At 45.7% G+C, this 71,471-nt stretch overlaps 4 protein-coding genes and 1 non-coding gene across 6 annotated transcripts; 1 reads left to right on the top strand and 4 right to left on the bottom strand.

The window, feature by feature from the left end:
* Nucleotides 1-27,386: 27,386 nt before the first annotated feature.
* On the bottom strand, nt 27,387-30,229 carry LOC112899848 (nudix hydrolase 12, mitochondrial). 2 transcript variants are annotated; one of them, XM_025968495.1, is made up of 6 exons: nt 29,969-30,229; nt 29,758-29,842; nt 29,548-29,674; nt 29,389-29,472; nt 28,156-28,305; nt 27,842-28,030 (listed from the first exon to the last, which is right to left on the bottom strand). In XM_025968495.1, the coding sequence occupies exons 2-6, from the start codon at nt 29,835-29,837 to the stop codon at nt 27,842-27,844; spliced, it is 630 nt and encodes a 209-aa protein (XP_025824280.1). In that variant the 5' UTR covers nt 29,838-29,842; nt 29,969-30,229. The 2 variants fall into 2 exon arrangements, with proteins under 2 accessions (XP_025824271.1, XP_025824280.1); XM_025968486.1 differs by lacking the exon at nt 29,969-30,229 and having other exon boundaries at nt 27,387-28,030; nt 29,758-29,937.
* An 11,204-nt stretch (nt 30,230-41,433) lies between these two features.
* Nucleotides 41,434-41,514, bottom strand: TRNAL-AAG. Its single transcript has one exon. It is a non-coding gene; the product is annotated as a tRNA-Leu (tRNA).
* Nucleotides 41,515-41,819: 305 nt separating this feature from the next.
* Nucleotides 41,820-42,275, top strand: LOC112897289 (formin-like protein 16). Its single transcript, XM_025965564.1, has one exon. It carries the CDS (start codon nt 41,820-41,822, stop codon nt 42,273-42,275), a length of 456 nt encoding a protein of 151 aa, XP_025821349.1.
* Nucleotides 42,276-43,279: 1,004 nt separating this feature from the next.
* Nucleotides 43,280-46,499, bottom strand: LOC112878941 (probable glucuronosyltransferase Os02g0520750). The gene is made up of 4 exons (XM_025943221.1): nt 46,086-46,499; nt 44,539-44,927; nt 44,106-44,347; nt 43,280-44,017 (listed from the first exon to the last, which is right to left on the bottom strand). The coding sequence occupies exons 1-4, from the start codon at nt 46,222-46,224 to the stop codon at nt 43,504-43,506; spliced, it is 1,284 nt and encodes a 427-aa protein (XP_025799006.1). The 5' UTR covers nt 46,225-46,499; the 3' UTR covers nt 43,280-43,503.
* A 1,964-nt stretch (nt 46,500-48,463) lies between these two features.
* Nucleotides 48,464-51,939, bottom strand: LOC112899595 (cytochrome b-c1 complex subunit Rieske, mitochondrial-like). Its single transcript, XM_025968127.1, has 2 exons — nt 51,591-51,939; nt 48,464-49,463 (listed from the first exon to the last, which is right to left on the bottom strand). Exons 1-2 carry the CDS (start codon nt 51,775-51,777, stop codon nt 48,820-48,822), a joined length of 831 nt encoding a protein of 276 aa, XP_025823912.1. The 5' UTR covers nt 51,778-51,939; the 3' UTR covers nt 48,464-48,819.
* Between the last annotated feature and the right edge of the window lie 19,532 nt (nt 51,940-71,471).

The raw sequence follows: 71,471 nt of genomic DNA, 5'->3' as shown, positions 1-71,471 counted from the left end.
GCAATTCATATCTTGTTTCATTATATTGATTTTGATATGAATTTTGCATGAACATGTCATTTATAGATTGATGATGGATGTATTGTTCGAAGCCTCCTGATCCCAAGTTTGTGGATGGTGTTGATTCTTTTGTGAAGACTGCCCTAGCATATTACGTTAATAAGTTACAAGCTGATGATCATGTGTATTGCCCATGTGTTGATTGCCGCAATCAGAAACAGTTACGCAACATCGAGCAAATCTGTTGTCATATGTTGGTTAGGGATTTTATGGCAAACTATAAGATTTGGAATAAGCACGGAGAAGATGGGGAGAACTAACATCAGGAAGCTTCCTGGCATGATACCGTGCAGGAAATTGTGCATGAGAACATCGTTGAAAGAGTACATGAAAGAGTCGAGGAAACCGTCAATGAAGTCGGCAATGATACGTTGGTTGATGATGAAGTAAGTGATGATCTAAGATACGTGATGGGGAGCCAGAATTCCTGGATGCGAGAAATTTGAAGAAGTTGGAGCAAATGAGAAATGTTGGTGTTTTACCGGCAATCCTACATAGGTATACGCTAAGGTAGTAGACTTGTAGGTAGGATATCACTGATATCAGAAACTCGAAGGTGCAAGCAACACAAGGTTTATACAGGTTTAGGACGCGGTGTGCGTAATACGCTACATCCTGTATGGTGGTTTGTATTGCTTTAGATTGGTATTGGTATGTTGGTTGTTTGGAGAGGTCCTGTATGGTGGTTTGTATTGCTTTAAATTGGTATTGGTATGCTGGTTGTTTGGAGAGGTCGCTGCCCGCCCTTATATACTCTGGGGAACAGGGTTACATAGAATTCTAGACCGATACTAGCTTAGGAACCGTATCTGAGTACTACTCGGGTAGTTTCCTTCTATACTGGCTAGTCCTACTCGTATCCGAGTACAATACATATAAGGTATGGGACATGCCCCGTCCCTTATCCTAGAATATTATACGCCATGTGCGCAATCCCGTGGCCCCGGTTCTGACAAGTCCCTGAGCTCTTCATAGCCGAGTACTGCAGGCTTTCTTGTATTTCTGATGTCATCTTCGAGTTCTTGTGAAATTCCATCTTGAAAGTGTCTTCCGAGTACTTCATTTGCTACTTCGAGTCTATGAGGTGCTCATGCCCCGAATAGTTTTTAAGTCTTCTTTTATATGAGGTGCGAAGAAATCGCACTCCATATGAGGTAGCCCACGAGCCTTAGGTTGAATCGAAGAATCAGGCTAAGGGTCAAATTAGTCTTGAATCTTTTTTCCTTATCTTCCAAAGAATTTAAAAAATAAGCCATCGATGACACGTATCCCGTAGCCCCCAAGCCTTGAATCCAAATCCCAAAAGATTTGAAAAAAGGATCCAAATGAACGTGGCATACGTTGCAGTGTATCTTATATATTTGCAATGATTATAAAAATAGGAAAAATTGGTTCGGAACATGAAAAATTCCTTTTTGGATAAAATCCTGTCAGACCCGGGACAGCCGGTTAAACACCGACAAATCCCTAAAAAATGGTGAATCAAATAACTTCCCCAAAATTATCTAAAATTACCGCTCAAAACAAATCTTATCCCTAATTTAATGGCTAGATAAGATCTCTAGATTAAAAAATTGAAAAATCCCTTATTTCGGAATAAAATCTTTGAAATAATGGTTAAATAATTATCTTCCCGAGATAAATCCTCAAAAGCCTCTTAAATCGGGTTATTCTTCGAGTCTTCCGAGTAGTTTTGCAGCGTCCAGCCCCGAGCTTATAAGCAAAGTGAGTCGTAGGAGCCACGTCGAGTAGTTTTTAGCGTGCAGCCCCTAAGCATGGAAACTAGCAGAGCCATTGGAGATGTACCGAACATCCTGGAGAGTCATCGCCAAAAGTTGACCTGAAATAGGAGATATACACATTATGTAGCATAATGCGAAGATACCAAAATTTATTCGATAATAATGCGAAACTATCAAAAATTATTTGATGTAAAAATAAATTTGATGTGTCAAGCTCTTGTTTAGGCCATCTAAATCTTCTGAGTAGTCCGCTTGTCATGTTTAAACACCTGGTCCTCGTTCTAGCTTGCGCTCATACCGTGTATAAGTCGCTTAGGTCAAGACCGATGTCACGCCTAGTTTAAGGACAAAAACCGAATGCATAATGTGAGGATCAAGTTTCATACATATAGTGACTTCATCAGTGACAGTATCACGAAAAGAGAACTAAAAGACTATAAAAGATTATCAGAGTTATATAGCTTATCATAGAAACGAAGGCTTCAAACTTCACAGGCAATCGACCAGAGGTTGCGTAGGGTTAGAACTCAGCATCATTTCCAACAGACTTCACATGACTTTCTCTTCTAAGCAGCAATTATGACAAGCATGAGTATACTTATGGTTGGTACTCAGCAAGTGTTGTGAATGATATGAAATGAAGGCCAAAAGTAAGGAAAGGCTGACTGGCTTACTGCGATAAGCAATTTTAGTTGGTCAAATTTTATTAGCACCTGATTACTAAGGTACAAGTATATACCAACCCACATTAAAAGAAAAAAAGAGATATAACAGAAGCATAATGATAACCATAAACATGGTCCACGATTTTAAGTCATCTTCAAGTTCAATTATCATGTGAGGGTCCAAGCCGCTCTTAACCGTGAGCATGGCTGATATATCAGTTTTCACTTTGCAGAGGTTGTACACTTTACCCACAATTTGTGTCTCCCATGTTGCCCGAGGTAGCTAGCCTCTTAAACACTTGCAAGGTGAGTGGCGAGCGATTCACTACTAGGCATTTACAAAGATTCCCTAACTTATGATAATCCGCTAAGGTTTCAAGTCAAAACGGTCATAACTCTATTGAGGAAGATGCCTTAACCAGGGCCATATCGTAACCTCAAGAGGACCGAGCTATACCCCGACGATGCAACCCCCTTACCCTTTTCGTAAGATTGTCATAAGCTAGCATTTCTAATTAATTAGCCAAGACTTCCTAGGTGGTTCTTCATATTCCGATTAAACATATGATCTTGTAATTAACAACACAAAGTAACCGAGAATATGAAGGAAAGCACGTATATCATTGTTTAGGGGTAACTAACCATATCCCAAGAGTATAAGCAACTAGCATAGCTACCCAACAAGGAGATAAAATCCAGGTTGACAAGAAATGATCATAAAGACTAGGCATATCCTTATTTAGGATCCACCAAAATTAAGACACATGCATGCATAAGGAAAAAGTTATATTTATTGTGATTATTAGGGCAAAATAATGATCAAGGAAAGACTTGCCTTTCTTCCAAAGAATAGCTGTTCAGAGTCTTCAACTCTTGTTCTTGAAACTCTTAATCTTCAAAACTCTTCGATCGCGCTCCATCTAACGTCAAACGCGCATCGGACAGAAACACAACAAACAAACAAACAAACATGAAGAACTAAGAACAACACACCAAACAAAAGTAAAGCTTAAAAAGAGCGTGCTAAAGGAGAGGGCTCGTTGCTACTATCACGAGAGCGCAAGAAATGCGGAAAACGGAGCTAGGGTTGAAAAAAACAGCTATCGAAAGATTCATCTTATAAAAGAAAACAAATGAATTATAAACTTGATTTATTTTAATTTAGAAAACAAATGTAAAGGATATTTGAAAGAAAATATCCTTGATTATAATTAACTCATATTGTATTTGCATTTATCAAAATGAAGTAGAAATTAATTAAATTTTATTGTAATGTATAAATTATACAAATTAAACAATTAATTAGAAAGAAGACTTGTGAGAACATCTAAGCATATAAATTTATGATTCACGTTGAACTAACAAATTATAATTGAAAGCATATTTAAGTTGATGTTAATCAAGTTAACAATAATTATAAAAATTGGAGTAAAGACTTAATTTGATTTTATTTAGAAAAACTAGAGGAGAGAAAATTAATCAAATTAAATTTTTATTTAATTTTAAAATAGAAACTATGATACAAAAGCCTTGCTCAATGATAGATTACGCTAAAACAAGACCGAACTATGATACAAAAGCGTTGCTCAATGATAGATTACGTTAAAACAAGACTAACGCAACAAAAACGGGTCGAAATGGATCTGGAACGCAGAAAGAAATAAGATTTGAGGGACCTAATCGCTATTAACTGTAGACGTGAAGGGCTAGCAGAAAACTTTAGCAAGACACATGAAACCGTGGTCACAAAAAGGTCAAAGGATAGGATTATATCTGAAAGAGGTCCAGTTGGGGCTAGGTTGAATAGTGTGGCAGAACCAACCTGAATTACATTGGCTCAAGTACGCAAGTCCACTCTCAAGGGCTCCAACGTACTTCAAACGGTGTAATCCCTTAGCCTGTCGGGTAACATCCTGATAAACCACCGAATGCAGGATCAAACAAGGTATCTCGCACGAAAGCGAGTCCAGAGATACAACTGCCATCATATTTTACATCACAAGCATTTATATTACAAGAATTTTTTCATAAGTAGTATCAGTTCTTAAACTGATAGAATTTATTACAAACCAGTTCGAAGTTTCAAGTTTACGGCAGCGGAGTTTAAAATACGACAACTATACACGTCGCCAGTACGGACATCATGCTAAGCCCTGGCATGACATCACTCGGTATGATCAGTGTTGGCCGGGGACGGGTCCTATTCCACGGACCAACCATCGGGCAGAGCATAAGGCCATGGTACAGGTAGAGCAGATTCCTCAGGGGGATTACCTGAACAAAAGTCACAATACAAGACTGAGTATTCTAATACTCAGCAAGGCTTACCCGTTTCATGGTATACTTAGCCATGTAACTAGACTTATGAAGGCTTTAATGGTTATGGGTAAAGTTTTCAGCTGAAAAGCAACAAAGAGTAGATCCTTAATTTCAAATTTTAGCTTTCAAGTTCTATGTGATTATCCATTTTAGATAAGCACCTATAACTATTCAAGCATGTTAGAATCTTTAGCCAAACATCATATTTGATAACCATAAAGTTTCTCTTGTTACTCTATGTGGCAAAGGGATCAAACAGTCTCAATCTCCGCGAGAAACGGACGATTCCTGAATCAAATTTTAGCCTTGCAAGGGTATACCTAACTCACACGCTTGGAACATCCAGAGATCGTTCCGAAGCAACCGTTTGCCTTTCATTCCGACTCGTGGATAAGATCCACCACAAGCGACTGTAGGACCATACGCACATCCAATGTGCACGACGTATGTCTGTAGCGCGACTACATGACCATACTCCTGTCCTCCTGTGCGAAATGTACACCTATAGTGTGCGTGACTATAGGACGTACTCACATCCGCTGCGGAACGTACTCCCGCACGTCGGTGCGTGTGCGAAAAAACAAATTACGAGTGGTGGGAGGTATGTCCACTCCTTGGGCCGATTGGTTACTAGGCTAACCGCTTACCATATTTCGCGGCATGTGGCTAGTACTTTCAAACGCTTAACCACCGCTACCACACACTACGACCTTAGCCAAATTCATCAACACAGACGGGGTATCATCTCAACCATGATACTTCACATAAATCCCGTCCGTCATCCTTATAGTGATTGCAGGGATGTAAACATTGCAACTCCTATATTGCGCGAGTGACAGGAAATCATCCGACTTCTACCGGTCCTATTAGCAGAGCATCTATGCGATAAGGACTTAGGCACAATACATAGGTTCTAGGATGCAATGCATCTAGGGTTCCATTTCATCTCCTAGACTTAATGCAAGATATAATATATAAGTATAAGATTGCATAATGTAGTAATTTGAAATACTAGGTTATGCACCGGGGCTTGCCTTCGTTGGTGGGGCTAGAGTCAGGGATGTTAGTATTATTATCTTCCGAACTTTGGTTCGGGGCTTCAGATAATCCCTTGGTGACATTCACTTGGTCTTCAGAAATATCCTCTGCAGACTCCTAGGAGATCTCGTAGGTACCGTCTATGGAAGTAATTGTATCTACATGCAATGCAACAATACATTCAAAGTGTGCACATAAAACTATTTTACTTCACGATAAAGTTGCAATCCAATACTCATTTAACATATTACTCATATAACAACTAAAAAGATCTGAAACTAAACTTAGGTAGAGCTTTAGGTGGACAACTAATTAAAATTGACTATTTATTGAGGATTACAATAGAGCTAATTGGAAACAACAGTGTTTTAGCCGATAGAATCGGCAAAGGAGGGAGTTATCTACATAGTTTTTAGGAAATCTGCTGATTTCTGTTTGGAAGAGAAATCGGCAGGAGCGGTCCCTGTGTATGATCAGAGGGGATTAGCCGATTTGGGTTCACCTAAGGTCAATCGGCTGATATAGAGAGGAACGTTGAAGGTATAGTACTCCAAAGATAGAAAAAGGAAAGATCTTGCCGATTGGATTATCAGCATGTTTCTGGTCTATCCGATTGGTTGGTGCATTGGCCTTGGCCTTAACCGATTCATGTGCATCAGGTCTAGCCGATTGGATGTCTACTGGTGCTAGCTGATTGGCTAAAGCTGTATCAGCTGTGCCTAACAGAGACTCTTACTGTGCTAACTTGACGATCTGTGGTGGTGTGTTTCGGCAGGTGCAGCTGATATGTCATCTAAATCGGATGTCTAGCTGATCACTGCGCGCATCGGCTTAGCCGATTTGTGTTTTTAGCAAACTAGTCGATCTGTGAATATCGGCACGCTAGTCGATCAGTGTGTGTAACTATTTAATATTGGAAGTAGCCGATTGTGCAACAACTACTCGACTCGTGTAGCATGTAACTATCTGATTGCGCATTGGTAAACTAGTCGAGAGTGTGAACATCAGCCGAGCTGATATGTGCCCATGTACTAGATTTGTGAATCAGTACAAGTAGTCGATCAGTGCATTTGCAAACTAGTTGATTAGTGAACATCGGCTGAGCCAATTTGTGTATGTGTACTAGTCGATTTAGTGCATCGGCACATTAGCCGATTTACACATCGGGTAGAACTAGTCGAGTGATGTATCGGCAATAGCTAGTTGATTAATGCGAGTGACTAGCCGATGGTGCATTGGTAGACTAGTTGAACTATGCATCCGTACGGTCTATGTCTCGGTGTATTCAATCGATTGGTGGGTTGGTTGTGTAGCTGGTTTTCACCCTTAATGTTCTCCTACAGCTATTGGGGTACATCAGTCGTGTAGCTGATTGTCTTACTCTGCACTAACTGTGCCTAACTGAGATGTGCTTAAGTGTTATCCTAGGTAACTAGGTGCGGTTGCATCGACTTGATTATGTCAGTACAACAATCGAGTGATGTACAGCCGATGAGTGTCCTACAGATGTGCAGCCAAAAGGCATGTGGCCGATAGGGGTGTGTTCTATGGGTGTATAGCTGAGAGGTGTGTGGCCAAATATCTTAGCCGATAAATCGGCCGATAGAAGTGTGTTGGCAGAGAGGGGTAACGAAGGAATTTGATACAAAAAGGGGCCCTAAAAGATTTCAATCTAGACACGGACAAGGTCGTGATAGAAGAGCACGAGCACTCGTGTGAAAGGGTTAACTAAACATCATACATGTCTATCACAAAAATATGAGCTAAGACTATCAAACTTATCAGCAATGCAAAACGAAAAACATGCTATGTACCAAACATATCATTCACTCTTCTACTGGGCAGTCATTTATCGAGTATAGACTAACTTAACTAGCCACACTTAAACAACATGTTTAATTTCATAAAATAACTAGGGCTGGTTTCATTTTAACCTAATAGATAGGGTTTATACACTATAAGCATCTGATCTTAAGCTTAAGATCTGATGCTACAAAAATTATAACAAATAGAACCAACAGAATCAAAATTACCCTAAAATTTTCAAAACATTTTATGCAGTAAATAAATCAGAAGAATTATTTCCAACTGTTAACACCTAGAACATGTTTTATATTTTAGAACAAACCACCTATAGTGCTGGAGCTATAAATTTAACTCAGCACTGGCCAAACATAAACATAGCTTCTGCAAATTTACTAGAATTTATCTTTAAAGAAATAGTGCTGATAAAATAAACACAAACAACACTTTTATATCAAGATCTATTTATATCAAGAGTTTCAGACAAGATCACGTGCTGAAACTTTTGTGGACAAGTTATAATACTCAGAAACATTATTTCAGAATATTTTCCTAATTTTTCATGAACCAAAACTTTTATACATGAAATAACTTCAAACTCAAGCCCAATTTCATAGCTTGAGCCACACAGTGCTTCTGTTCCTAAGATTTTTATCATGGATTACATGTGCTAAGTAGAAGCTATGGGAATAGATTCAGCTATACACATCAACAGAATCATCCCTGAATAAATTCTAAAGATTCAATCAACATAGTATAAAGGTACTTAAAATCTTTGGTTAACGATCAATACTGGGTCTACAATTTTTACATAGATCAACACATGGTATGTACATCTCATGTTCCAAAAATCACAGGCAGCACAAGCATAGATCATGAGATACAATTAAATCACTCATTTCCTAACAATTAATCTAGAGTACAAAATAAACAGAACTAACTTAAGTGCATAACAGAAAACTTGTAGATATTGACTAGTATAACTCAGAACAATTGAGTTTGCTATTTTTAGAAGTTTCTACAAATATCTAGGAATTTCCAAAGTTCACTGAAATAGATTTGAAAGACTCAGACTACTTTGCAGAAAGGACCCTAGAACTTTTCAAATCAAGGCAATCAAGTCCTTGGCCGAACTTGACAGAGGATAGGGGAAAGGCGGCGGCGTTCTGGCGATAGAAGTCACCGGCGGCGAGGGGCCAGGGGTGGAGGAGCACAAGGAAGTAGAGAGGGACCTCGGGCGGCGTTCGGGTAGAGCTGGGGTGGTCGGAGGCGGGCCGGCCACGGAGCTCTGCTCCGGGCGGCGGCAGCAGGTGGCGGCGGTGGCGCTACGGCGGTCATGAGCGGTGGGGAAGGGGTCGGGGAGCTTCAGCGTGCTGTGGGGAAGCTAGCTGCGGGGTTGATTGGAGCTGAGGAAGGTCGGGGAGGGGTGCTCCACGGTGAGCAGGGGGCGGCGGCGGCCATGGCATGCGGTGGCACCTCTGGCACGCGGGCAGGAGCTCGGCCTTGCTCAAGGAGAAGCGGAGCAGGTGCGGGGCGAGGCAAGGTAGCCTGGAACGCAAAGAATCGCAGCGGGACGGCGGAGGATGGCCGGAGATTAGGGCTCGACGTGGAGGTCCGAGCATCGCGGCGAAGGGCACTCCGACGGCTGACAGCTCTGTTTGAAGTAGAAAGGAGAAGAGAAGCAGAGTGCGGAAGAGAAAGGAGAATACGTTGGCAACTTGCTCACTGGCAAGTAGAAGGATGAGGAAGCAAGGGCACGGTACGACAGGCGATGGCAAACAGCGGCCGGCAGGGCACGGCCGAGCCATAGGACCGCGTGGCAGCCGCGAAGGAAACCAGAGGGGAGGGCTAAGGCGGTGACCTAGTGCCAAGGCGACGCGTGGAACGGCGTAGAGGCTGGCACATGCGAGGCAGAGCGGCGGCACGTGGTGGCAGGGGCGGCGCAGAGCCCGCAGAGAAGAAGCAGAGGAGGAAGAAAAGGGGGATGATTCCAGGGACTGGTTTGCAAAATAGAGAAATCTTAGGGGCTTATCGGTAAACCATAATTTTCCATAAATCTAGGTCTCAAATGAGAAAATGGTAAAAACAAAAGTTGCAGTACTTTTCAAAAGCTACAACTTTTCTTTAAGGTTCAAATTCAAAAACTCAAATTATCAGGTGTTATTTTGAACCTTGGACTAAATTCAAAACTATAAAGTTTTCTTATCCTCATGAGTGAAAAATTCATAAATTCAGGACCTATTTGCAAGTTTTCATGTAATGTCATGATGACTTACATTATTACACTTTAACCCCTAGTAACTTTGAAAGTTACTTTTGTAATTCAAATACTTGCATAAAAGAGCTCATACTTTTGAATAATTACACCTAGGTCCTTATTTTCACAAACTTCACTCAATTTCACACAATTCAAGACATACATTTCAAATGAAACTTTTGGGTAAATACACATTTTTTATAGGGGGTAAGGTAAGAAAATGTGTTTGCAAAACCACCCTTCACCTGTTTTGAAGCTACCCCCCTCCAAATATATTTTGCAAAAACAACCCTCATTTTTCCATAATTATAAAAAATACCCCTTATACTTGCATTTAAGTTTTTTAAAAGCTTCACATAAACACACACAAGCTTTACACTAACAAGCACATACTTCACACTAACAAATAATGTGCCTAGTTTACAAGTACTTGAACTGTCACAAATAGATGCAATAGATCTAGGGGGTTTCTACAAATTTCACAAGACAATGAAAAATAGATTTATTACACAGTTTCTTGATCTTAGATGCAAAAAGCTTGGGAATAGCGATGGTGGCCGGCAGCACTGGCTGCTCAGATTGGCGATGTTTCGGCGCACGGGAGACCTCGGCGCGTGGGGGGTCAAAAGAGGAGAGGTAGGGGGTCTGATTTGATGGCTTACCTACAGCAGTGGAGAACCGTGGTAGCCGAAATTTGATTGGGAAGGAGGCGGCAACGCACTTCTCCGGGGTGGCGGTGCTTCTGTTCATGATGAGGAGGCCTGGACGGTACAGGAGGGAGGGTGGCTCCTGTCAGTAGGGGGCGACGCGTGGGGCGGCTGGCTATAGGCAGCAGGGGCGATGCGGGATGGCGAGGGCGACAACAAAGGGCTCGGCCCTTTCTTTCCCATGCGCGGCAGGGGGTGCAGATGGCCACGGCGGTGGGCTGTGCGGGAGCCGAGGCACGATAGGAGGGTCATGCGGGAGGGGCGATCAAGCGAGAAGCGTGAGGCAAAGGTGCGGGGTTGCTGTGTGGCGCTCCTGCAGCGGCGGCGTACGTGTGATGAGGCAAGCAGAAGGGCATGACTACAGTACACGGGGCTTAGGGATTCGCAAGGTGGGTGGGGTGTGGCTGCAGTAGGGGCGAGGAGAGGCCTGGCCCTGCTATTTATAGGCGCTAGGTTAGCCGGGCTGGCGTGCTGCACACACGCAGAACAAGGCGGTGCAGAGCTTGGACTCGGTTTGAGTTCAGGTTGTTTATGAGAGAAAGGAGATGGGGCTCTCGAGTGGCTCCCATAAGTCAGTGTGCAAAAAGAGAGGAAGGGAGAGGGAAAGTAGCGAGGAAACAACCTTGCGTCGAGACTAGAGTGGCCGAGCTAGTTTGTTATGGGACGAAACATGTTGGAGTAAGGGCCGAACATGAAAATGAGCTAACGGTATTGGTTGAACGAGAACGGGCTATTTGAGAGCGCGAAAAAGAGAAGGGAGAGATCACGCCAAGTCGTTGGTAGTCACAACAGCGGAGCATCATAAAAAAGGAATGCTGAAATCGAGCTACGGTTCCGTTTCGAGCAAGGCTTGATTCAGGAGAAATGTTAGAGGATGGGTACCATGATGTGGCATCTTAGGGTGATGGAGAGGGCAAAGGAAAAAGGATGGATGGTGAAGAAACGGTTCGGTTCGACTACGACGAGAAACTAGGAACAATAGAATGAGGAAAAGAAAGAAAGGGAAAATGATTTTGGGCGCTTCCTCACCTCACGGAAAGGCTTTTAGACAACATCAACTCGGTGGAAGAAGGCGATGGACGGTGAGAGGTTGTCGGCTAGCTTCAACGAGCAACTAAACTCTAGGATAGAAAGAAAAAAAAAACTGAGGGGGTTTGCTAGCTTTTGTCAACGGAAAGCGATGGATGACACGATCGTGGTGGTGGCCGAGCTCAAGCTTGCGCGTCATGGTTCTAGGGTTTAGGATGGATTGGGCTGAAAACGAGTTGAATCCAGTTCGAGATGAAAAGAAAATGAATTCATTTTCCAGAACATATTTTCAGGCTTGAAATAAATCTATAAAATTCAGATAAATCTTTTAAATGATGAAAAATGTATCCAGAAGAATCCTAAAAATTCCGAGGAAAACTCTGGAGATAATTTGGGACACGAGTAATCCAAATAAAATACTTGAAATTTGAGAAAAGATTTAGAACTTTCCAATAAATGGATTTAGCTCTACGGAAAAAATGAATAATTGCTAGAAAAATCTGGAATTTTTCCAAAAAAACCCTAAAGATGGATGAACATATTCTAAAAGACATTCACATCCTAAAATAAAATATTTTAGAGTGACAACCAAAGACTCGAGGCTTCACGGATTAAGATGGAAAATTACCTAAGTCGATTAGCAACCAAAAAGAGAGGACAACAAGCAAAAATAAGTAGTCGGCATTGCGACAAAGAGAATGCATGTTGCACAAAAAGTAGGTGGCGAAGTGTAGCTCCGGAGGGTTTCATTGCCCATCGAGAGATGTATACAAATAACTAGTCGACACAGTGCAGCTCTAGAGGGTTTCATTGCCCATCGAGAGACGTACACAAATAAGTAGCCAATCTTGTGGAGAAAAAGTCAAGAAAGATATAAGTAACTTAGCTTGATTCGTGGACGATTGCCGACGAAGCCGAGGCGATCGTCGATGAAGCCGCGATGGTTGTTGACGAAGCCCGACTAGTTAGATTTGAATCCGACTAGTTATTGATAGTGTGAGACCCGCTCCCGACTAGCCTTCTAGTCGAGACGAGTAGTCGAAGTAGCCGTCGGCGGGTCGCCGAGTGTCCTCATGAAGTCGAAGTAGTAACGGCACATCGATGTTACGGCGCAAGCTGAGGTCGGAGTCCGAGTTAAAATAGATCATCCAAGTCCTTTTCCTTTTCCAATACGGATAGGGACTCGAACTGTAGCACCTCCCGATAAACGGTGGCTGTGATGCGAAGTCCAAATGGAGACTCGAGTTCGGAACCGCCATGAGTAGGAGCAGACTTAGGGAGTCAGAGACAAAATATGTGCCTTCTTCCAGCGCGACGGTGAGGTTGAAACGATGCCATCGAGCTCGCTAGAGGATCTTCGATGAATACCCCTACTAGGTGCGCCAGCTATCGGTATTTTACCAGCAAGTCTACCTAGGTATACCCTAAGGTAGTAGACTTGTCGGCAGGATGTCGTCGAGATCAGAAACTCGAAGCTGCAAGCAACACAAGGTTTAGACAAGTACGGGCCGCGATGTGCGTAATACCCTACGTCCTATATGGTGGTTTGTATTGCCTTGGATTGGTATTGGTGTGTTGGTTGTTTGGAAGGATCCCTGTCCGCGCTTGTATACTCTGGTGGGACAGGGTTATATGGAATCCTAGACTGATACTAGCTTAGGAGTCTTACCCAAGTATTATTCGGATAGTTTTCTTCTGTACTGACTAGTCCTACTCATGTCCGAGTACAACAGATATAAGGTATGGGACATGCCCCATCACTTATCCTAGAATATTATACGCCATGTGCGCAACCCTGCCCGGGGTCTGACAAGAAAGGATGCATAAATACCGTTGTATCAGTGTTCTAGTGTGACTAAATTGGAAGCTAGCCTATTGCTGTTGGAGCTGAAATCAAGTAATGGTTTGACAGATAACGGTTTTGATGATTTGCTAAGTTTTCTGCAAAAGCTGCATCCAACCCCGAATGAGTTGCCTGAAAACACGTACCAGCCCAAGCAAATGATTTGCCCAATGGGACTTGAAGTGTAGAAAAATTCATGCGTGTCGCGATGACCGAGGCGATTACAAAGACTTGGACTCGTGTCCAGTGTGCAAAGCTTCCCCGTACAAGTGTTCCTATACCACAGTGGTGAAAGGTGACAGGAATAAAAGACCTCCCATGAATAATTCCTCGTTTGAAGAGATGTATTGCGAAAGCAAAAATGGCCAAGTTGATGAGGCGGCATGCCGAAGACCGTTTGGTTAATGGAAAGCTTACACACCCATGACCCAGCAGATGGTTCACAGTGGAGGGCTATCAATTCTAGTTTTGCAAGCGAGGTCAGGAACATAAGGTTTGGATTGAGTACGGATGGGAGCGGATGAATCCCTTTAATATGGTTAGCAGCAAACACATCACTTGACCCGTGACTCTTTATATATACAACATTCTGCCATGACTCTGTATGAAGAGGATATACCTTATGATACCATTAATGATCCAACCTGGAAATGATATAGATGTGTATTTGGAGCTATTGGTGGATGATTCATGATACTGTGGCATGATGGTGTTAGGGTATGGGACGAGTACAAGCGAGAACACTTCACGTTACATGGGGTGTTGTTCGTAACAATTACGGACCTACCCGGCCTTGGTAGCGTATCAGGGCAAGTTACAAAAGGATATAAAGAATGTGTGGTATGCTTGGATGATACTGATCCTAGATGGTTGACCAACAGTAAGAAGATTGTTTATATGGGTCATCGTAGGTTCCTTCCCAAATATCATTCATATCGCCGAAACAAGAAATCCTTTGACAGGACAAGGGAAGATCGCTCAGCTTCGGAGATTCGTGATGGACTACATTTGATGTATGGACTTGTGGTTTCTAATTGACGTATGGACTTGGTGTTTGTAATCGGTGTATGAACATGTGACACTATGTAAGATTGATTTGTATTTACTATGTGAGATTTGATGTATTTATTATATGTGAATGAATTGTATGAATTATGTAGCCATATGAATTGTATAAAATTATTGAAATGCTTTTTAATTTTAATAAGGATGCTGGAATAAGCAGCAGTACAGGATTATCACCGCCGGGCCGTAACATGGGCTGGCGGTGATAACCTATTTTCACCGCCGATTCAAGAACTGGCTGTGAAAATAGGTATTTTCACTGCTGATATTTCACCGCCGGCACCTAAACCGGTGGTGAAAATAGATTTAGGGCCGACGATGAAAATAATTCTGAAGCAGTGGATGATAGTCCCATATATATCGGGATCTATCAGCTCAGTCTTTCTAAGGTGCTCATAGACATAAGATTGCCTAAGTATGCGTGCGTGTTAGGGTCTATTTGGATCCCAACTACTAATGCAAAGTGACTAAACTTTAGTCACTTTGGGCACTAAAGTTCCAAACAAAATGACTAAAATATTTTAGTCTCATTAGCCTTCAAAGAGCAGCTAAAAAGAAGCTAAAAGAGGAGTTAAGAGGTGTGCTCCTCGTTTTAGTCATTTTGTTTGGAACTTTAGTCACCACTTGATATAGATAGCAAGTGACTAAAATTTAATCGCTGCTTTTAATCACTTTGTTTTTAATCACCTGATGCAAATTGCCCTTAGTCTACATCTCAAATTCAGGGTCGGTCTCGCGTCCGCCGACCCGAGGACGCCATCCGGATTGGAGGGTCGGGGACAACCGGGGTCGACATCTCTGTTCCGATAGGATCACGCATAGTCGCACAGATCTACGATGGGACGAGAAAGTTTGGCTAATCCGATTTTGCTGCCAATTGGTGCAAGCTACTGCAGGGAAACACCATTTTTCTTTTGGCAGCGACAGCTATGCAAACAGAGCATAAATGCAATCATGCAATCAACTAATCACCACCATTAGATCTTAAACCAACATCATTAGACTGTTTTGCAGATCAACCCTCCCACCATCCGGGCTGTTTTGCAACTCTTGGCCCAGTCCCCTTCCGCGATGCCAAGCCGATCCACCTGGGAAAGCCGCTGTGATCTCGCCGCCGTGCCTCGCCTCGCCATCCTCTTCCCCCACGCGCACGCACCCTCCCTCTGTTCCGCTTCCGCTTGCTTCGCCTGCTCTGGGAAGACTCTGTTCGACGGATATAGCTGGGGCCGGGTCGCTGGTGGGGTTCGTGGGTGGGGACATCACGGAACCAGGGCAAGGCAGGCTGTATGTGTGTGTTAATTTGGTGATACAAGGAAGATGGCTCTCGATGATCCCATGGAACTCGATGATCGACGAGGCCAGGAGGTTGCCGCCGCCGTCGTTGAACGGATTAACATTCAGGAGGTCGACCACATTGACGTGTCTCTTTCCATGCCTCACAACGTGATCTCCGTAGAAGAGGTAGATGCACTAGGACTCTTGAATGCCGATTTTAACAGTGAATCATCGGCTGTTCGCGAAGAGAACTTCTTGTGTGAAGGTAATTGTTGGCTTCGATGAACAAGTTTTTTATGTATGCGTATATGTGTATAAGCTGATCTAATTTGACGTCGTGTCTTTCATTAGATAACGAGACTACTGTCAAAATGAATGATGCATTTAGAACACCAACGAAGAAAAAACATGTTCTTGAGGTGACATATTTGTATCCAGAAAATCATTCATTACAAATTTGTTCAAATGCTTAAAGGCTAATATGCTGCATTTTTTCAGAAAGGGATGTTGTTTGATGACGTGGAAGCGGCTCATAAATTTTACATGGAATATGCCCATTGTCTTGCTTTCTCTGTTCATATAGGTCAGCAGAAATTAGATGCTAATGGAGTGGTTATCTGGAAGCGGTTCTTGTGTGCAAGAGAAGGGTATAAAACAGAAAAAGAAGAAGGCGCTAGTGGTTCATCATCAAAGGGTCGCAGAAGTAGGGAGTCGAGATGTGGATGTCCAGCTTATATTTATGTTAAACGCACTCCTGAAGGCAAGTATGTCATTGCAGCACTATATGAGGAACATAATCATGCCTTTGTGAACCTAGCAAACGTCACCTCCTTTGATCCAACCGTTCTGTCAATGAGAAGGCAAAAACTACTCTTTTCAATTGTCACAAGGCTAGCATAGGAACATCACAAGCATTCAGGTTACTTCAGATTGGTGCAGGGGGTTTTGAGTATGTTGGATGCACAAAAAAGGATTTGCAGAACTACTACAATGATTTCAGACACAAAATAAAGGACGCGGACGCTGAAATGTTTATTGAGAATTTACATACACTCAACAAGTTGGACCATAATTTCTTCTTTGAATATGAGGTAAAGGATGGTCGGTTGTTTCGAGTGTTTTGGGCTGATACAACTAGTAGGAAGAATTATATCCAGTTTGGTGATGTGTTGTCTTTTGATACTACCTACAGCACAAACCAGTATGATATGAAATTCGCTCCTTTTACTGGGGTCAATCATCATATGCGTTCCATTTTCTTTGGTGCTGGTTTCTTAGCTGATGAGAAGATTGAGAGCTATGTATGGTTGTTTAACACTTTTCTTCGAGCTATGGGAGGGAAGGCTCCATCATTTATTGTAACAGATGAGGATGCTAGCATCAAGGCTGCCATTGCCATCGTTCTTCCTTACACTGTACACAGGTTGTGCATGTGGCACATTATGAAAAAGTTGCCTGAGAAAATTGATGCCAACCTTCTGAAAGATGATGAGTTTAGGAAGACGATCAACTTATGTGTATGGGTTTCAGAAACTATAGAAGAATTTGAGAGCAGATGGCAAGCATGGATTGCAAAGTATCACTTTGAGAACAATGAATGGTTAGTTGGAAGGTATGAAATCCGCAAATCATGGATACCTGCATACTTCAGGGAAATATGGCTTGGAGGTATACTCCGAACAACCTCTAGATCAGAAAGTGCTAATTCATTTTTCAGTCGCTTTATTGGTCGCAAGCTTGCACTTGTAGAATTTTGGATAAGGTTTGATACAGCATTAAAATGTCAGAGGCAGGATGAATTGATCGATGATAACACTTCTATGCATACGAACCCAAAGCTTTTGACATCGTGGGAATTAGAGAGACATGGTGGTGCCGTTTTCACACATGAGGTTTTTAGAAGATTTCAGAATGAGTTGCTAGCAGCAAGAGAGCACTGTGATGTACAGACCACAACTGAAATGGAGGATAGAACAATTGTTAAAGTGGTCGACAACTCCAACAGACCAAGAGAGGTGATTTTCTTTAATGCCGCTCAGGTACATAAGTGTTCATGCATGTTATTCGAGTCCATAGGAATACCATGTCGCCATATTATACGGATGCTAAGATCTGCAAGGATAAGTGAACTACCCATGCACTACATCACCAAGAGATGGACCAAAAATTGCAAAAGGTACCTTCTACTAATATAAATCATGTACTTTGGTAGCGTCACAAACATTTCTGATAAACTAACATCCTCACATGAACTACCTTTCAGAGAAGCAGCATTTGATAGTGAAGGAAATTTATTAATTGAGAAGTCCATTACGTCCATGGAAGATAGTACGAGAAGAAAGATGGCAACTGCTCGTAACAAATTTGAAGATATTTTTCAAATGGCCAAGACTTCTGAGGAAGGTCTGGACATTCTTATACAGAATTTGGAGAGGCTGTCCTTATTATTTGAGCCTATATCTCGTACAAGACAGGAGGAACAAGAAAGTTTTATTGGGATGTTCATTCCGGAAAATGTACAAGTACATCCACCTAGTGACATTCGTTCGAAGGGGAGGTGTAAGAGAATAGTAGGCCATGCTGATAAACACAAAAGGACTCAAAGTTCAGGTCCGCGTAAATGCTCATCATGCAAAGGCGTTGGACACGATAGGCGCAATTGCTCAAATAAAGATGCAGCCCCACCATGAGTTGTTAAAACGTTGTAATTTTCTTTTCAAGAGTAGTAGACTAATATATACTTTCAATTATTTTCTTTTGCAAATAGACATCTGCTGCTCGCACATTGCCTTCATGGCTGTCACATTGCCTCAACTAAAACTGTTATAACAAGGGGCATATATGACTAATAAAATGATTGAGCCATCTTGCTGTTTCCAAACAACTTGGTGTTACCCAATTGAAGTAGGACGTATAGGAGCTTGTCACTTGCATACGGAACCAGGGTTGCCTACCAGTTTTCGTGAACTGATACATTGTCAGTTACCTGACAACTTGTACTACTTAATCCAACTATCGATATTGACATAAAAAAATAAGTCTTCAGCGCCATGATGACGGACGGCGGCAGTCCCAGGCAGGGAAAGAGTCCCAGGCAGCAGGCGGCGGCGGTCCCAGGCGGATCGGCTCGGCTTGTGAGGAAGGCATCGCGGAAGGGGACTGGGCCAAGAAGAGTTGCAAAATAGCCCGGATGGTGAGAGGGTTGATCTGTAAAACAGCCTAATAATGTTGGATTAAGATCTAATAGCGGTGATTAGTTGATTGCATGATTGCATTTATGCTCTGTTTGCATAGCAGTCGCTGCCTTTTCTTTTTGCCGCTGATGCGGAGCAGAGAGAGAACGGGGAGGAAGGAAATGACGGTGACGGCGGCTGCTGCTGCTGCTTGCATCCACTTCACAGATAGATCGATAGATGAGTAGTGGGATGTTTGGGCCAGCATTCGGCAGCCCAACTAATCTTTCTCGTTTTTGTGTGCTTCCGGGCCAGCAATCAGGAGCCCATCTTACCTTTTGCTCATGTGCATCTCTAACTGTATGACATATATGAGAGCTCAATGACCCATATCATTGACCCGGACCGTCAACTTGGATTAATTGGGGTCATTCGTGCTAAACTACATCATTCAACCTTCAATTTTTAGACATCCCGACCCTGGCCTCGTAACCCGGTCGACCTGGGAACTTTGTGACTATGGTCTCATCAATTACATATATATGTTTTGTGTTCACGTTTCTATAGTTCGAAGATATCTGAGCCTGTATATATGCTTAAACATATGGAGAAGGCACTATCATATTTGTATTTTTCGCAAAATATTAAACTTAAATCGGAATAACTTACTTTCAAGTTTTTCAGTCCCATTTTAGAAAAATCAAAGCTTGTAAATAACTAGTTTTCGTCCCAATAATGTATTTTGTGCAAACAATGTATCTTCTATAGCTGCATAGTCCTCCATTTTTATAGCCAGATTCGCCATGCGTCTGCGCTGGTTGTGGTTCAAATGAACAGACGAAAACCGGCCATGGGAAGAACTTGATTTGGACTTTGACAAGGATCAAGCCATGATCTCTGAGCCTCAGTTTACGCAGATCTAATCGGTGCAAGCCAAGATCTCTGATTCGATGCAATTTATGCTACGGGATGGCAATCTGGCGTTGTTCTTGAGCGACCATTGGCTCGACTATACCACAGTTGAATGCTTAGGGCCAACTCCATCCGTGCATCGGTGCATGCTTGTTCAATCATAGAGACACAGAGCACCAAGAGGCACACGGTTGAGCAAGAATTGTGCGACAACAAGCAGTGATCTGAGACATCACTGGACCCCGACAGTCCAGATGATCGCCGGTTACTTGGAGCTTTTGGCGATGATTGCAAGTCGTCCACCTAGCTCCTAGCCTGGAACCGAGGAGAGCTCATCGCTTGGTGCTGGATCACAAACCAAGTCTACTCCACCTGTTGGGCCTACAAGATGGCCTTCGAAGGCTTGATCTGTTGGACGAGAGCAAATTATTCGGAAAGTTTGGGCATCGCTGAAGGTCAGATTCTTCATGTAGGCTCTCCGCGACGTGGCACGTATGGACTTAGATCTCATCGCCAGCAATGCCATGGGCACTTAAGCAACGTGACTGTTTGTACGTCCAGAGCAAAATATTTTTGAGTGCATAAATGGTAAGTGAAATACAAATAAATTCAAGCAGTAAATATAAATAATAATGAGAAAAATGAAAAAAAATGAAAAAAGCTATTACAGTCGACGTAAACATAGGTTAAGTTGTATATTTTATAGGAAAAAGTGTATTTTTCATCCCTTAAGTATTGCAAAAGTGTGGCATTCATACCTTATATTTTATTTAGTGCAATCAACCCCTTAACTAACTAAACGGGGCACTTATCATCCCTGTCAGATCCGAGACCATGGGACTGCACACATGGCGTACACCCTACAGCACCTATAACTAATTATACAGGAGTAGGACTAGTCAGAATAGAAGGAAACTACCCGAGTAGTACTTAGGTAGGACTCCTAAGCTAGTATTTAGCAGGGATTTTCATGTAACCCTGCACCCCCAGACTATATAAGGGCGGACAGGGACCCCTCAAACCGATCATCAATATAAGACAATACAAACCATCACACAGGACGTAGGATATTACGCATACTGCGATCCAAACCTGTCCAAAGTTTCGTGTTCCTTACACCTTCGAATCCCTGATCTCAGCAACACTCTATCTACAATCTACCACCTCGGAGGTATCACTCGGTGGGCTTGAAGGTCAAACACCGACACTCATGCAAGAGAGAAGTGTTTTACACAATTCTTTCCAAATTAACTAGAGTTATCAGTGAACTCTTTATTTGGAAAACATTATTAACAATAAGTCACTATATGACTCTATTTCTTTTAGAATTTGCTCATCCGAAGACTTTTAATATCCATTCATGAATATTATCTACCTTAGACATTTATTATTCGGTATGAGATTTAATTTTTACTTGTTGTAATTTTAGTTCCATTATGGATTTCAGAATCCACTTACTGCATTCATGCCATTTGCTAGATATGTAGCAGAATATTTATTTATGCATAATGGAAGTTTTATCCGCTAACCTACCGAGAGGATATCCTAAGGTAGTAGATTGTTTGGTAAGGGATAGCCAGACCTGGAGCTTGATGGTAAAAGTGAGGACACGAGACGAGTTAGACAAGTTCGGGCTGCAAGAGTAGTGTAATGCCGTACGTCCTGTCAAGGGTATTGTATATTGCGTCCTGCATTTGGGTGTTTCTCTGTTGAGTTTGCCGATTTAGGTACCCCTATCCTCCTTTATATATCCCAAGGGCGGGTTACTAGTCGGTTACAAGATAGCCGTCCTAATAGGATTACAAGGTAGAGTCCTAATAGGATTACAAAGGAATCCTAATAGGAGTCTGATTTATTTTTCCTTACAGGTAGCTTACAAGATAGCCGTCCTAATAGGATTACAAGGTAGAGTCCTAATAGGATTACAAAGGAATCCTAATAGGAGTCTGATTTATTTTTCCTTACAGGTAGCTTCCTTACGAATACCTGGGGATCTATCCCTAACAAGCCTCCGAACTCTTCGTACCCGAGTAGTGCAGACTCCCAAGTACTTCTGTAGTCATCTTCGAGTTCTTCTAAACTTTGTCTACAATGTGTCTTCCCAAGTACTTTTCTGACTGCTTTGAGGCTATGAGGTGCTCATGCCCTGAGTAGTTTAAATCTTCAAAAATAATCTTCTGTATGAGATGCGATGAAAATTGCACTACAAATAGAGTAGCCCCCGAGCCTTAGATTGAATCGAAGAATCAGGCTGAGGGTCAAATTAGTCTTGAATCTTCTTTGTCTTCCAAATAAATTTTGAAAAACAACTCGCTGATGACATGTGTCCTGCAGCCCTTGAGACTTGAATCCAAATCCAAAGTTTGTTAAAAGGATCCAAAAGAACGTGGCATGCATTTGTAGAATATCTTCCTAGTAGTTTTCCGGCGAACAGTCCCCGAGCTTATGAGCCAGGTGAGTCGTAGGAGCCATGTCGAGTAATTTTTGGTGTACAGCCCCCGACCTTATGAGCTAGGTGAGCCGTAGCAGCCATGTGTAGTAGTTATTGGCGTCCAGCCTCCGCGCCTGGGAGCTAGCAGAGCTATTGGAGATGTGCCGAGCGAACTAGAGAGTGGTTGCCAAAGCTTGATCTGAAAAAAGATAATGCATACATTATGTAGCATAATGCGAAAATACCGAAATTTATTTGGTGTAAAAGTAAACTTGCCATGTGTAGTAGTTATTGGCGTCCAGCCTCCGCGCCTGGGAGCTAGCAAAGCTATTGGAGATGTGCCGAGCGAACTAGAGAGTGGTTGCCAAAGCTTGATCTGAAAAAAGATAATGCATACATTAGGTAGCATAATGCGAAAATGCCGAAATTTATTTGGTGTAAAAGTAAACTTACTGTGTCGAGCTCTTGTTTAGGTCATGTAAATCTCCTAAGTAGTCTGCCTGTTATGTTTAAACACCTGGTCATATTTTAGCCTTTGCTCATAGTGTGTATGAGACCTTTATCCCGTGTACGCGTAGAGGTGTTAGGCGCGACAGAAGAGCCAAGGTTTCACGGATTAAGCATGTGCTATCCGAGTAGATTAGTTACCGTTAAGAGAAGATAATGAATGCAGGAAAAAGTAGTCGTCGTTGTGACAAAGAAAATGCTCGTTGGCATGAAGTAGTCGGCGAGGGATTTCAACCCTTGAGCGAGGAGAATGCATGCGCGTAAAGTAGACGGCGAAGTGTAGCTCCGGAGGATTTCACGCCCATCAAGAAGCTTACATAGATAAGTAGCCGATCCTGTGGAGAACAAGTTGGAGAAAGGTATAAATCACTTAGCTTGATTCATAGACGATTTGTTGATGAAGCCAACTAGTCGGAGTCGATTCCGACTAGTTTCTAGTCGAGACAAGTAGTCGAGGCCGGCGGCAGCGCGTCGATGTTGCGGCGCAAGTTGAAGTCGAGCCGAGTGGCCGAGATCATCGATGCGGCACGAGTTGGAGTCGAGCCGTGTAGTCGAGATCGATGTAGTCGTTCGTTCAAAGATCCGATCTCGAACTTGACGAATCGATCCGATGTTCGTGTGTACGGAGTGGCAATCTGTCACGTTGTGAGGATTGATCTTGATGAATAGGTCCTTCAAGCTCGCACGATGATCTCCATGATCTGCCCCATGGTGAGCACCAATTGTTTGTCGGTATTTTTACCACCTGCCTATTTAAGAATACCCAGGATACTAATAATAACTTAGTATCGTATGATATTGGTTTACATTATGTAATTATCTAACTAATCATAATGCTTAGCCACGTCTGTTAAGTCAATGCCATAATAGTTCAGTGTGAATCGTTCCGTTAATTTTTCCAATAAAATTTTTATGAGTGCCTAATTTAGAGGATTTATTGAATTTTTTGTAGGCTTTATATCTTCAGCTCAGCATATTAGATTCATAATTAGGGATTTGTCAGATGATTGCGTTACATAAACCACTATTAGATGGCACTAAGTTATTGTCAAAATAAGGTGAGGATGATAAATGCACCAGTTTAGTTAGTTAAGGGGTTGATTTCTACCAAATAAAATATGAGGGATGAATGTCACACTTTTGTAATATTTGAGGAATGAAAAATATACTTTTTTTCCTATTTTATATAGATAAATATTTACGTGGATTGTGATTGCAAACCACTTAAGACTAAATAAATACAAAGTAAGACTGTATGGAGAGGTGGTGGACAAACTTAGGTCATATCCGGCATTTAACTGGACCATGAGCTAACTTTTACTAAATAAAGTAAAATACCGGGGGGCGGGCGGAGGGGATTCTCCAGCCGCATGGCGGACGGAAGCATTTGATTTGCAGAGAGCCGCCGCGTGAAAAGTACCTAACACGAGACGAGAGAGACTACAAGAGTAATGAGATGAGCGGGGGCAGGCTTAAAAGTTGGAACCATGTGGTGGGCAGTTGTGTGGGCTTGGTATATTCTCCCAGCACGGAACAATCGCACACCACCATCTCCTAGCAGTTTTCTTCATCTTTATCCAGCTCATGACCATGTCAAATGTAGCTGTACAAAACTAGTAAACGTTGAAGAATGCTTGTACTAGTAAACGTTGAAAATTGTTGAAAGGAATCCGTGTTTTTAGCCTAAGAGGGAAAGAAGGTGAATTAGACAATTCTTAAATGTACAAAATATAATTTAGAACATGCTATTTAAATGTGCAACTATGGTGGTTTTTCTAGTATGGAATTCTCATCCTAAAGAGTTTGATAACTTGTAGTCAATGCTAACAAGATACTACTCTAACGTATAAAGGTACACAAGTTGTAAGAATGAAATGCGGAAATATAAAGACAGGATGAGAAGAAACAAACTCTTGACGCATGATTTATCCCGTGGAATCGGTGGGCACAAAGCAACTCCTAATTCACGTTGTTGAAGCGCTCACTAAAAGGATTGCTTCATGGTCACAAGTCTTTTTCGGGACTCTTCTTGACTCGCCACGAAAGTCTAGCCACCAAGACTCTCGCCAAGTCCCTAGTCACCTCAATACCGTCTCCACTAAGGAGCTTCTTCGTGAACGAAGAAAAGGTCTCCATTATCTCCACACAAAGCTGTCTTCGCCGCTCCACACCAAGCCGGAGGGTCGATGACTTGCCGGCGCGCCACCATGACTCTAAGCAGCCGGCACACCGAGATACAAACTTTTGTTCATTTAAGAACCAGCACACAAAGCAACTACACCTTGCACTCTCACTCTAACTAGAGCTAACCTAGCACTCTCACTTACAAAGTTTTTGCTAAATCTAAGAATACCTAAGGATGTGATCAAAGAGCTCTTTGATTGACTTGAAGAACTTCTTCGGAGTATTAGTGCTTCACACGAACTCCAGCAATCTCAAATAATCCGGGTGAGGTCTTATATAGGCTAGAGATCCACTTCTATCTGTTACTTCTTTTTCTGCAAAAAAGCTTAAAGCGTCAGTTAAATCAGTCAGAGCCATCGGTTCAACCTATCTCTCTGAACTTGCATACTAGTCGTTGCTCTCCTATATGCCACATCTATTTTTACTTACGTCATTGCACCAACACATACACCGACGCACGTCGGTTCAACCGGTGCTTAAGACCTTCTTGTCCCTTCAGCTCCAAAACCTCTCGGGCAAACTAAACCATCATTGCACCGATGCTCTGTACCATAGCATTGGTTCAACCGAAGCCTCTGACATTTCTCCACTTTATTGCCATACCTTCTCCTCGTTGCACCGACACATCTTTTCTTATAGCATCGGTTCAACCTATGCTACTGACTTGATCACAATAGAAATTCCTCAATGCACTGGTCAGTTCATGGTCAATGGCGTCGGTTTAATCGGTCGCCCATTTTCTGTTATCACTTGTCCAATTCATCGCTACGATCATTTGGACATCTTAACTGCAATTTGGACTTTCTTGTATTATATATGGGTTGGACTATATCCATAGGATTTAGAAATCCTACAAACTTAACCTCACAAACTCGTTAGTCCCATTGACTATGTTATCACACAGTCACTAAAATTACATTTAATGGAACCATGTTCCTTACAATTGCATACTACAAAGATGATCTATCGGTTAATAATCTAGAAAGTGATAGAACAGAATCAGTCAGAATGACAATCATCAGACGTCGAGTCCTGCGGTTTGTGAGCTGGACTCCCTTTGGGGCGCTACTGTAGTTCTTTGAGTTGTACGCACGTTGTTAGAGAGGCTGTAAAAGGGCTGATTTTCCCTGCTAAATATTACGGAGTGAGTTGTTTAGTTGACTTTCTAGTTCGACCTTTTACCACCACCCTACTGTAGTGGTGTGCAGTGGAGGGTTTAATTGTTCGCTAGTTATATTAAAATTGGCGGGAAGTGTGGCACACCCCTAGCTTTTTCTTGTTCATGTTTCACATGGAAACTAGGCCGGCACTTGTTTTTATTTTCCCTCTTCTAAATAAAATCAAGGCAAACCTTTGTCGTCCTTTGAAAAGAAAATATTGCATTGAGCCCTTCCACTTATTCTCTTTCATTACATTTTCTAGTTCAGTTTACAGCCTTAAACTACAGTAAAAGTCTTATTTTCAACCTTAAACTACAAAACCGGATAAGAGAGTCCATCTAACTGTTGGAACCGGGCAAATTTGGCCTTTAGGTGGTTTCGAAAGTGGTTTTATATTTTTTTAAAAATTAAAAATTCAAATAAAATCTAAAGAATCAAAACTAATTTATTTTAAACCAGAAAAATATAAAACTAGTACCAAAATTTTTCTAAAAATATAGCATATCTATCATTGCTCTATTTAAATTTTATTTATTCAAAAATAATAGGTATAACTATGAGCAACCAAATACCATGAACATAAAAAAAATGGATCCGAATAACTAACAAGTATAGTGCCAATAGACAGGTTACATTTTAGAAAAATTTTGATACTCATTTCGTATTTTTGGGATTTGAAATGAATTACTTATGATTTTTTTAGTTTAAATTTGAATATTTATAATTTTCACAAAATGGAAAATCACCTTCGAAACCATGCTAAGGGCCAAATTTGCTTGGTTTCGACAGTTGGATGACCTTCTTATCTGGTTTTATAGTCTAAGGTTGAAAATCGAACTTTTACGATAGTTCAAGGGGTAAACCGGACTCTTCCCTATTTAAATTACTGGTCAAGTGAATAGTCAGGTGAATAGGCTGTGAACTTCTAGTACTAGGACAAGATATAATGTTTTTCAAAGAAAAAAATAGTGTTTTTAGCATCAGAAACTCATAGCTCTAGTAGTTAGGATGTCAGCGCAAGAATGGTTGGGATTCAGCCTAAACTCTATAATTTTTGTTTTCGTGTAGTAGGATATTCAAATTTAAATTATAAATATTTTCATTTTCAATTTTTGCACTGCCCTAGTTAACAAAATTTAAAACTGGTAACTGAACCCTCGGATGAACTTATTTAATTTTGACCCCCAGTGATAACAGAGTATTTTTCAGTTACAGAGAAGATAACTCTATTCACAACATTTCATCATTTCAGCAGAGTTCATGTAAGGATATTATGGGCAATTTACAGACACAAGGCACGGACAAGTCGCCACGCCATTTCCACATATTACACGACAAGATATTACACAGGAACCCCCAGCAATTAGCAGGCACTGGATTTATCTTAAGTGGACGGTTTTGCCCTAACCACTAACGTGTTGGGGATGGCAGCTGCCTGCAAACCCGAGGGCCTCAGGCATACACACTTGACAAAGTGCAGCTGTTACCGGACAGACGACACTTGCAGGGTACTGGAGAGTCATCACTAACTGCGAAGTTCTAAACGAGTGATTAGGGTATCTGAATTTTTTTTTAATCTTCTGATGGTTGCCATTGAATGTGGGGGAGACTGCTGGCTAGCTGCGTTCATCAGTTATCCACAGCAGCAGCAGCAGCAGGCAGCGTCGTCCATCAGCACAGCGCCACCGCGCCGTCCGAGCTCGCCTGCAGCATCATGTACATGCCTGTCTGGTCGGTCAGCTCCTGCGTGGCCGCCGCGGCGGCCACCGGCTCGATCACCGATAGCCGCTCCAGCAGCGCGGTGAGCGCCTCCCGCATCCAGTCGTACCGGCAGAGCTGGTAGGCTTCGGCGGGGGAGACCTGTTTCAGAATTTAGATGAGGATCGTTTCGTCAGCAGCAGCGTGCCGCTTGTCAGGCGAGTTTCTGATGAACCGTGACCCTGTGAGATGCAGAGCCGGCACGCGCTGATAGAGGAGGTACTCACCCATCGCCGGCTGTGGGTTTCCTGCTCCGGCCATGACTCGAGCTCCGCGGTGACCTCCATGGCGAAGATGCAGCCCTTGCATGCGACCCTGGGGCTGGTGCTGTTCTGGCTGCTCTTGCTCTTGAACACCCAGTGTCCCAGTGCAGCTCTCTGGTTCAGCAGCAGCAAGCAGATGGAGATGATCAGTGAACTGAATATTGCAACTTGCATCACCCATACACATTATCAGTTATTACGCGAACATTTCATAGTTGAATCGAGGAGCAGAATCATAAATTCACAACGATATAAATGCATAACCATGGCACCAGATGCAGGACTGAACAGATGGGTGCAGGGGGGGGGGCACTGTAGGGCACACAGGAAACACACCACATGCATAGTGGTTGGGGGCGATGCATGGACCAAGGATAAAAATAGCAGCAAATTGTCCCGGATCCGGAACGAAATCAGCTCCAACGAACGAGCCGGCCAACGGAGGAAGTATGCAAGAAATAGGGGGTGGACAATAATACACTTTGCGCCGAGATCTTGTCAACTAGAAAATCACAATGATTTGGGGGATATCGCGTCGTAAGATGCCGCTAACGACATGATTTATCCCTCCCCAGCTCGCTGCGCGCCACTACAATATTGTAGTTTGGTTGCAAAACACCAAGTGAGGTGATGCTGCTGCTGCTGCTGCTAATGCTATGGCTAGAGAGTGCAATGCAATGCTCTGAAGAGAAACTTCCCTGTCCCTTTCCCTGTCGTGCATGGTCGCTGTCAGCCTATGGAGCTGTCCTTGGGGCTGTGTGCTACGGGCTGAATGAGCTTGTCTGATTGGGGATGTTAACCTCACCCTACATTACTACAATTGGAGAGCTTTCGAGGTGACAAATCAACCGGGAAATAGCTCCAAATTGCGGCGTTAAATTACTGCGTTGGGGATCAGAATTCTCCCCCAGAAACGACAGCGAATAGGCGTTGCCGCGATCATCAACCGCATACTTTTCAGGATTAAGACTCCATTTAAGTTTCGAGAATATTTTAGCCGCGCACGTTCAAAAAACCAAAAAAAAACTGCAGGGGACGCTATCGCTAGATAGATCAGCATCATTTGTTTGATGTGACGCTAAAGGATTAAAATCCACTGGCCGTAAGAACATTGGAGTTTAGAGGCAGGAACCGCGAATGGTTCTGCATGACAGGTGAATTAACAGAGGTGAAGGGGGGGAGGCATTGATGGCTTACGTTGATGACGCCCTTGACGCCGGCCTCCTCCATGGCCTCGCGGGACGCCGCCTCGTAGACGTCCTCGTCGTCCTCCCACCCGCCCTGCCAAGAACAAGTTGTGAGCGCGCGCCTCGGCCTGAAGCTTATCGATCAATGGTTGCGGGCGCGGCCACGTACCTTGGGGAAGACCATGTCAGCCCGGTTAGGCGTGGAGATCATGAGCACCTCCACCTCCGCCGGGGCGCCGCCGAGGCTGCTGCACGGGTTGCCCTCGTCATCCTTCTTCACCCGGTACGGCACGCACCTGCCGGTGGCAGCAAAATGGTTGAGCGACAGAGCAAGAAACGGGCGCCGGAACAACCCACGAGAAAGGCAGAGGGCACCGACCCCGCGACGAGGCGGAACTCGTTGTCGTAGCGCTGCTTGAGCCGGCCCTTCCTGGCCGCCGCCACCGCGTCGGACGACATGGCCTCTGCGCAGTCGCAGGTCATGTGAGAACGTGCGCGCGCACGAGAGCTCCGGAGAGCAGAACAGGGCAGGAGAAGAGGACAAAGCCGCAGCGACAGGAAAAGGCCGGGGCCCGGGAGCCACCACTCACCTTTGCCTTATAGATAGCGAGCGATCGACAGGGAACAGGACAAGCGGAGGAAGAGAGCAGGGCGACGCTGGTGGCGGTGGCAGCAGCAGCCCTCGACGCGGCGCGACGCGAGGCCGGGAGGGTGGGTGATGGCGGGCGGCAATGACGCCACGATCTTATCCCCCACCCGAGGAAAGGGAAAGGCCGCGGAGCCCGAGCTGCTGACGCACGCGTGAGGAGGAAGGGGAGAGAAGAAAGAAAGAGGGGGAACGGCCGGGGCGAGCGATTGGCTGGCCAAGCTTGAAGAGGAGGGGCTGTGGCGACGCGCGCCTATAAATGGCGCGCTCCAGGAGGAGGAGGAGGAGACGGAGTGAGGAGGAAGTCAACGTTAGCCGGTGGCCTTCGCCGTCGACGCTGTCATTTGCCTTCGCCACCACCGACCGCCCGCGACCGTCTCGCATCCCGACACCATAAATGGGACAGCCGAAATTGCAAACCGTATTTTTCCCCTCCCGTGGATAGATTCAGGCTTTATTTGGCAACACAATAATCTCCTCCTATCTGTCCATGTTGTCAGAAATTACTCCATTTTCCACTGCAATCCATATGCAGGGATGGCTTTATCCAAAGGAACATGTCAGTAGAGGCAGGCCCCAATCAATTCAAGGGTATTCAACTGAATACCTATTATTTTGATCAAAAATTATATATAAAATAGTGTATTTTATGTATATAATTAAAAACAAAAATAATAAAATATATCAGCCTCCTAGAGCCCCAATTTCTTTTTTGGCTCAAAAAATCTCAGCAATCCACCAGGCTCCCACCCCCACCGCCGTCCGCCCATACGGCCCAAAATTCCTCATAATCCTTATGTCAGCTCCCCTTCCCACTCCTACCTAGGCAGGCACCCGACTCCATGCCGGTTTCCCCCATCTGCCCTAGCCCGACGGCACCCCTGCCTGCCGTCTGTGCCTCCCACGGCTCGCCGCTTTGGCCTCGCCGCCGCCCGACTGTCTCGCCCCAGCGGCTAGCGCCCAGCTGCCCGCGCTCGTCGCACCAGGGGCCCGGGGCCAACACGGCCACGCGCACACAGGTCTGTGCGCCGCGCCGGCACGCCACGAGCAGAATGGCCCGGCTCCACCGCGCCAGCCACCGGCACGCCCCCACGCCGCGCAGGCCGCAGGGCGCCGTGCCGCCACCGCCGCGCTACGCAGGGCGCCAGGGCCCGAGGCCGAGGGCCGCCCAGCGAGCCACTGAATTTTGGGTGAGCAACTGAGCAAGGGATTGACGAATTTATTTGTATTTCATGAAAATATGTCATTGCAATTTGTGATAACTTATGGATTTGTGAAAAAAATAGCAGCAATGTAGACATGTAGTGAGAATTTTTTCCTGAAACTTGAATACAATTTGTAGGTTTGAACTATGAACATGAAGGATCGTAAGGTTATATTGTAATTTGTAAGCATCCTTATCAATACCCTATATTGTTTTAGAATTCTATTCTCTATTTATTTCAAATATTTCTACTTTGATATATTGATCATTTACTATATTTATTATCTATATGTTGAACAATTTCAAGTTATGAACCATTTATATTTTGGTACTCAATTATGTGCTATTAATGTGTGCTTTGGCATGTCAATTTTTTTACACCATTTAAAATTTTGAATACCCATCTTTCAAATCGTGGGCCCGCCCCTGCATGTCCGAAACTAAAAGTTGTGTAGTGTAGCCCTCTGTTCGTTTTCATCTTCTGAAATGGGTTATCTACAACTTACATGGACATTTTACTGATCTAGCCCATATCACTCAACTCTTTAGACTGATCCAATAGTCTTTCAATTCTTCCATAATGCTTTCAACCCATGACATCATTGCTACGTGAGGTTCCTCTGTCTTAATGCTTGCTTGGGCCTCTTGTGGGATCGTGACCACAAGCCTCTGTCAAGCTCCATTGCCTTATTTTATTTAGAAAAAGCCAGTTTATACTCTTAAATTATAATAAAAGTCTGATTTTCAATTTTAAATTACAAAATTGGATAAGACAGACCATCCAACTATCGAAACCGGATAAATTTGACCCTTAGGATGGCTTTGAAGGTAGTTTTCCATTTTATGAAAATTAAAATATTCAAATTTTTTAAAAAATTTATAAATAATTAATTTTAAATCAAAAAATAAGAAATGAGTATAAATTTTTTTAAAAAAATATAACATATCTACTGGCACTATACTTGTTAGTTATTCGGATCTATTTTTTATGTCCGTAGCATTTAGTTGCTTGTAATTATGCCTATTATTTTTAAATAAATAAGATTCAAATAGAGCAATAATAGATATGTTGCATTTTTAGAAAAATTTTGATACTCATTTCGTTTTTTATTTAAAATGAATTAGTTTTAATTTTTAGATCTAATTAGGAATTTTTAATTTAAAAAAATATAAAACCACCTTTGAAACCACACTGAGGGTCAAATTTGCCCGGTTTCGATAGTTGGATGGTCTATCTTATTCGGTTTTGCAATTGAAGGTTAAAAATCGGACTTTTGCAATAGTTCGAGGATGTAAATCGGATTTTTCCCTTTTTTTTTTGGTTTCCCAATCCTGCAAATTTGTGTTAGCAAATATATTGTCCATTCTAAATAGAACTATAGCTCGTCCAACAATAGCGTTGGTTGCTGTCCAACTAACTTAGCTAGATTTTGTGTATTGCAGAGATAGTTTGTTGTATCTTTTGCAACAACTCATGGACATGTACAACAGCCATGTCAACAAGAAGGGATCAACATCGCGTGTCCTCCATCTCTTGTTCACGCTTGCATTTTTGAACATAGATCATGTGCCCTGGTATCTTTGCGCGCGGACATTTTCAGAATCTCGACCTGGCTAGCAATAGAAAAGCCAATGGGGAGACCAATGCCATCATTTCTTCAGCCACCTGCAGTTTTGTACATGCCGACCTTTCCAAACGAAATGTGTGGCTTTCATCATCAGATCGTTTTCTCCAAAAACAAATAAGACATAAAACAATGACTGTCCTGAATCGTAACAAAGATGGACATCATCGAAAAATAGACTCACTGTGATAGAGACGTAAAATCAGGCACGTGGTTTCGCGACCTGATCAAACCTTTTGTGAACAGTAATGATTTCGTTGTGGCCTGCTATCACTTTTATATGTGCCTATCGGACACAGATAGCTAGTGAACGATGAGCACGCCACATAGATATGTGCTATTACAACTCTCAAGCAAATTTATCTAAACAACAAAAAAAACAATCAAATGAGGTTCGAATTTGGCTCAATACCAAGTTAACCAAAGAGTAAAATGCACCACGGGTCTCTAAACTTATCGCGCTGTGTCAACCTGGTCCCTAAACTTCTAAAGTGCATATTTAGATCCTCAAACTCTCTAAGAGGTCAATCTTGGATGCAAAACACGCCACCTAAGCTTTTGACGCTGACATGGCATGCCATGCTGACGAATATATTTTTTATAAAAAACTAATTTATTGTTTCTTTCAAAATAAAAGGTTAGCCAAATTTCTACAAGTCTGGATGCAGCCAACACCATACACGAGTTACATGCTAATTTTGTGGCCATTGCAGGATGATACAATGGCATGTAATGGCAATAATGCTGAATAATTTTGCTGCCATATTTTAAGCTGGAAGTGCTGACTGTCCAAGCTCATTTCTGCTTACGAGAGAGGAAGAAGGCCAAACAATTGGAAGAGTTCAGGAGAGGAGACAAATGCCAAAAGGATTGGACTGCAGAGTCCAAGCCTAGATTTCTTAGATATACTATAATATTTCAGCTGATGTTGAAATGTGTGTCCTGCTGCTGCGCTGCTTACCACTAGTAGCGTCCATCCGACTCAGCTAGCTTAACTGAACAGAGCGGCTGATAGATACTCACCTGTAGACGCTACGCAGGAATAGGATAGGGTTTTTTTTTGAAACGAGGAATAGGATATAGGATAGGATTAGCAGCGCAACTCATCAAACTATTGATCCTATTTTCTGTTCCATCATGGACTCATGGTGCCGGTCCCAATGGTAAAAACACTAGTGTTACTCTGCTGCTGCTACAAAAGTACAAATAATGAGGAACAGAGGATGCTCTTTTAACTTGGCCGTATGTTCGGTCAACTTCTCCAGTTTTATGCACCCACTTTTTTAACAAAAAGAGTTTAAGATTGTGAGTCTCTTAACGGCCCTTGTAAGGTACCACAAAATTATACCTAGGGAGATATCCTGTATCACTCCAGGTATAATTTTGCGCACTGGGAGGTACACGCCACGGACTGTAAAATCAGCCTAAGAGATGCTATCCTTAACCACTTCAGAAATTGATCTTGCTCATCAATTGGTTGTGCCTCAGATTCTTAGCTACTATCCTTCATGATTAACAGTTAATACTTCAGTTGCAAATAAAATATTAAAATCAGGATTCTTAGCTACAGTACCAAGTTCCCAAAAGATTAACTGTTAAGGTTGTCAGGAAATGATAGCGATATTCTCATGTAATAGTATGGTTAAGCACTCTTGAATCCTTTCTGCGTTCTTTGGTACAAAACTTACCGAAGAACTTTTATCCTGACTAGACATGGGTCTCTAACTCCTATTACATGAAAGCTAAAAAAATTCTTCTCTACATGGAATTAGTGGTATTCTTATATTAAAAAAATTCAGGGAACCTAAAAAATAAAGTACTGTGGTGCAGAAGGGACGCATAAGAACAAAAAATTGTGCTTACATGCTATTTATATACAAAATTGAGTATATTTTTTCATATGAGAGAGAAGTTACAACTTTGTTTCGTTTTTACTTTTCCATGTCATCATTGACAAGCGGCAATTATGAGAGTAATGTGAATCACGCCTACTACACTCTATTTTATAGCTTCTTATAATACCAATAAGAAACTTCGTATGAGGATCACCAATGTGTTGGTGATATAATTGTTGAATTAAAAACTTGTGAACTTGTACTTGGATTCTTAGCTTATTCAACACAATTTGATAAGAATCTCATCCTCCCCTGATCAGTTGAGGGAATCTTCTCATGATTGAAAGGTAGGTGATAGTTGTTGGTTTCCAAGAAGTGTACATTCTGAAGAAAAAGATCGAAACTTTTCCCCGTGCAAACCAATATTCTAGCTATTTTACTGTAAGATTGGTACTAGGTATGATAGTATTTCTGTAAGGTCTAACTGTTAATCATTCAATATTAAATAAATAATTAAATCATATATTTACATAAATCACTTATATCAAGAAAGTCCTAATAACAAATTATGAAGAATGGAACAGAAAATATATCTTACATAGCGGCTTAGATATAGGATTGATTGTCAGGATTCACTGAGAAGGAAACAAAGTGTTAGGTCAAACACTTCTTCACTTACCATTTTAATATAACTGAACCAATATATATGCTATATAATCGAACAGTACAACCTTTTCATTTCAACTGATATCCATTTGGCTGGAAAAAAAATGCGGTCATGAATCATGATTGCTTTAGGTGCCAACCAAAGTAGTTCAAATTTGTTTAAAGTTCACTGGGAAAAGGGTACATGTGTAGCATCTTTTTGCTGTCCGGTATTACAATCATATATTGATTTTGGTGAAATACATGTAATAGATCTAGCTAGAAGCTGTGTTCTGTGCTTATACAATTTTTCTAGCTATCTGTACGTACTATTCATCTCTATTTTATTTAATTATTTTGAGAAGAAAACCGTGTTGTACCTTCAGGTAGTTCATTCTTTGATTCTGAAGATAATATATATGTTTTTTCTCAAAAAAAAGATAATATATATGTTGTTGTACGTTAACTATTCTTTGTTTTTTTTGCTTATATGTATTATATTAATTCGTTTGAAATCTTAGGTTTTGGCTCCAAGTGGTCCAGCCCTTTTCATTTGATACCATAGTTCCATGCCTTCAATGTATATGTATCTCTATTGGCATGGCGCTGCAAAATCAGAAGTCTTCTCTGGCGAACGTCCGACTGTCACATGGGTATCTATTCATTAAATCTGAAGCGGCTCATCACATGCGCATCGTCCCCCAAATTCCCATGTTGACGGCAAACCGACATCACCACGATAAATCAAGATTCTTTAGTCATAAACACCTTCAGTGAAGTTTAATGTTTTCTATTCAGTTCCAAACAAAGATTAAGAAATTAAGATACATATGAGTTGCACTTGCACCTGGCATCAAGTCCCTGATTTTCATTTACGTTGCCTTCTCTAGTGTATTACTACAACACCTTATGAGCTCCTGATTAAAAATAAAATAAAATTCTTCATGAAACACCTCATTTTAACGAGGAGTCTTAAGGGCATGCAAATTTAATTTTTGCCGTGGTAGCAGCAGCAAAGGTTCACCATACGAGTGGGTATGCATTCTCGGTTCACTACCAACAAATAGTGCATCATGATAATAACACAGCATTATACGAAGCAAGATTGAATGATTCATATTATAGAAGCACATGGAGGGAAGTAGTCTAATCGCAGGTGCAATATAACCAATCTATCATGTACATTCTAAATTATAGATTATTTTAACTTTTCTAGATACATAACTTTTGCTATGCATGTAGATACACACACTTATGTCTAGATACATTTATTACTTAAAAAACTAAAACGATCTATACTTGAAACGGAGGGAGTACGTCAGCGCACAAATTGACAACTCAATAAACATATAGCGAACGGATCGGATCCAAAGCATGGACAATAAATGAACTATTTGGATGTCTCACTTGCGTCATCTTGTTTTATTCTTTGTTTTTACCTTCAATAACTGCCAAATATATAGTGATAGTCTGGAAAGCGATGTGTTGCTACTGATCAATTGGCATTGCGACCCTGCTAATGATGTGCCATATGTAATTTGCAATATTATCTTATCCCCAACAAATGGACGGAGCTCCTGTCAGCACTTGCAACGTTAATTTGACCAGCTATATAGGTCTCCTTCATCTGCTCGAGCTATCCTAGATCAGGTTATTAGTTTGCTGTGCATTGATTCAGTGTGATAATTTCTGCTTCTCCGCAAAACTCAGCTCCTCAGTCCTCGCGCCACCAAGCTCCAGCAATCACCGTTTTCCCCCGGCCCCTTCCTTTTTTTTGAAACCACACGGACATCCAAGGGATGCCACCTGCTACCAACTTCCTCGAAAATTGTTTCGTGTTCCATCCAGGAGCTAAACACAACGTAGCCGTATGGCTATGCATGTGGTCACTGATTGCATAAGCATTAGGATCGAGGATGGGCCGGCAGCAGGCCCTGCTGCAGTGCGGGCAGAGGGGGTCGTCGATCGTCGTCCTGCCCATCTTCGTGCCGACATGCCGCCATCAAGTCAATCAAGCCCGGCCGGCAGATCGAAGTCCGTCGTCAACTCCGCCCCCCGTCGATCGCCGTCGTGTCCTCACCAGTTCTCCACCGCCACAAGTCTCCGCAGCGTCCCTGCTGCACGCGCTGCATGCATCCATCCATCCATCTGCTGGTAGAATTCTGGACGCGGCAGCCGCCACGCCCAGACGAAACAATCAACACGACCACGTAGCCAACAACAAACGGAGCGTGCGGGCGCGCGGAAGCAAGCAAAGCCAAGGGGCGATGTGAATCCGCGCCAAATCGATCGCCAATTCAGAACAGAATGCGTGCGAATGTGCATCCATGTCAAGCACGTACGGGCCGCGGGGGCCTGCGCTGCTGCGCATGCCCAGGGCTATGGAACGAAGCTTCCGCGCCGCCAGCGCCGGCGCGGCGCGACGTCGGCTAGCTCCGGCTCGCGGCCGGGTCACTTGGATCGCCAGACCGGCTCGTTCAAAAGCGTGTCCTTTCGCCTCTCGGTGTCATCAGTGCCTCACGATCGACGACACCGGCCAGGCCCGATCGACCGTGCAGTACACGTTCCGAGGACGACGGACCTGTCCGGCCGGCGGGCCGTTCCCCACGGTCATGCATGGCCAGAGACGGCGACGCGTCGGTCGGCGTGCCCGGCAGACACGCTGCCTGCCGACGTTCCCATGCAGCTCCCAGCGACAGCACTAGTATGACTTGTCCCGGCCGGGTGGTTGGAGGGACCGGAAGGGAAGAGACAAGCCCCACTTTTGTACTACTAGCTAGCTAGGTGTTCTCGGAACCATGTCGAACGTGGGATAACCCCGTCCGCTCAAATCGGATGGATCAACTGGTACCCCGCAGGATGAGGTGCTTCCATGTGTTGAGGAGGAAGAATCGCGTGGGCATAGCGTCGGGCACGAGAGGAGGGAGAGGAGCTCGGCGGCACGGGTGAACCAGATCTAAAATGGTTTATTACGACAGTCTCCATGCTTCGCCTCACCTAATGTTTATATCATCAAATAGAGATGCTACACGGGATATGAAATAACATGACAATGGCCTTTCAGCTTATGGCTGATTTTGAAGACTCAATTTTAGGAAATTCAAAAGGCAAATAACCTCCAGAATCGAGAATCGAGAATCCAGCTGATTATGGATTCTCGATTCTGGATTCTAGGAGTCATCTGACTTTTGAATTTCTCAAAATCGAGTCTTCAAAATCTATCATAAGCTGAAAAAAACAGAGCCAATATAGTTAAGGAGGAGAGAGAAGAAAAATAAAGGAAAATCGTATCTCATTTATTATTCTTCTTTATAATTTTTCACAAGTGGTCGAGCGGTTTATAGTCTAAGGCTATCTCCACCGGCATCCGGTAAAACGACCTGTTCCCTATTTTAGCGGACACTGTAGCATCCGGCGTTGCTCCAGCGGTAACCGCTATACGGTGCGGTAAAAAGGAGCACCACCTCTCCGTCCCGCATCCGTCCCGCACAGAGGATGCGTCCTCCATCCCGGTCGCGGGGCCCGCATCTTCACCAGCTTTCGCGCGGGCGCGGGAGGGGCGAGGGGCGACGGGCGGAGGGCGGAGGGCGCCGGGGCGCGGGACGGCAGGGGCGGCGCGGCAGGGGCGAGGCGGAGGGGCGGCGCGCGGGGCAGGGGCGGCGCGGGACGGCGGGCGGCGCGGCAGGGGGGCGGCGCGGGCGCGGGAGGGGCGACGGGCGGCGGGCGGCGGCAGGGGAGCGGCGGGCGGCGCGGCAGCGGAGCGGCGGGGCGGCGCGGGAGGCGGGGGCGGCGCGGCAGGGGAGCGGCGGGGCGGCGCGGGACGGCGGGCGGTGCGGGCGCGGGAGGGGCGACGGGCGCGGCAGGGGAGCGGCGGGGCGGCGCGGGAGGCGGCGGGGCGGCGCGGCGCGGGAGGCGGAGGAGGGAGGGGCGCGGGGGGCGGAGGACGGGGGCGCGGGAGGCGGAGGAGGGAGGGGCGCGGGAGGCGGAGGACGGCCGGCGCAGGAGGCGGAGGAGGGAGGGGCGCGGGGGGCGGAGGCGGAGGAGCGCGGCGCGCGGCGGGGCAGGGGCGCGGAGGAGGGGGCGGGCGCGGAAGGCGGCGGGCGCGGAGGAGGGGGCGGCGCGGGGCGGGGCAGGGGGGGCGCGCGGCGGGGCAGGGGCGCGGAGGAGGGGGCGGCCGCGGAGGAGGGAGGAGGGAGGAGGCGGCGGCCGCGGAGGAGGGAGGAGGGAGGAGGGAGGAGGAGGCGGGCGCGGAGGAGGAGGAGGAGGGGTGGGCGGGCGGGCGGAGGCAGAGGGGCGGGCGGCGCGGAGGAGGAGGAGGAGGGGTGGGCGGCGGCGGAGGAGGGGGGCGGGCGGATGGACGCGGCGGCGCGGAGGAGCTGCCGGCGGGCGGAGGAGGAGGGGCGGGCGGGCGGCGCGGAGGAGGAGGAGGGGTGGGCGGCGGCGGAGGAGGGGGGCGGGCGGATGGACGCGGCGGCGCGGAGGAGCGGCCGGCGGGCGGAGGAGGAGGGGCGGGCGGGCAGCGCGGAGGAGGAGGAGGAGGGGCGGGCGGCGCGGAGGAGGAGGAGGAGGGGTGGGCGGGCGGGCGGAGGCAGAGGGGCGGGCGGCGCGGAGGAGGAGGAGGAGGGGTGGGCGGCGGCGGAGGAGGGGGGCGGGCGGATGGACGCGGCGGCGCGGAGGAGCTGCCGGCGGGCGGAGGAGGAGGGGCGGGCGGGCGGCGCGGAGGAGGAGGAGGAGGAGGAGGGGTGGGCGGCGGCGGAGGCGGGGGGCGGGCGGAGGACGAGGAGGGGGCGGGCGGGCGGAGAGGAGGAGGAGGAGGGGCGGAGGCAGAGGAGGGGGGGTGCGGCGGTTGGAAAAATAGAAAAAAAATTGAGATTGTGGGGTATAGAGGATGCAAATAGAGGATATGGTTGGAGTTAGGTTTGGTATAGGGAATGAAGTTGATATGGAGGATGGAAATAGAGGATGGAATTTAGAGGACATCGCTGGAGATAGCCTAATTTCAACTTTCACCAAGGATGAAAATGGATCGGCAACAAACAATTACCCAACCAACATCTACCCCCAAAAACGTTAGCCACTTAGTAAATACCTCTCACGAATTGTCTCAAACTATATAAAAATATTTAGCTATTTGAAAGGATTAAGAAGAAAAATAAAACTATTGGCTATTAAAAGACACTTGGAAAACATGCTAAAAGTACTGAGGGCGACGAGTAAAGAAATACTCAAGCGTGCAGGTGCAGCTTATCTCAGCTCGCTACGTAGGCTGTGCTTCTAGTTGGCTAACCGATTGATAGGAGGAAATCCGTGTTGTGTGATTCTCGTGTCTGCTGAAGTGCTAATTTATTCCCTTTTTCTTTTTCTCTTTTTTGAAAGAAACTGGTTGATTCTTGAGAGAATGAGAGTTAAGGCCTACTTATATAACTTGGGCCATTTTCTGCAGCCCAATAGATTGGAGGGTATCCGTCATCCGTGGGCTGCTCGACAATGATAGTTGCCAATCTCATTATTATTACGGTCTGATTGAAGATATATGCTAAGTGGAATGGATTGCTGAAATGGTTGAAGAAGATACAGGAACCACAAGTCCACAACCCTCCTACTTCTTGCTTGTCCCAAGCTGCCATGTCAGCATAGTTTAACAGCCCCAATTAAGTGGTGACTTCGGTGTACATTTCATGAGTTCGATTCAGTACTTAGCAAGGAAATCAACCTTTTTCTAAAAATTTGACCAACATTACTAACAGTAATCTCAAGCAAGCAGGTCGAGGCAGAATACTGATTTTCTTTCAACACCATGCCCCCCCCACCCCACACCCACCCACACAAAAAAAGAAAAGTTAAAATTATATATTCTACTCAATAATTAGTTAACTTATGAACATGTTGAGTGTACAAGTAGACATATTATTTCAAACTTTTTTGACGGTATGCTAGTTTTTGTAGCTAGCCATAAAAAATAGTGATGATGGAGGTCTGTGTTAAACAACCCAGCTGGAAAACACGTCTTTGTTCATGAGCGGTTCCAGTGTGTTGACAAGGCCATATAAATATATAAATATAAAAGGAAAACGAATAAAAGAAAACACAATAATAAATCTGACGAGAGTGGGATTTGAACCCACGCCCTTTCGGACCAGAACCTTAATCTGGCGCCTTAGACCAACTCGGCCATCTCGTCGCTGTGGGAAGCGAAGGTAAAGCATTTATTTAACCGTGTCTGAAGTCACACGTCCCTCGTGATTCCAGGGCCCGTCCTTCACTCGTATCGTGTGTTCGCGTGCGCAGAAAAGCAACACCAGCACACACCAAAAACGCGATCCCGCCATGACACGCCACGCCCAAGCTAGAGCCCCCCTCTCCTCTCCTCTCCTCTCCTCTCCTATATTTATACCCTCCGAACAAAAGCCCACACAAAACCACAGCACAACCAAGCTCGTCATCACTTCTCGACGACGCACGCACACGACCATGGCCGCCACAGCGATGGCCGGCGCCTGCTCCCTCCTCGTGCTCCTCGTCGTCGCGCTGGCCGGCGGGGCGAGCACCGCCGTTGCCTTCAGCGGCGGCGACAACATGGTCAACAACGACAACGCGGCGGCGGCGGCGGCGGCGCTCCTGACGCCGAAGCCGCCGTCCCCGGGGGACCTGAACGGCATGATGGGGTGCCTGATGGGGTGCTTCACGCAGGTGTTCACGTGCGCGCTCGGGTGCATGGGCAAGGGCCCCGACCTGCCGCTCTGCATCGTCAGCTGCGACCAGAAGAGCATCGTCTGCATGGTCCGCTGCGCCCTCTCACCGTCGCCGCCGGGGCCCAAGCCATCGCCGCCGGGACCCAAGCCGCCAGGGCCCAAGCCGCCAACGCCAGCGCCGCCGACGCCCGCGCCACCCGCCCCGCCGCCGCACGCCGCCACCGGACGCAAGACCGCGACATCTGCCTAGATATGCCGACGTCGTCCTATCAACCGATCCATCGTATATACAAGTAAATATACTCCATGACATTAGCATATATATTATAATATAAACATTAAGTGATAAAAATTACTGGTCTCATGGTACCAAGAGATCTAGCTTATTATTAACTGGATCGTTTATGCAGCTGCAATGTGCTACAGTATTAGTATGCATGCCCAGAGTGCTGCAGGCCATATTGAAGGGGTCATGACTAATGATCCGTATGTAAAATGAGTAGATTATAGACACAAAATGGTCAATGTACTTTGATCTTTCAATATTCAAATGTAACACGCTATTGTAAGTGTAAGTATGAAAATTTATGCACAAAGTGTCTAGTACTCTATGGAAGAGTCCGTATTGTTCTCATGTTCTGCAACCATGAACGCATCGCTCTGTGTCTCTCCAGGCTTTTGAACAACTTCTTTAAAGGAGCATAAGTGCACAAATCAGGCCAATACAGTTCTTCAATAACTCTCCTCCCAAATCCATGTCCCCTAACAAAGTGAATCACCTTGATCATCAGATATAACACATTAATACCATCATCACTGAAATCATCTTGTACCTGCTGCGTCGTCGCCGCCGCCGGTGCAGCCCGTGCAGGCCATGCCAATAGTTTTGCACATGACCAGATTACCTACCGTGACCGGTCCGGTCAAGGCTTCATATCAGTGTAGAGGACATAAGAAACTTTAGAGGTGAAGCAATTCTTCAGCAAGAAATGAACCCTACATTGCATATGCTCTCCCTGAACTTTTGGCGGCAGGAACAAGGGTCCGGCTCTGGCACTTCCACACCAACATCCTAGCTAGAGAGTCCGTCGACCGCGCAACCGTCCTGACCAGAACACTACATATCAACTGTAACTTAATTAACCTGCAATATGTTGTAATTACTAGCCCTATTTGCTCCAATCAATTTGGAGAAGTGTACGCAGCAATCTGGAATCTGTAACACAAATTTGGCAACATCTCACGTGAACGAACTTTCACACAAGAACACACACATTTCATTTCTTTAATCCTTTGTACAATTACAAAGTTACAATCCGGTCCACAGAATCAGCATCCAGATTTCAGTGGCACCAAAGCACTATAACACACTTGGAAAACACATACCAACTGATTCCATGGAACTCCTCCGCTGAGTAGTCAGAACTTCACAGTATAATTAGCAGGGAAAGACTATTCTTGCAGTGAAAGCTTTCCTGCTACCAAGGCTTCAGATCTCCGACAGGCCCAGCGGTCCAGTTGAGGTGCTTTTTTCCTGGTTGCAAGTATACACTCTGCGTGTGTGGCAGCTTGCGAGCAAGGCCGTTTAGGATCTGATGGAACGCGTCCCTAGGTTGCGCTGGCTGTGGGAACAACATGGCCTTCTTCATAGACGGATTGGCGAGCAACCTTTGCTTCCTCAGAATGTCTTCGATTGGAATGGAAGTGAGGATTGAATCTAGCTTTGGAACATCCTCCTCATCGACAAAAACACCAATCTCCTCCCATGGGATCGCATCAGCAAATGGTAGAACAATGTCATCAGCTATGATGACTGGAATGCAACCGAAAACCACGGCCTCCACCAACCTTGGGCTCCATGGTGCCCATCCCAATGGGCACAAGCAGAAGACTGCACGCTGCATATCTTCATAGTAAGTGGAAGGATGATCAGTGGAGATATCAAAGAGAGGATTGTTCTTGAAGTTCTCCCATAGTGAAGCTCGGGCACCTCTGCATAACATCATAAGAAAATGAGTAATTAGGATCCAGACATCATGTTTCGAGTCTATAGCATAGAAAATTCTATGCATACTCTTACCTTGCATAGTACCCACCCTCAGGGTCATTGCCATTGTCATAGAATAGTCCCCTGAAGTAAACAAAGATTGAACGGGGAGTGTCAGGGGGAATCAAGTGAGCCTGCATTTTCTGTGGAGGTGCATATGGTGGTATAATGATGGAACCCTCCTTCAGGCAGACATGGTTCTTCTGTCCAAATGTTTGGACCAATGTAGCACGGTGGAGCATTGGAAGAATTCCACGTTCAATAGCCTTTTCTTCCTATAAAGGTAGACAAAATTGCAAATATAACCTCAGAGTTATGGCCACTAAAGGCATGACTTTCCTAAAAAGTGAAAACTCCCATATCTGATATAACTCCTACAGGCTACAGTCCTACTACATGGAGAACTGAAATAGTGGGCAGTAACGAGGTACAACAAATAGATGTGAAAATATCAACATGTCCTCACCTGATAGTGAAAGCATGCACCAAAATCATGTGGAACAACAAAGAAGTGGTCAGCTCCATCAGTTTTATTCCAGAAAGGCCACTTGTTTGAAATAAACTGGATTGCACTTCTCATCATCCTTGGAGACTTGAATGGCAGTGGAAGTCCAGCAGGAGTAAGATCACAAGTAGTGTAAACTGGAACGTAGAACCAATCAGCCTCTTCTGGGTTGAGCGTTCGCACCGCACTAGAGAGCAAGAAACGATGCATGAATATCTCAGCGGCAAACATGTGATTGAGGCATCGTGGATCCTTGGTGACAATCCTCTTGTTGTACTTGCTTGGCAAGTCATATACGAAAACCTTCAACCTTCCAACAGGATTGTCTTCTAGCACATCACCGGCACTTCCTGCAGGTAAATGCTGTTGGCTCAGTAACAGCTAATAAACAGAAGAATATCCTCCATATGAACCAAGTGCACATAAAGCTACGGAACAGATCCCAAAGTAAGCCAATCATGCAGCTATGTTAAGCCGAACATGGTAATTATGTATATCTAGCATGTTAAAGCGGGGAAAGGTAGCAGCACAGCATTGGTTTATAAAGTCCACATTTTTGCAAGTCACTCGAGAATGATTGATTTATCCCAAATTCATGGTGCCGTGCATCTTTCTGTGATGTTTTTCCTTGGCTGATCCTCATCATTTCTTTTTGACACATTCAGAATTTATGGGCTAACTGTCTGTCCTACAAGTCTACAACTGCTCCTTAAATGTAGACACACAACAGCGCAGGCATCCAATAGACTTAGTTTCGATGTCTCAAGTCATGGTAGTTGCAGCAGACATTGTCAATGGCATTACTCTGCAGGCCGCGCAGGCAGGTATGGTTGGCTAAACTACCAACCATCAACCTTGTAGCACATGGATAGGAGAAGCAAAAAAGCTTTCTGATGCCAACTCCATATTTTTCACTAATCGTTTCTTAGATTATATGCCTAAAAAATTATACCAAGATATGATCCTTGGGCGTGGGCCAATTGAAGGGTAGTACAAGACTGGCTCAAACTTTGATCGGAGCATCACTTTGTTAGAAAAGGGGGTCAATACGGTTCAAAGATCGAATGTTTCACATTATCAGGAACCTCTCTCTCGCAAGTGTGTATCCGTAATAAGGTTCTGTGGAGCATCGACTAGACGAAATAAACCACTAATCCACGATGGATCTACGAACTGCTACAGAGGATGATTTATAAGTGTGCAATTACTGAACGATCGCCATAGTTTCGCAAATAGTCATTAATATTATCGTATCAAAATCCTAATCCAATAAGAACATCAATCCCGACTTGAAGGAAGTTTTAACTTAAGAATCCGCTGGTAAGCTGAGCTCAAAGAGCCAATCATGAAAAGTCCCAAAATTAGTCTCGCTCACAATACCATCGACAAACATGAATTAATTCTACTGCCAATCACAATCCACAAGCAATCGGTGAGACAAATAACCAGAAATTCATCCAAGAAAATGAGGAAGCCAGGAGCACTGGACAGAGCAAGATAGGGGTCACCTGCGATGCGCTCGATTTTCCGATGAGCCGCCCCGCCGGCCACCTCTGCTCCCGAGGCTGCGGAGACCACCTGCGACGAGAGGAGGAGGCAGGAGAGTGAAGCGACGGCAAGGAGGACCGCCGCCCTCGTCTCCGTCATGGCCGCCTCCTCCGCCAACGAACCCGGCGAAGAGATTCAGCCGAGATAGTGGGAGGTCAGAGCGAGAGCGAGATGGCAGTGGAAGCTTCTGGAAGAAATGAGGGTTTGATCAGGGGGACTGGGGAATGGAAGAGGAGAGAGATTAATATGGTTTGGGAGGAGGAACCAAACAGGGGTTTTGTTGCTTGTGAGGACAAAGTTTGCAGAGAGGAGGGAAGGGAATGGGAATTTGGGAAGGGGTCAAGGACTCAAGGCTCAAGGGCAAGAAAGCAGGGGAACACCATTGACCAGGATGATGAGAAGTAATCAAAGGCTTTGTTGTTGCTACCAGCATATTTTATATTTTTAGTCTTGGTGTGGAAAAGATAAAACTAATTGATAGTGAACTTCGGTAGGTGAGCACCTCTATTTGTGATGAGTTTGTTTCCGGGGGTTGGTCCTGGAACACAGAAGGGCTTTCTTATCTAGTGTGGTTTAAGCCTCCTTAGCCTCACCACATATTTTATACCGTAGTATTTTGATTGAGAATTCGGATGAGTCAGTCCATGAGGCATGGACCATCACCATGTTAGTCCTTGTAACCGCAAAACTAAAAGTAAAGAGTAAGTAGAAACATAGTTTCATGCCGCGAAAAATTAAGCACATAATTCATGCCTTGAATTATTTCGAAGCAAGTTCACTGAGAGCGAATAAGTTTGCAATGTCGGACTCTTTTTGTTGAAAGAGTATCTGATCACTTATTTTTGCCCTCTTCTACTTGTTCACCGTTACGAGTCCTACGTTGCGTGTTTTGTTTGAAAGTAGAGACAAGCTATCGATTGGTTATATGTCAAGCTATCGCCAAGCAACAATTGTTCCAGTTACTTATTGCATTGAACACTATAACTCTCACGTGTCATGTTTTACAAATCTTTCATTGGCCAGGAAAGAAAAACCCAAATCGGCAATGTTAGGTGAGTGCCCACTACGATCCCAACCAACCTGATCAACCGTCCGGGAAGGGAACCTACCAGATGCGTTCGTGTCCCGTCCTGTCAGCAAGTGCCCGTCAATCTGCTTCCAGCATGTACTTCGGAATACAAGTGCGTTCATTGGTTAGCGTCGCGCAGGCGCTCAACGAAGTCGAAACAAAGGGAGCACGCGAAAGAGACGCGTCCCGCCGTGTTGGCGCAGTCCGGGCCTGGTCTCACAGTCACTAGTGGTGGCAGCTTCACTCTCCCTCCGTTGGCGAGGGATATCGATCGATATCGAGCATCAAAGGTTGCAGTAGAGCTCGCACTCGTGGCCCACGGATTCAGACATTCAGTAGAACCGTACAGCTCTGTTGCAGTCTTGCAGAGTTTCAGAGATTAGGATCCTGTTATCCTAGGACCAAACGGCATGCGCGATGGGTCTTCTTTGGCAGATGCCAGTGCAGGCTCCGGGGTGAATCGTGCGCGCGCATGGGCTGCGCGTGGTGCGCACGTCCGAGGGGGTTTCGCTAGTCCAGGAGCGAAGGACCATGGCTACCGCGCAGCACCCACTATTTAAATGACAATACCATCTGTGAGTGCTACCACATCACCAAACGTAAATAGTTTATAAAAGCAAGCAAAACAGGATTTCATGGTCAGGTAAGCTGCAATGCTTCGCAAATGTGCTTGCATAGTCAGTGCCTGTTTGGATCCAAGGGAAAGAGAAAGAGAAAGTGAAAATTTTTTGCTCTTTTGCACTTTTTTTGCACTTTTGGATTCAAACACCCCAAAGTGCAAAAGGGCAAATGCTACCGTAATTTTGCTAATTATGGATTAATTAGGCTTAATAGATTCGTCTCGTCATTTAGTCCTCATCTATGTAATTAGTTTTTTAATTAAACTATATTTAATACTTCTAATTAGCATCCAAACATCTGATGTGACGGGAGCAAAAATTTTGCCATTTGCCCTTTTGCCATTTGCCCTTGGATCCAAACAGGCCCTCAGTCCAGGCATTTCGAACCACATCACCTGTGGCAATATGTTAGTCCAGGCGCGTTCGAATAGCACTTGCATTGTTACATAATACATATACAACGCCTAGCAAAGCCAGATCTTTGAAATTGAGAGAAAAAACAAACAAGGCCGTGAAGACTTGCCAACCACTCTGAAACATACAGCAATAAACCCATCGCAAAGCTTCAAGAGACGTTTCAAGGGGGCCCGGGAAGAGGGGAGCCTACAACGACCTTACAGCCATTATAAAAAACATAACAGCAGGTGACTTGTCGTTTTCACATGATTATTCAGCATAATTCACCAAACCATGATAGCTACAAGAAAAATTTCTTCAATCCAAGTAATACCAGAAGAGTTACTAACCCGGGCAAGACTGAATAAAATGGACTGCAATAGCTAAAGGTATTACATGATCAAGATTGTTCCTCTTGGGATCAGAAAAGTGATCCAAACTCGACAATAATTAACAGTATCCTTTAAGTAGCAGCAGGTTATTCATTACTGTCAGGTGCTAGTAACAATACTGCACTCAGATGGAGTCTATACCCAGGCAACAAAAAAGGTAATTGTCGATCAAACACAAAACGGCGTCGCCATAGGACCAACACTACAGCCAGTAGTATCAGCCAATGAGAAGTTTGTTCTCTTCCAAGAAGCTGTACGTAGGCACCTCCAGGTTGAAGGGTGCTGGGCCCTTGCGGATCCTGCCAGAGATGTCATAGTGCGAGCCGTGGCATGGGCAGAACCAGCCGCCAAAGTCTCCCGCATTGGGGAGTGGAATGCAGCCCAAGTGGGTGCAGACACCGATGACGACCAGCCACTCAGGGTTCTTGACACGCTCCGCATCCTGCTCCGGGTGGCGGAGGGACGCAACATCAACACTGTTCGCCAGCTTGATGTCATCCTCTGTCCTTCGCCTGATGAAGACTGGCTTGCCCCGCCACTTAACGGTCACAGTGGTGCCAGGCTCAATGCTTGAGAGGTCAACCTCAAGAGAGGCAAGCGCGAGAACATCCTTACTCGCTGACATACTCAGGACGAATTTCAAGATAAGCAGACGCAACAGGGAGGCATAAATGAATCTCCCACCACTCAGCACAAAGTATGCAAATGCACGCTTGCTGGGGTCACCAGAAGGGTATCGCTCGTGGTTATACTCATCATAGACAATTTTTGCACTGGGATTCTTCACAGCTGCCACAGTTGCTGGGAGCTCGGCTAAGCCTGCATCCTGGTTTCTTGGCACAAGTGTTTCAGCTGAAAATCCTGCAAAGAGCCATTAGCTCACCACATTATAAATAGAATAGCAGAAGCAGCACCAAGATAGCAATAGCACTATAATGTCAGAATAAGATGGTATCTTAAGATTAGAAACTAGAACATGAAAAACTATAAGTGGGATCGAACTATTCAGCAGGCCAATTATGTATAGCAGCAGTGGCCACTGCTAGATGATACATTTGAACAGTACAACAGCAAAATACAAAAGAATATGAAGTCATTGCATGGTTAACTTGATGCCTTCTAGTGGCAAGTGTTCAACGCTTACTGTTGCCAATTCTGTATTGTTATCACTTCTCAGTAGCTACAAGCTATATACTTATATGGGAGTATGGGACAACAGTCTTCAGTTTCTTTTGTTGTACAGGCCAATCTAGCATTCCAAACAAGGAACAGCATGCCATGTCTTCTACCAGGTTTCCATTAGCATCCAAAGACTATTTTGCTAAAACTAAAAAACCAAGAACTAACAAGGACATGTTACATTAATGTTTTCAGCAATTGACATATAGACCAAGATTTGTGAACCATATAACAGTTAACATGGTTGATCTCTGAAACGAGAAATAGAATGAAGAGAGTGCTCAACAAGCGAACTATATATCTTCTAATCTCATGATTTATGCAGTTCATTTTTTGCAGCAAGTCACAAGTTAGGCTACCCAGAATGATTGTCTATATCACACAACTAAATGAACTAGATTCATGTTGGAGCTATGAATTCCATTGTATATACCCAAAAAAATCTAAGCATGTAAACTAAAAATAATAGTTGTATAGACCAAGAAAAGTCTAAGCATGTAAACAGAAAATAATAGTTTCTAAGCAAGCTAACATGTTTCCCATGGTTAAAGATCTATACCAACTCATGGAGAGAATCAAATAAAAGCAAACAAGAACCATCACACATGCAGTAGCAATGGGATACTTTGAAACAGCGTTGACCAAAATTTAAATGCACATGAGTTTACTAACAAGTTTGACAATGATAGCAGTAGTAGTACAAGTAGATAAATAATCATACAGGAGAAAGTATGAAAAAATAAAATACTTTACTTCTTAATAACTAATTAACTACAAATGCAATGTTTGCCTTGATGATAATATTCGAGAAAAATGGTAATACTGGCTTTAAATTGCAACAGTTACTTTTATAAACAACACAGTTCTAACATGATGACTAGGTAGTATTCGTGCCACATTAGAATAATAGATAGCATTAGCAACTTCTTCAGACAAAATTCATCTGAAAATCTTATCTACATATTGCACTGAACGTTTCAGTAGAAAGAAACTAACGAACTCAAAGAATATTTAACGAACAGAAATTTTCTTCAACTATTTTCGAGATGTATACAACCTCCGTTTACAAGAAAGGTATGGCCAAAGAAAACAGTAGCATTTGAGATTAGCTTAAAAGAGCCAAATTAAGGTTGGAATTATCACCAAGTCAACTGAGATAGCAGGAGAAAAAACACTCATTGGCTACAGTTTTGTTATTATTTGGACTCCAATATCACATCAAGAATTCAATACGCTGCTATGTATCCGCTATTCACTTGAAAAATTTAAGAGTAGTTCCCATAAAATAAGGATTTGCATGTTAAGGTATGTGGATAACAGCAGTAACAACGCTAGTAGAATTCAGAATAACCAGAGAACAACAAATAGCCTGCAGAGACCAATCGCAAAATTTACCGAACAGTCAAGTTCCATAATTCAGACTGAGCAATCCATATGCCATGTTCTTCCGTTCAATATACCATCCAGTCCCACCAGACATGACGAAAAACAAGAAAAGGAAACCGGTTCACGCTAAATGACTGAACCGCAAGAACCCCAATCAATAGACCCAACGATCCTATTCAGGGAGTTCTAAGGCGCGATCTACATCAGGCCTGCGGGGGGAATACACAGATCAACAAGCACCAAAGAGCATAAAAACAAACACGCCCCACACCTAGATCAGATACCATGAATCGAACAGCCACAAGTACGGCGAGCTTCGAAACCCTATGAGCAGGGGCAGGACAGGATCCCGCCCGAATCTAGGCGTCAATCCACGGGAGCGCAGATCGGAGCGAGGGCGAGAAGGGCGACCGGGGCACATACCTCTGGCGGCGGTGAAGAAGGGGGAGTCGATGGCGAAGCGCGCCCTGCGGTCGCGCGCGTCGTCGTCGTCGTCGCGACCGGGGAGGGCGCCGGCGACGGGGGCCCGGGTGCCGGACGCCGGGGCGGCGGCGGCGGCGGGGCGCCAGGCGAGGGCGGACGAGAGGCGCCTGCCCGCGACCCTGAGCATGGTGGGTGGACGGTTGGCTGGCCGCGCGCGCGCGCTCTCTGCTCCGCCGGCTCCGGCCTCCGGGGATCTGGTGCTCCTGTTTGGTGGGGGAGATCGATTCGGGACCAAGAGGGGGGAGGTCGGGAGGAGACGCGGAGGCCGCGTGTGCTCCAAGCGCTGAGGAGGAAAAAGAAGGAAGCGGCCCCCGGCCAGAGAGGAAGGAAGCGGGCGCACGGAAGCTGGCCCAGTAGTAGTTTCTGGGCCTTGGGCTGCGTACGTCGAAAGAAAATGAGAGAGAGTGGTTACGTGAGTTTCTTTTCCTTTTTCTTTTTTCACGAGTCGTCCAAGCTTTACATAAACCAAAGCATCGCACGCCTCCTACGTGCGTTCGCCGACAGGTGGGCCTAGCTTTAGGGAAGCTTCTTCGAGGTCGTGAGGAAATCATCTGCCTCGCCGGCATAAGGGTCCGTACTTCTCCGTTCCAAATTATAAATTATTTTAATTTTCTTAATATAATTTTTCTATACATTTAGATATACACCTATATTTAGATAAACACTATACATGTAGAAATACCGAAACGATCTATAATTTGTAACGGAGAGAGTATTTTTTTTAATCCTGAAGTTAGAGGGAGACCTTCGAGCAGTAAGACGTTTAGAGGTGGTGGCAGTGGGTGGGAGAAAAGTATTAAGATGACAATATCACGGAGGCTATATATGGTTCGTGTTATAAAAATGTAAGCTATCATTTGAAGAGTTCATTTCAACCCATTAAACAAGTCAGCCCACTAACTGCTTCTTTCTTCGCATCATGCTCGTGCCGCCACTGCTCGGGCTGCTACCACTTACTACTTCCTAGCTAGGATGTTAGGGACTTCGGGGTTCAGGGTTATCAGGTGGGGTTGCCTTCAGCGTGACCAGCTATAGAGGGAGGTTGCCGGTGGCAAGGTAGTAGACGGTGTTGGTGGGTCGTGGGTGTGACGCCGCTAGCCATGGGTTGTGGAGGATAAGTGGTGGCCCTGGGGAGGTGATAGAGAGTACGGTGCTTCTCGATAGAGCCATTAGTGGAGCTACGGATTGGGTGTCGAGAGCCGCCGGGGATGAGAAGGATGGCGGTGCGGGGGTGAGAACTTGAACTTGCTAGGGGCAAGTGGCGGTAACTATACGGTGATGGGAGTCACCGGAGCTGAGGATGACGGCTGCACGGGGGCGATGAGGATGACGCTTTGTTTGTGGGTTGGTTGGTTGGTTCTCCAGGGATGCTGATGGATTATGTCGCCTTAGGTGACATTTAAGTACCCCCCAAGTAATGGGTGCCTCCGTGCCTGGAAGCTAGCAAATCTTCATGCATGGTTCAGACAATTTAGCAGTGATTGGATGGCCATGGCCGATTTGGGTCACACGTCTGGTGATGGATGAGATCGACCACACGAAATGTTATGTGTTCCCACATCGTCAAAGGGATAGAAGAAGAAAACGTACATCAGAAATCTTTACGCCCTGTTTGGATCCCTTCGTTTTGAGCAATTGGAATCTACTTAATAAAGTAGGCTATTTATATTGGAATATGGTATTCCACAACTCTTTCCAAAGTATATACATATATAATATATAAAAGGTTATCTTAAATTTTTGGGGTGGGAGATGGAAATTGATTGTATATATTCTCATATTATATTTCTAGTGTACAACTTATAGCACATTCTTCGACTCACTTCTCTATAGCAGAAGTACGGTACATAAGGTGATGATCACCCCAGGGTATGCGCTAGCGCCCTTGACGGGCACTCCAGGACCCGCCTACACTCGTGAAAACCTAGGTCGGTCCTCGCCCTTAACCCAAGATGAGGTGGAGCCTTACCCTGACACAAGGTGGGACCCTCCCATTAGGATAGTGGCTTAGTCAGACCAACATAGGTTGTCAACAAAAAGAAGAAGCTCAGACAACAAAAAGGAGAAGCTCCCGTTATTGTTGGTTTATGGATATCCTAACCTAAGACGAGAGGATTGGGCTTAGAACAAGACCTTTCGGTGGATATAGTCACATCTTCATAACAAGAGGTGTACACCTTTGGCCTCGCTCAAGGTAATGGGTGACCAAATCTAATGAGTCTAAACAAATTGGATCTTATTGTGTGACAGAAACAGAGATTGGGAATGCTTGGCAGGTATTTGAGTGGCCAACCAGTAAATTAGGGAAATCAAACACATAAGTTCTCGAATCGAAAGCCTGCCTTCGAATGTGCTTTACCTTTCCCGAGGGTATTATCTTTGATTTGATCCTGTGAGTGACGTTACGAAGCCAACAATAATATATAAATATATTCTGCATACAACTATATTAGCTTAATTAAATAATATACAAATATATTCCGTATACAACTATATTAGCTTAATTAATTTATGTCTAAGTTATGATTATTAAAATTGAATTCAATTCCAAGGATCCAAACGGGACTTGCAAGAAACCGTAGCATCCATGCATAAAAATGGCGAGAACTCCATGGTTTTAAAAGCTACAACTAACATGTCAACATCCGATCCATGTTATATGGATGGAAACTGAAAGGAAATAGAAAAATAGATATTCGAATCCGTTTCCATGTGTATCCGATCCGCTTCCATCCTAAAGGATGGAATCTGGAATGAAACATGAAGACGGATATTCGAGATATCCGAATTTTTTTTCCGTACCTATCCAATCCGGCTCCATCGTTAAATATATACAATATTGGATTGGTTCACTCGTTCAGACACGTGGGAACACGGATTGGAAAAGAATATCACCGCGCCCTCCATCACCTGCTTAGCCCACCAGCATCGGTAATCGACCCGCACCAGGACGGCGACTCCCAGCAAGGTCACCGCCCCGTAGCCGCAGATCACCGCCGTCCCTGTCCAGGTCTCGCCGCGCACGAGGGCGCCATACACGACGACGAGGATGCCCAAGAGGAAGAGGCGCACCTTGGCCGCGATGAACAGCTTGGACGTCGGCGACCGGGTGTCCTCGCAGAGCTCCCGGGCCTGGGCGACGTCCGACGCCATCATCCGCACGTGCCGCTCCGTCATGCCGCTGGCCAGCAGCCGCCGGCGCCACTCCTCCGAGAGGATGTCGTGGGCCCCTGCTTGTAGCCCCACCGCGATGCCCACCGTGGTGAGCAGCACCCACGTGGACATGGCCGGAGCCGATGAATCCATCAAACTGCCCCGACGCGCGCTAGCGCGCTCTCTACCGCCCGCCGCCGCCGCTAAAACTACAAGTTGATTCCAGTCTAGCTTGATTTTCGTCCGTATCTCTATTCGCTTAATTCGCGCCACGGAGGGTTAATATATATAGAGAAAAACACAGGTTCCGATCCTATTCGGAGTTCAGTCGCCGAACTAAGGCCAACACAGGAAGAAGAAACACCTTGCCGTGCTTCCCCGGCCTGACTCCGTCTTGTCCTCTTCTCGGTTAGTCGGTTTCCATCTACGCAAAACACCGGATGTTCGTTGAGTGTAGCACAAAGAACATCTTCCTGGCCGGCCCGTGCGAAGTGCAATTGCAAACGCCTGCACACGCTGGATATGAAGGTGCTGTTTGGTTGGGGTTTCATAAAAGGGAAAATTGGATCTATACCATCAAAAGAACTGATGTTTAGATATATACCATCAAAAGAATCAACTTTAGATATATATATATATATATATATATATATATCATCAGACAGTTATTAGCATCCTACCACTTTTGTGAACTGCACGTTATCTTTGACAATGATTGAAAGGAACCGGTTCCAAATCGAGAAATCCGACTCCCTGTATCATTGTGATAGTCTTTGGATCAAGTGCTATCACATACAGAACTCATTCCAGGCATAATATTATTGTCATACTCTGCTTAAGATCAAATATGGGTTTAATTATTACATAAATCTATAGGATTTGTAGTATAAAATTTATTAAAGCCTCTCGGCTAAAGCGATTCAAGCAGAAAGCGTAAAGCGGTAGCTAGTCCTCGGGCCGTCCTTCATCTTTTGGAACATCCTCCATAGGCAACTCAAGCGTAACATAGGCTTCAGTCATACCAACCGTCATCGTTGGGGGCGAACTCCGGATCGGATCCTGCATCGTACCAGGCTATCCCCAAGGTATGGGATAGGTTCACGTCACCATCCGAATGCAAACTTTATAGTGGACTATTCTAAGGGTATACCAAAGTTCAAGGAATGAAGCTGAGATTTCCTATGCATGCACAGCATATACATAAATAAGTAAACATATCTTCTTCCATCCTCGACTCGGGCCCTTCCGGCATTCCGGACTCCCGGTCAACGCACACCTTCCAAGCCACCAAGTCGATGCGAGAACTCCCTCTCCTCGCATCTCAGCTGCCCCCTGACAGGAAGTTATTCTAGAGGGAGGTAGAAGTCATGAGTAACACTAGCTAATAAGAGCAACAGAAGAGTAGGGATGTCCATGACCGAGGACGCGGCTATACGTATAGTTTACACCCTGCAGGGGTTGTACACCTGGATCCACTCGAAACGACACTAGCCAGAGATCAGCCGACTAATAGATGAAACACCGGTCTACAGAAATAGAACTAGGAGCCACGGTACCATCCGGCTTTCCTGGGTCTTGGGCGCATCCTCCCACAAGAGGTCTCCCCGGGACTGTGAAGCCTCCCATGCGACTCGGGGAATGTGAGGTCAGCACCTCCTTCCCGATCCTCCTACCGGCTTGGTGCCGCACTTGCTAACCTCGGACCAGGCCCACCCTCATAATGGGTAAGTATAAACAGGCTTAAGAGATAAAGCTAGTCGGTACAGAAGGAATCTACTCGAGTTGTATTCGGTTACGATTCCTTATTTAGTATTGGACTAGAATTCTTATAACCCTGACCTCCCGGATATATAAGGGGGGCAGGGACCCATTCAAAACACAACATAAACACCCAAGGGAATACAAACCACCATACAGGACGTAGGGTATTACGCACCTCGCTGCCCGAACCTGTCTAAATCTTGTGTTCCTTGCACCTTCGAGTTCCTGATCTCGGCGTCTCCTCACCTAAATTTACCACCTTGGGTATACCCTTCGGTGGGCAGCCGGTAAAATACCAACAGCTGGCGCGCCAGGTAGGGGAGGGCATCGAAGATCCACCGGCGAACTCGATGGTATCTTTCCAGTTCACCAGAAGGCCGTGCTGGCGCCCACCGTGGGGCGCTTCGACTTCGCGAGGACGATCGGCGGCCCGCAGACGACTACTTTGACTACTCGCCTCGACTTGAAAACTAGTCGGAATTGACTCCAACTAGTCCAGCTTAATCAACAAATCATCACAGCTCCATCAACGAGCTCCACGGCTTCATCGACATTCGTCCACAAATCAAGCTAAGTAACTTATACATTTTCTGACTTGTTCTTCACAGGATCGGCTACCTATTTTGGTACACCTCTCGACGGGCATGAAACCCTCGGGGGCTACACCATGATCGACTACTTATCTGTGTACGTCTCTCGACGGGCATTGAAACCCTCCAGAGCTACACTTCATCGACTACTTTTGCGTACTGCGCATCTTCTTTGTCACATGATGACTACTTTCTGCTCGTTGTCTCCTCTTAAGGGTCGCTAATCTACTTGAGTAGCACATACCTTAATCCGTGAAACCTCGGCTCTTTTATCACGCCTAACGCCTCCACGCGTACACGAGACAAAGATCTCATACACGCTATGAGCAACGGCTAAAACAGGACCAGGTGCTTAAACGTAACAGGTGGACTGCTCGGGAGATTTAAATGGCTTAAAAAAGAGCTCGACACAGCAATTTTTACACCGAATAAATTTTGGTGTCTTCACATTATTACTGAGTACTACTCGGTATCTTCGCATTATGCTACATAATGTATGCATTGTCTTTTTTTATATCAAGATTCAGCAACGACCCTCCAGGTAGCACGGCGTTCCATCACAGTTCCGCTAGTTCCCAGACTCGGGGGCTGGGCGATGCACACTACTCGACATGGCTCCTTCGGCTCTCCTGGCTCGTAAGCTCGGGAGCTGGACGCCTGTTGTTGGTCAAAACCCGCCGGCGAGCAGTGACAGGCAACATGAGGAGCCGGGAGGCTTCCGGGACGGCTGGTGGGCCCCGGTCCCTCGGTCAACGGCCCAGTAATCCGGCGCGCACCCTGGCTTGAAGTCGCTAGGCGTGCCACCTGATCCTGCAACTGATCAGAAAGGTGTGATGTATCAAATTCCTGTATGCACAGACACGTGTAAAGGTCAGTCCGAGCCGTGATCGGCTCATCACTTCCTCCTCGGTATCGGCTATAGAGAGCCGATTGCATCAATACCGGATCGGATCTTTGGAACAGGCAATGTATATATATGCTTATCGACAAAATAAATCTTGCCTCATAAATATCAATCTAATCCAATCTACGACAACTAAGCCCTCATTGCACGATCGGAACATCCTACACGTGATTGAGCCTAACGAATACATAAAAGCATCGGAACAGACGATCTAAACAGAGACCATAGAACCAGCCGGAGAGCCGATTCCTAGAGCAACCTCTATTCGAGCTACGATCCGATACTAAACATACTGCCGGAACTTTCAACTCGTTTGCAAGGCCTAATCATGCACATATTGAACTAAATCTCCAAATAAATAGAAACTAGCCATAACAGATCGGATCTACTGATAAAGACAAAGCAAGATGTAACCATCGTATCCATGATCGAACACGACGATTACTAAGCACACGTGAGCAACGAACAAAGCGTGAACAGGATACACAAAAGATAACGTTACTCTATGCGCGCTAAGATAACTAGTGCTACTCGCTATCTACAAGGCTTCAGAACGAGCAACACGTAAAATAAACGAGCAAGGGTGATGCTACCCCGATCATGCAGAGCATGATCGGGGCCGCATGGCACTTACCCGATGAAAAACCCTAGAATAGGGGAGGCGATGCGCCGAGAATTGTTGATGAATGATTCTGTTTTTTGTTTATTCATGGTACATATTTATAGTCCGTAGACTCGTCCTTCTTAACTAACCCTAACCAAAACACGACACGAATCTTAACTGCCTATATCTAAATTTACACGGCCTTTCTGGCCCCAATCACCCGCACAGGGTCCGATTCGCAAGCTTATTGTAACTGTCTTCTAGGCCCATCTCGCTCCATGGCCCACTTCTGGCCCAGTCAGATTATGGCGATAACACATGCCCCCCTGGTTTCGGCAATGGTAATTCCGAAATCAACCATTTAAAATCGCCTCGACCCTTCGGCTTCCAACCTGTACAGTCACGCCCCTTCAACTTCCAATGGATGTGACTGCTCTGTATCAGTCTCCTAGGGAACCGTCACGGTGCCGATTCACTTCACCTCTCTGTTTACCTTTATAAACTTACCCCCGGCATCTTCCCCAATCATCTTTCTCTCATAGCCATTAACAATTGCGCTCCTTCTTTTCTTTTGCCATGGCTTCTTCTTCTTCTGCCTCCTCCGTCATTTCTTTTGAATCTGAATCTTCCCGAGAACCTACTCCAAAATACGATCCAATAGCTGCTTACGAAGTCCGTGCCCCCCTACACTAGGATGCGGAGGAATGGGACTTCCATTCCCAGTCAGAGGATGATGAATCCCAGACTGATGGTGAGGATCTCGCACTCCTCTTCAGAGCCGAGTTGGAGGAAGACGAAGATGATACATCTTGGGAGGAAGACTTCTCCCCCTCGGAAGAAAGAGTCGATTCCTTCTCCTTCGAGGAAGATCCGATGGCAGGCAACTTCCTCTTTGGCAGGTCATCGGACGAAGCTTCCGACGACACCGAAGAAGCCGAAGACGATGACGGCTTCACCAGCAACAGCAGCGGGAATGATGACAGCGGCGACAACAGTAGCGATGATAGTGGTGCTAGCGTTGCTCCGCCGACCAAGCGCTGTAAGACCACTGGCGTGTACTGGTGGTAGGCTGTAGCACCACCATTAGGTTGTTTCAAGGAGCAGTTAGCTCTTCTTTTGTACTTGCTGCTTTGCTGTGAATAGAATCCTCTTTTGCATCAGTAAATTTCTTGCACATAACAATCTGCTCAAGAGCCGATGGCAATGCATCGGCCTTAGAATATACCAATCCGGATCCGAAATAACCTTCCAATCTGCTTTACCCTCTGCCGGACCTCAAATCCAAAATAGACCTCTGGAGATTCTGGGATCCAGGTTAACTCCCAAACTTCTTTTGCTCATAAACCCTAGCCGCAAAAATCCTTCTTTGAACCTGAGACACACACTCGATCCTGCGCCGCCAACCCTAGATCCATTCTCTAAGTTCTCGATTTGAGGCTTCCGATGGCGGAATCTTCGAACACCGCTGCCGCCGTCTTCGGTCTGAAAGTAAACTTCGACCCCCATTAATTTAATGCAGTAACCGTAAAATTTACTGCGTAGTTAAATGACTCCCCCTTCGGCAATCTTGTTTTCTTGGGGTTTCTTCAGGCTTCCGATATCTTCTTACCACACCCTTCTTCCCCCAATTCTTTCTGCCTCGGGCCTTGTTTTTACGAGAAGCCCATAGATCTGATTTCATCCGAAGCCAATCGGATCCCTTTCGTGAGTCAGGACATAGATCTAGAGTCTTGGTCAGATAGCCTCCGCGCTTGGCCAAATCCTCCTGAAGGTTGGATAGTTTGGTATAACAGAGTGGCGGACGCCTACCAGCCCCTATAGGAATCCATCGGGATAGCCGATGCTCTGTCTCTATCCCTTTCTCCTCTTGAAAAAGACGAGAACCTTCTGAAGACCATCGGCTACTTCTGGTTCGATGCCTTGAATTGTTTTCTTTTTGGGCATGGTCCGATGACACCAACGCTTCTGGATGTTATGATGATCACTGGATTAGACATATCATCAGCTTGTCCCTCCGCTTACAGGCTCTCTGTAGTCCCCTTCAAAATGTCTTCCAAAGCAGAATGTACTAACTAGAGTACATACTTGAACCAACACCAGAAGAGCAAGGGTCCTGTGTCGGAGAAAGAGCACACGGCCTTTCTAAATTTGTGGCTTGAACACTTCCTCTTCTGTGGCCCTTCCCTTGCTCCCACCAAGAATTACCTCCCTCTGGCTTACGAGCTGGCCAAGGGTCACCCTGTTGGCCTTGGTAAATTATTCCTTGGGGAAATTTACAGATACCTTCATCTGATAACTTTGAGCCTTCTTTCACAGAAGAAACTCAGAACTGGTGGTCCGTGGTGGTTCATCCAGTTATGGGCTCATCTTTACTTCCAGAGCTTTATCCCCAATTTCCCTTCTCTAGTCGGCAATTCTTTCCCTGACCTGAGTGGGAGGCAGATTAGGTGCACTAGCTTCGGACAAGCTCTGTACAGTCTTCCCGGCGGGAAATTGAACCCTCCAGACACCTTGCGTTGGTTTAGGATTTTTTACCGAGGCCTAGACAGCCCAAACTTTCTTCCGTATATCGATTTTGAACTCTTCGAGAACCCAGCCATGTTCCGGCTAGCCGATTTTGCCTATGACGCTGACACCAGGCGTCTGTACTCCATTATGGTTCGGCCCTGTCTTCTTCCGGTTGGCATGAGTACTTCCAATCGGATTATGAAGTCAGGGTATGAGTTTTACCAGCCGGTCACAGTAGCCCGGCAGCTTGGTCTTGGACAAGTACCACCTCATTTCCTTCTTCACTTCCTGACATCAAATAGAGTAGATCTCCCTGATGCTGTAACCACCCAAAGGTGTTACAGTCTTTTTTCAGACCTTCCCCTATCTATCCCTGCCAATCTTACCTTCACTTCTTCGGCTGTCGATTTTGAGGGGTGGTGGTCGATGTGCAAAACTCACATTTTCCGAAGAGCTCTGGGTCTGATGCTGCAGTAGATCCACCCTGAATACGACATTCCCGCCGGAGAGGTATTGCCTCTTGACTAATGTTTCTTTTTTGACTTTTATTGAACCCTTCTGATTTCGTTCTTTGTTTCTGCAGCAGGAAGATGGCCCAGAGCCGATGAACGATGATGGGTCGCCCTTCTATTTCTTGCCGATTGCCCCTGTGGTTCTCTTCAGCAAAATGCACCTCCTCTTTCGAAGAGCATAATGCAGATCCAGCCGAGCACTACCAAGCTAACCCCCAAGCGGAAGCGATCTTCTGAAGCTGTTGCCCCCCGAGCTCGTGCTAAGACGAGGAAAGTCCTTGTCAAGAAGGTCCGGAAAGAAGCTGCACAATCTTCCCCTAACCCAGAAATCTCAGTCGCTCATCAGGTTTGGATCACCTTCCCTTTCTTATATGATCAGCTTTCTGTTCATGGCCGTCTTCTCTAATTTCACTCTTTCCCCCTGCAGCCTGTCGTTGTGGATGTCTCTAGTGGGGAAGAATCCCCACGCCAGCAGGGCTCAGCTTTGGAGGTACCGGAGGATGTGGACGTGCCCATTAGAGCTCTGATCACTCTTCATGATCCTGATGCGACAATCCTGGAGGGTCCCTCTGCATCGGGTGACGTCCCGGCTGCTTCGCCAGGTTCACAGGAGCCGGTCGTGACTGCGTCCCTTGTTAGCCCCTCTCTGGAAGGACCATCCACTGCCTCAGCCACTGCCGACCTCCCTGCGCGAGAGACACATCCAGCAGAGCCGACCGCTATCTCATCGGCTGTTGCTCCAGCAGAGCCGACCGCTATCTCATCGGCTGTTGCTTCTTCTTCTAGAGACGTGGCTCCTCTGGCCTCTACCATCATCGTTCAACCTTCGGAAGGGACGCGCCCTCAGGAGCCGATCGTTCCTTCATCGGCTATCGCCACCTCTCTCTCGGGACAGGTATGCCTTATTCTTTTTAATTACTTCGGTCCTTTTCCGCAGTGCCTTGCTCACCCTCTTTTCCTCCAGAATCTGGATTTTTCGGAGCTCCTTGCGTTCGATCCTGCCTCAATCGGGTCAGCCATATTGGAAGCCGATGAGCCTCCCCTGGACTTGACCAGCACTGCCAATCAACTTCTCCGCATGAAGAATCTTCTGTTGGGTCCAATCGACAGCTTGATCCAGGATTCCAGCACGGTGAAACAGATCCTTGATGAGGTCAACTCCCAGCTCCCTGTGAGCCTTCAGGTCAAGCTTTTGCCGGCCGGGTGCCTCCCTTCTTTCCGAGCAAAGGTGGCAGAGGCTCGCCATAGGATTGAGACTCGGTGTTCTCAATCGCTCCTAAGGACTACCATCGCCGAGATGTGCCAGTCAGTGAACAAGAAGAAAGCCGCACTCGAAGCCAAGGTTGACACATCTGCCTCTACCCAGCGGCTTCATCTCCTGGAGAGAGAACTAGAAGACCTCGAGGCTAAAGTCCGGGCCACCAAGCAGCGCATTCAGGAAGAGAAGGATCTTATCACGGGTTCCAAGCAGGAGGCAGCAGTCTTGACCGCCGAGCTGAAGGCGGACCTGGCCGAGCTGAGCGGCCTGAGCAAACAAGTGGTGTCGGGGGCGGACGAAGAGGACGAAGCGGTGATTGCTGAAGTTGACCGCATCCGTCTCGATGCCATTACTGCCATCAATGATTTCCTCCAGAAAACCTGCCCAAGATGAACTCTGTATTTTCATATCGTGACCCTGAAGTCGATGGTCATACATCGGCTATTTGGTAACCTGTGGTGTTTAATTGCTACAAAAAACTTCTAAAGTCGATGGTTTTACATCGGCTATTCTAATGCCTTTTGTTAAGGTCTGGGCCGATCATACTCATCGGCCTCCTTTTTCATTTTTTGTCTTGCCAAAACGCCACCGGCTTTGCCCGTGTCACCTTACTTAATTTACTGGTCATATCGGCTAATTGCCTGATGGGTACCATCGGCTTTACTGTTCGTCGGCCCACATACTTGGAAAGTATTTCTTAAGATGCTGGCCGTTGACTGCCACTGGAAACTTGGCGCCATCCAATTCTTCAAGCATGTACGCATTCCCAGGTAGGACCTGGTCAACCCTGTACGGCCCGTGCCAGTTTGGGGACCACTTGCCGTATGCCGCGTCCTTAATTCCCAATGGTAATACTGCTTCCCAGACCAAGTCTCCTACTTGAAATTCCTTCGGTTTGACCTTTTTATTATATGCACGGGCTACTTTAGCCTTATTCTCCTTAATCTTCTCTAGCGACCATAGCCTGAGTTCCGTGAGGTCCTCCACATTGTCACTCATCAGGGTAGCATATTCTTCAGCAGATAAATCATTCTGGAATTCTACGCGCCTTGACCCGGCCGTAATTTCCCATGGTAACACGGCTTCCTGCCTGTAGACCAAGTGATAAGGGGAAGTTTTTGTCGCCCCATGACAAGATATACGGTATGCCCACAATACTTCTGACAAGACCTCATGCCAGCGTCTGGGGTATTCATCAATCTTCCTCTTAATCAACTTGATAAGGCTCTGATTGGACGCTTCGGCTTGTCCATTTGCCTGAGCATAATATGGAGATGATCTAATCAGCTTGATACCCATATCAGCGGCAAACTTCTTGAATTCTTCTGAAATAAAAACCGAACCACCATCTGTTGTAATGGTCTGTGGGATCCCAAATCTGTGAATGACGTGTTCCTTGACGAACTGAATAACATCTTTAGATACCACCGATTTCATTGGAACCGCTTCCACCCATTTGGTGAAATAATCTGTGATAGCTAAAATGAACTGATGACCCTTGCTAGATGGAGGATTAATTTTGCCGATCATATCCATACCCCAGCCTCTGAACGGCCATGGTTTAATGATGGGGTTCATCACGGACGCTGGCACTATCTGGATCTTTCTGAACCTCTGACATGCTTAACACCCTTTGTAATACTTAAAACAATCTTCAAGCATGGTGGGCCAATAGTACCCTGATCGCCTAATTAGCCACTCATCTTGTGAGCCGACTGATGAGTCCCACATGTTCCTTCGTGGACTTCATGCAGGAGCCGATTGGATTCGACCGGCCCCAAACATTTAAGCAACAACCCCTCCAAGGTCCTGTAAAACATATCATCCCCAATCAGGACATACCTCATGGCTTTGTATAGTATCCTCTTGGGTGCCCCCCGAGCCGAATCCTTCAAGTAATTGAAGATATCGGCTCTCCAATCTCCCTGGTCCAGTAGATACACCTGATGCTTTAATCCATCGGTTTTGTATCCTGAAGCCAGTTGCGCCAGATCATTGGCCTCTGCATTCCGAGCTCTAGGTATCCAATAGAAATTTATATACCTGAACTGGGCTATTAGTTCCTGGCATTGTACCCACAACGGGAATAGCAGCTCAGTTTCCCACCTGTATTCTTCTGTGAGTTGGGAGATTACCAATTTTGAGTCACCGAAGACTTCTACTGCTTCGGTTCCGGCCTCCAGAAGCAATTCCATGCCTTTATGCACCGCCTCGTACTCTGCAAGGTTGTTGGTACAGGTAGTAGGTAGTCTGATCGAGAAAAAATACGTTGCCCCCCGAGGCGATACCAGTAGGATGCCGATACCACATCCGTCTCCACAAACTGATCCGTCGAAGTACATAGCCCAAGCTCGTATGGAAAGCGCTGCTATGTCGGTATTAACCCTCTCAGCAATGAGATCCGCTAAGGCCTGCCCCTTGACTGCTTTTGCGGGCTGATAACGGATATCAAATTCTGATAATGCAAACATCCATTTTCCCAATCGGCCTTTCAACACAGGAGCCGATAGCATATGCTTTATAACATCCGATTTGCAAATGATGATTACCTCAGCCGATAACAGAATATGGCGAAGCTTGGTGCATGTAAAAAATAAGCAGAGGCAGAGTTTCTCCATATCGGGGTACCTTGTTTCTGCGTCCAGCATTCTTCTGCTGAGATAAAATACCACCCTCTCCTTGCCATCATATAATTGTACCACCACTGAAGCAATAGAGGTGTCGCCGACTGACAAATATATGTAAAATGGCCTATCTTGTTGTGGTGGCACCAACACAGGCGGTCTCGACAAATATTCTTTAATTTCTTCGAATGCCCGTTGCTGTTCTGCTCCCCAGCGGAATTCTTCATTGGTTTTGATTTTCACTAACTCCATAAAGGGTTCAATCCGCCCAGATAGATTTGAAATAAACCTCCTGACGAAGTTAATCTTGCCAATAAGTTGCTGGAGCTCCTTCTTGGTAGTGGGTGGCACCATAGTGCGTACAGCTTCCTGACTTTTTAGGCCAATCTCTATTCCTCTTTCATGAACCAGAAAACCCAAAAACTGCCCGGCTGACACACCAAAGGCGCACTTTTTTGGGTTCATCCTGAGCCCGAACTTTCTAGTTCATTCCAGAACCTGTCGTAAATCATCCAGATGTCCCTCTTCCGGTGCTGACTTTACCACGACGTCATCGATGTAAATTTCCACCAGATTGCCGATCAAATCATGGAAGATGTGGTTCATGGCACGCTGATACGTAGCACCAGCATTTTTTAAGCCGAAGGTCATAACCACATACTCGAACAGGCCCACCGCTACAGGCACTCTGAATGCAGTTTTGTGTATATCTTCAGAGGCCATGAAAATCTGATTGTAACCTGCATTACCATCCATGAAACTTAAAATTTTGTGGCCAGCAGCGGCATTGATTAATGTCTCTGCAATAGGCATTGGGTATTCATCCTTCGGAGTGGCCCTATTGAGATCCCTAAAATCCACGCACACCCGCCATCGGCCATCCTTCTTCTGCACAGGCACAACGCTGGAGATCCATTCGGCGTATCTACAAGTCCTGATAAATCCAGCTTCTAACATCTTCTCCACTTCTTTCTTCACTTCAACCAGGACATCGGCTTTCATCTGACGTGCCCGCTGTTGGAATGGTCGAAATCCACTCTTAAGAGGGACCCGATGCTCGACTATACTCCTATCCAGCCCAGGCATCTCTATGTAATCCCAGGCGAAGCAATCGGCATATCCCTTTAGCAAAGTTATCATCGGCTCTCGTAGGGATGGGTGCAATTTCCTACTTATAAACGTTGGTCGTGGCTTATCCCCAGGACCAATATCTATCTCCTCAAGTTCGTCAGCCGATGTGAAACCATATCCTAGCTTCCCATCCTCCGTTAGATCAATGCTGCAGATGGAAAAAGAAGATAGTAAAAAGAATTCCGGCCGATCGCTAAGATCGGCCGTTCCACGCATCCCATTATTTTCCAAGTTTTTACAAAAGGAATAAGGCCGGCTGCCAGCGCTGGCCATCCCATAACAACTATGCAAAACACTTGACATCAAAAATTCATTTTTTGGGGCCGATTGCAGGAATCGGCCTTCATAACTCTGCTGTAACGTCTCGTTTCATGCGGCTCCTTTATTCTGTAAGGCCGGTGGATAAGACTAGCCTTACTCCGTTTTTTGTAGCCTCGATGCGATCACACCCTTCTAAGCTCATCCCTGAAATCGGCTCTTGATCTTTCACATCCCAGATGCTCATGGCAGCATGCGAAATTTCAATCGAATCGTCTGCCTGGACCACTTCCACCTCGTCTCCATCCCACTGGATCAAAAATTGATGCATTGTAGAGGGGATGCAACAGTTCGTGTGAATCCAGTCCCTACCAAGTAAAACATTTTAGGTACTTTTGCTGTTGACGATGAAGAACGAGGTCGGGACGGTCTTGTTTCCAATGGTGAGGCCTACACTGAGGACGCCCTGAGCTTCTGAAGTATGCCCATTAAATTCACTTAGTGTGACATTAGTCTTGATCAGGTCTCCGGTGGACCACCTCAAATGGCGCAAAACTGAGTATGGCATGATATTAACTGCCGCTCCCGTATCCACCAGCATTTTATTAACGGGCTGACCATTAATATACCCTTTAAGATACAAAGCCTTCAAGTGCTTGTAGTTCTTGGCTTGTGGCTCTCGAATATCACCAGTCGTGGTCCCAAATCAAACTGGGCCACCGATGGCTCCTCATGGGTCCGAGCATGGAACTCTGCAGGAAGTACAAAAACCATGTGTGTATCAGCCGATACCTTCTTATCGGCTTTTGTTGACTTGGGCCGCCATTCCTTTCTGGAAGGGCGCGACTCCTTCTCCTGCACATAATGGACTTGTTCTGCTAGATCCGATCACGCTTTTCTTAAGGTCTCGATGTACTTGGCCTCGGCTTCTTCCAAGCTACGTAGCCGCTGAACCCTGCGCTTCTGGGAACGATTAAGTCCATCCGGGCACCAACGTGGATGATGATACCTATCTTCCTCTTCATCTTCCCTTCGTGGTGATCGAACCCGCTCTTGCCGGGTTGGAGCAGGTCCTAGCCGCCGAAAAACTGAATCCCTTGCATCTGACTTCACTGGTCCACACTCTGGGCAATGCCTGATAGTAGGCAGCCGGCTCATACCTGAATCCCAACAGTACCTGAAGAACGGGCAGTGCCAATGATCACGGGCATCTTCGTGCTTTCTCAAGCGCTTTCCAGTGCGACACTCATACTCTTCTTCCTCAGATTCCCGCTGGAGGTGCTGCTGGTACTGGTATTCATATTTCCTGAGAAGATCAGAAGAAGTTAGCCGTTGATTCCTCACATACCTTACTTGTTCTTCTGTGACATACTCTTTCTTCTCTTTTTGGGGCCGATCGTTGGGATCAGCCTCTCTGTTCTTGACCTGGCGGCGTGATGCCACCCCCGCCATGTTGATGCCAAGCGCGAAGTCCAGTTATCGCCTTGCAGACTGGTCGTAATTTTCTACCATGTTCACACCAGGGAAAGGTTGAGTGTCAACTTTCATGGCGGTCTGGCCTAGGATCAATCGGCCCTGCTCAATAGCAGATTGGATTTGTCGACAGAGCTCCTTGCAATCACTCGTGCTGTGGGTAAAGGAGTCATGCCATTTACAATATGATCTTCCTTTTAACTCCTGCGCGTGGGTGACGCAGGCGGGCGCGCCGCGGCCGTTGGGCTCCTCATCGCGACATGGGGGCGGAGCGGCGCGGGGCGGGGCTCATGACACGAGCGGGCCAGAGGCGCAGGCGGTGGTGGCGGGCGGCGGCGGTAAAGCAGCCAGGAGGAAGAAAGGGGAAAAGAGGGAGGGCGCGTCTGACGCGTGGGGTCAAGCGGCAGCGCAAGTACAGGGGTAGACGAGGGGTCGCGCGGCGCGCGCGGGCGGCGGTGCGCGAGTGGGCTGGGCCACGATGTGGGCTGGCTTAGGAGCGCGCGGAGCAGGTCGGAACGAGTGGGCCGTGCGGGCTGTGCTGGGGAAAATAAAGAAGAAAGGATGCTGGGCCGGTTTGTGCTCGTATTGGCTGGTTTCAGGCTATAGGCCCAAGTAGGTTCATTCAAATTCAAATTCCACCCAATCGAATCAAACAAATTTGGAAGCAAATCGATAAGATCCAAACATTAATTTCAACAAGGTAGATTGCAATTATATCCAAATGATTCCAATTTATTCCACACTAATATTTTAATGGTCTTTAATTAAAAATGTTGAGTTAAGTCACTAAGATTTCGAGATAGGGAGAACTTATGCTTATTTTTGGAAATAGCTAAAGCACATTCACGAAAAGTTTTTGAAAACTCACAATTTTGTATATTTATAACATTCCGGAAAAATCCAGGATGTTAGAATGATATCCCTGCTGAGTGCATTCTTGGGTCGGAAAACACATGAATGGGTCAGAGTAGAGGAATCGCTCAAAGTGGTGGAGATCTTCGGCAAGCTGCTTCTCTGCTCCTCCTGTCTGTTTCTCCACCATAGCTATGGGTTTGATGGCTTGGTTTCTTTGCAAATGCACTCCCTGCTCCTTTCAGTCCTCTGTTTTCTTTTGGGGATCGCAACACAGAATTGGATCAGGATTTGGAAAGAGGCAAACAACACAAGTCAGGCAGACGAGGGTTAGATGGTGCGAGGAAGAGGGAGTACTAGCTGCACGATTGGAAGGTGAGGCGCTGAGCTAGAGAACGCCTGCTCGGAGATAGCAGCCACTGCAGGAGAGTGCACCGCAAGGGAGATTGTCATGGCTGGGCCACACCAATGATGTGGTCGCTTTCAAGAAGAGAAGACGTACTAAGGGAATACTCTCCCTATATAGTTTATTTCTGTAATAGAACTTTTCTAGCTATTACGCTAAGTTGTGGGCCCGAGGCCAAGTGTCTACATGAGCTTATAAGCCACGGAATGTAACAGAACGAGATCATCAAGCTGTCCTCATTCCTGGAAATCCAAGCTATCCTCATTCCGGGAAATCCTGTGCTTCTATTAATTTCTCACATCTTGAGTGATCTCAAGGCCACGAGTGTTACAGTGGTATCAGATTCCATCGATCCTTGGTCTGCAGCTTGTTTGGGCGGTGTTGGTTTCGGAGGCGGTGCGTTCTATGGCGACGATGTTGGTGGTGGTGAACCGGTTGATTGGAGGCGTGTTGGCGGTAGACCTCGGCGGCTTTGGCGGTGTTGGTGGCGGTGGATTGCGGATCATCTTCGTGGTTCCCGGTGAGTCCAAGTACCCCTTCGATCTAGAGTCCGTAAATAGATTTGGTTTGGTTATCTCGGCCTAGCAACACATTATTGCGGGGATCGACATCTCGGCCACGCAAGGTCAACTTCTACGCGTGCTTGGAGGGAAATCCGCCATCTCCGCCGAAGACGACATTGATGACGTTCTTCGGATCCTGGAAGTCCTAAGCCCCCGATTTGTCACCCTTGTTGTCGTCCTCCTGGTCCTTACACTTTCCTGCTTGTGGAAGGGGTGGGGCATTAAGTGACTTGCGGAGGTTGACGCACTCAAAGAGCGTGTGGCGTGACTACGGGTGCATCGGGCATTGTTTGTGCAAGACTTTCTCAAATTGTGCGTCATGGTTCCCTGACTTTTTGCCACACGGATTACACTCAAAGCCGCGACTTTTTGGTCTGGCTTGCACTAGCGGGGGTTTCCCGAGTGGTTCCGCTAGCCCTTGTCGAAGTGGCCGTTGCTATTGCCCTGCTTGTCCCCAAGCGTGAGCCCACCGTGCCATCATGTCACGTAGCTCCACGGTAGTAGTCAGGTGATTGCGTCCAAAGTCGTGGTACGTGTGCTTCGAGAAGAGCCCATTCTGGAAGTAGTAGATGACGTCCTCGTTGGTGATGTTGGCGATGGTGGTGTGCATCTTGAAGAAACACTGGGTGTAGGACCTCAGGGTCTCGTTCATCTCTTGCTTGACCTGGGATAGATTATGGTGATGGATCCCTGGAAGTTGTCGATGAAGGCCCGCTTGAGGTCCTCCCAGGAGTCGATAGAGTTTGGCTTGAGGCTTTCAAGCCAAGTGAGGGGCGCGGACTTCAAAGCTACCAGGAAGTAGAGAGCTTTGATGGAGTTTGGATCCCCCTAAAACCTTAATGGCAATAGAGTAGCATCGAATCCAATGGCGCAGGTCCTGCTTGCCGTCATACTTCAGGATTCCGACTGGTTTGAACTCTTTGGGATAGGATTTTTCAGTGATTTTAGAGGTGAAGGCGGGAAAGCGGTCGTTATCGTCGTCGTCATGGTATCTGTCGGTACGGTCCCTTCTCCTTGCTTCGATAACATGCCGCACGTCGTGGCCGTCATTGATCTTTTGCCTGAGGTCGATCGTGGGAGCGTCGTGAAGGCTGCCCTCAAGTGGAGCTTAGCCATGAGGCCTTGCACCACGCTGGTTGCAAGGTTGGCGAGTAGATTGTTGTACTTCTTGTTCATCGTTGCCACGCGCGGACGGGTGGCCCTTGCTGCGCTGGCGACTGTCGT

Source organism: Panicum hallii, chromosome 1 (genome assembly GCF_002211085.1).
Source record: "Panicum hallii strain FIL2 chromosome 1, PHallii_v3.1, whole genome shotgun sequence".
Taxonomy (NCBI): Eukaryota; Viridiplantae; Streptophyta; class Magnoliopsida; order Poales; family Poaceae; genus Panicum; species Panicum hallii.
This window is presented reverse-complemented; position numbering and strand designations above follow the sequence as displayed.

Coding starts and splice junctions, on each gene's coding strand:
- LOC112899848 (XM_025968486.1), bottom strand. CDS start 29,861: ATGACCTGCGACTGCGCAGAGGCCATGTCGTCCGACGCGGTGGCGGCG. Junction 29,675..29,757: donor GAGTTCCGCCTCGTCGCGGG/GTCGGTGCCCTC, acceptor TGCCACCGGCAG/GTGCGTGCCGTACCGGGTGA. Junction 28,031..28,155: donor AAACCCACAGCCGGCGATGG/GTGAGTACCTCC, acceptor ATTCTGAAACAG/GTCTCCCCCGCCGAAGCCTA.
- LOC112899595 (XM_025968127.1), bottom strand. CDS start 51,777: ATGCTCAGGGTCGCGGGCAGGCGCCTCTCGTCCGCCCTCGCCTGGCGC. Junction 49,464..51,590: donor CTTCTTCACCGCCGCCAGAG/GTATGTGCCCCG, acceptor GGCTCTTTGCAG/GATTTTCAGCTGAAACACTT.
- LOC112897289 (XM_025965564.1), top strand. CDS start 41,820: ATGGCCGGCGCCTGCTCCCTCCTCGTGCTCCTCGTCGTCGCGCTGGCC.
- LOC112878941 (XM_025943221.1), bottom strand. CDS start 46,224: ATGACGGAGACGAGGGCGGCGGTCCTCCTTGCCGTCGCTTCACTCTCC. Junction 44,928..46,085: donor GAAAATCGAGCGCATCGCAG/GTGACCCCTATC, acceptor ATTTACCTGCAG/GAAGTGCCGGTGATGTGCTA. Junction 44,018..44,105: donor GAGGGTGGGTACTATGCAAG/GTAAGAGTATGC, acceptor GATGTTATGCAG/AGGTGCCCGAGCTTCACTAT.